Here is a 72,089-nt window from a genome sequence, read left to right on the forward strand (position 1 = left end):
CCCGATTTTACACTTTGGTATCAGGAGAACATGATATGCGAAGAGGTGGCACAATGTTTTATTTTGTGTCGAAACTTACCTTTTTGTATCAGGGGAACATGATACTCGACGAGGTGGCACAATTCTTTGTTTTGTGTCGAATCTTACCTTTCTGTATTAGGAGAACCGAGTACTCGAAGAGGTTGCTTAATTTTTAATTCTGTCTCGAAACTTACCTTTTCATATAAGGAGAACATGAGACTCGAAGAAGTGTCACGGAGAACCTCTGGTATGTATTAGAATTCTGGGGAGATTTTATGATTTGCGAAGAGGTGGCACGAGGAATATCTTGTACATTGTTGCACAAATTGTAGGAAATAGGGCAGGAAGGGGGCAAGGGAAGGAAAGGGAATTGTTCCAGGAAATTAAAGGGAATTAAAGGGAATTGTGCCAGGAAATGAAGGGAAATTAATGGGAAATGTTTCAGGAAACTAATGGAAATTAAAGGGAAATGTGCCAGGTAATGATGGGAATTTAATGGGAAATGTGCCAGGAAATGAAGAGATATTAAAGAGAAGTGTGAGGTGTCAGGAGGCGTTAGGAAGTACTAGAAATTGTTAAGAGATGTTAGGAGACATTATAAAGTGTTAGTAGATGTTATTATGTCTCAGAAGATTTCAGGAGTTGTTATTTGGTTTTAGATGGTGTTGGGAGGGTGTCAGGTAATGTCCAAAAATAAACGAAAATTTAGTTGTCACCAAGGAGAAACGGAGTATGTCCCTGTTAGTTGGCTACCGATGCTAGTCTGTTTGTAGATCCGGTTACTGGATCGTAGGCGCAGAAGTGCCCCACCTATGTGGCAACCTATACTAGCCGGTTTGTCGGATCGGTTGTTGTATTGTAGGCGCAGCGGTCCCCCTGCTATGCTGCAACCAATAGTAGCCGCTTTGTCGGTTCGGTTGTCTTCTCGTAGGCGTAGCGATGCCCCTGCTATGTGGCAACCTATTCTTGCCGTTTTGTCTGTTCGGTTGCCATCTCGTAGGCGCATAGGTGCCCTTATTCTGTGGCAGCGGATCACGTGTACTTAAATATATAAAATAAAGTATATAAACTAGGACTAGAGCCCTTTTTCGGATCGTCCTAGGTAGGCTTCTTCGTTTAATAAATTGGATTATTATATTAACAAAAATAAAATACGCAAATATATAGAATAAAATATATAAACTGGGAAACTTGCAAACAGTGTATAAATGATATTAATTTTCGAAATATAACACAAATGTCGTTTGAAAAGCATGTTTATGGTCGAGCTATACGTAGCGGATTATACGGAATGTCGGATTATTGGACGCTGGATTGTCGATATGTATGAAGACTGTCTACTGTATGAAGAAACTATTTTATTTTTACGAACAAAGAATAAAATTCCATTGCAAACAACTCAATAGTTACAGTAAGAGTGCGCACGTCGACTGTTTTAATAAGCATTAAGCGAATAGATGAAGCCTAAAGGTAGAATGTCCAATATCGAGACCCTCATCGTACGGCAATTTATGTGACGATCATACGAGTATGTATTGTAGCAATTAGTGACTAAGTTCCGCACGTAGCACACTAGAGTACCGAGACCTTAAAGCCTATAACCTCTTAGGTCTGAGGACCGCTGAACTGTGTTATCCTTTTCCCAGCGCTACTCAAACAGGGGCGCGATGATTGTAATAACTAGCCCTCTCGTCGTTATACAAGCCATCGAGGACGGGTACTCCAAACCTCGTTCAACTCGCCTTCAGCAGCGTTAGGGACGTTTCCCGTGGGTTATTTCTTACAGGTGAAGTTTAATGTAACGATGTCACGGGTTTGCCCTGGGCCAAGGATTTATTCTCTATTATACCATGGCTCTTCTTTAACACGTTGACCCACGTCACCCAGAGATAGGTTACAGGACTTTTCATCGAAGAACTAGAAAAATTAATTCCATAGCTGAGCCAATAAGAAAATAAATCTGAATAGGATTCTGGATAGGATAAGAAAGTAAATTGGATAGGACGTTAACAAATTAAATACTACGGAAAATGCTAAATTATCTAATCTCCAATAGTCTCGAGATAAAATTATAACTTTGTAGAAATTTTCACGAATTTAACTTAGCAAGTTCGAAAATCGACAAACATGCGTTGTCATATATTTGATTCCCTAACAACACTTGACTGTTTATCGTGACTCGTAACGATGTAAATACTGTAAATGATTACATCTAATGTCATTCTAGAAAATAATGGGACGTGTGAGACCCATTCGTCCGTAAAGGTTTAAGGTAGTCGTTTCGAGATAGTCACGTTAAAAAGTACAGCATTACTTGGTGACCGAAATTCAAAACACAAGCATTTTTGAATAACATTTGAATAACATTAGCCTAGATTTTTTTATACGTGAAAAATGGGCGTTCTTCAGGATTAAAACTTGCTTGAATCGTCGTCATTTTGCGATAAAATTATTTCTTTAAAATTGTGGCTCGATAGCATTTAGATGATTTAATATATTATTCAAAAATTGCTTCATCTTTTTAATTTCGATTAACCCAGCTCCGAGGTAGAGCGATCACCGCGGAATACTCATGTAAGCAACGACAAAGTCGCAACTGCATTAATTTAAGATATTTTTAAATAAAAAAATTACAACGCATGCACTAAGAAATGTTCTTTCAAGTACCCTAAAACTTATTATCAGAAAATTGTCCGTTTGTCACCAAAAAATTCACAAATATGCACTCTTTTCGTACCATCTTGGATAGGCTTCCCCCTTAAATAAATTTAGTTACTATATTATCTATAATCGTTCTGTTTAAATTACCATCTTCGCTTCGACCGAATTTTAAATACAGTCCAACAACAAGGCAGAGCCAAAGTACCGAGCATGGCAGACTATCGAAATTTTGCCGCGTAAGGACAATCGACGTTTACAACGAAAAATCATCCTCGATCTTGACGTTTAAGGATAATACGAGCAACTATCGCGAAAGTGATTAGCAGGGAGCTATTTTTGTGGCTCATCTCGCAATGAAAAGTCGATCGGTCGGGAGGAGAGGATCAACACCTCTTTTTCGAAACGTACCAGCCCATCCCTAGGCGGTGGAGTTCGATGAGCGCTTGCGCTCCAACGCTAGGTATAAGAGCTTGATCGGCGTTCGTAACCACTTCAGTCCACCCCGTGGTACCGGTGTCGCTATCACTGTAGCGTTCACGCTGCAGCGTTTGTCCCTTGTTGGAAAAGTTTCCAATAACTTGACTCCGCCGACAATGTTGTTTCTCGCGTTTCACTGACGAACCACGAACAGAACGTGGAAGTGAGTGGGTGAAGGCGGTGCGACGAACGTAGAAAGTGGAGGAGAGACAGAGAGAGAGAAAGATCGTACAACAGAGAAAAAGAACAGCTTTGCCTCCCTTGCTCACCTTCCTGACACGACAGGACAGCGTCGTCAACGTCAGCACCGACGTCGGTATCCTGGACGATCAGAGTACGTTCGCATTCAACGAATTGTTCGCATTTCGTCGCAGCTTCCCATTCTTTGCTTCCTTCCGTTTGCGGTAACCGCGACCAATTGAGACTTCACCGGAAATATTGTTCTCCGGAGATTTGTATCAACGGACAATCTGTCGCGATCTGAAACAGTAAATACAATTGATCGAATTGTGATTTCTCGATGTTTTATATGTATTGGAATTCTACAAAGTGTAGGTATTCGAGTCGAGAATTTCTCTACGCTTCCGTTCACTCGATTGAAGGCATTTCACGTATCGAGTAAATTCATTGCGATTTATTAGCGTCGAAATGATTATGGTATTTCAATCACGGGCTGATTCAAAGTTGCGAAATAACTTTCTATTTCGAGTATCATTCGTCCCTACTCGCTGCGTAACGGATAATTAATTTCACGAGTGTAGCTTAATCGCAGCTTTCGAGTGGAGATAAAAGTGCTTTGAGTTTCGTTTCCCTTTTGCGAAATTGCGGTGTGCAAGGTTCATCTAAACGTGCCAGTGACTTTGAGTTTGAACTTTAAAAAGTAATTGTTCCCGATAGAATGCGCGACAAAGGGTAGCATGTTTCGAATACCATACCTTTTCATTCGATTACAAAAATTAGTTTAATATAGACCGTGTAGCGAGACGATTTCATGAAATTTTGTACGTATGATTAGCAGCATTGGTATAACAGATTTTTTGTTATTTATGTATACGAGTAACTCTATAACCGTACTCTATAACATCAAATAATTAAAACCGCAACCTTTTTGTTTTTAGTGGTCAGTTAGTGGCACTCCATTAGCTTTGATTTCCTCTCACATTCGTTTCTGCATAGTAAAAATTAATTTTGAAGTTGCAGTAGGTTAAATATTATTTTGTTCAGTCATAATTGTTTTTATCGACCAATATTCTGCACAGCCATAATTAAGTTTTTCAACTCTTCTCTGTTTCGTACGTTATGATTTTCAATTTTTATCCCACCTCATAAATGTTCAATGGAGGTTCATATCTGGTGATTGAGAGGGTTTATCTAAGGGGGTGTATGGGGTTGTTTTGAAACATTGTATAGTAATCGTTCCTTCACTTTATTAGCGGTGTGCTTGAGGCAGTTATCTCGTTGTATCATAAATGAGTTCCCAAGAATAAATTTTTCTCGTTTTGATATAATTTGTCTTGAAATTGTTTTAATAAAATATTCAAATAAACATTTTAGACTATTACATCATCAATAAAATTCAGTTTACCGATCCCATTCGCATTTATACATCCCCACGCTAAAAACACTGTTATCGCCCTGTTTCACTTTCGGCCCCAAATATTTAATTTCTATTTGTTTATTAGATTTTCCCCGTACGTACGCTTGTTCGTCCGATTGGAACAGATTAAATTTGCTCGCATTCCTGAACAGAGCAGAATTCCAAAAGCTCGATTCTTTATACACGTGTGTTTTCGCAAAGTGTGTTCGTCGTTGTTTATCTATTCGCATTATTTTTTAGCATTTATAATACTTCGATGAGTTTGAGATGTTATAACGTAATCGATTTGAATCGTTTGAACTAACTATGGAAAAATAATTATTTGGTTTCTCGCTAATTTTTCTTAAAATGCTACTGCTACTGTGGCCCGATTCCAATTACGTTTCGTCTTCGATTTTTACAACAATTTGTTTCTTTATATCGATTTATTATACGTTCAATTGCAGAGCGAAATTTCTCAACTGTATTTCCTATTTATGTCAGGGAATGCTCTTCTTTGCCCAACTTAATAATTAATTTTCTGAATGACGTTTTCATTCTGCTTTATATTTCCAAAATCCATTATCTCTCATGCTCGCTAGAGCAGAATAAACGCAGGAAATCCACTCGAAGTACGTACTACCTTTGTTTGTTTATAGTACTTTGAAATTCTTCGTAGTATACGGAAACTTACTGGACCCGGACATTCATATAACGAATTTCAATTTACAAACCTCGTTAAAAAATTGTTGGAAAATAATTAAAGTTATCGAGGCCAATGGAATTGTTATAGATACATTGGAATTAGACATATGGAACATTTTCATCACGATATTATTTTGTTATATTAATTTATTTTTGTTATATAGCTTGTGAACAACCGAATTTTATAATTTCTTGGCAACTATATATTAATAAAACATTAATAAGGTAGATCATTATTAGACTGCGTATGTTTATGCAAAATCATATTTTCATGGATACAGAAGAACAATTGAAACATAAATGAAAGTATGGCTCACATCCTAAACGATTTAACATGTATATTATTGTTGATATATATTTTCATAGATTTGTCCAGATTATCATTTGGCATAAATGCATAAACATCCACAATCTACTAATTATTATTGAATGTTATACACCATTCAGTAGCAAGCTATCTTTATTATAGAGGACTTCTAATACCCCAATGACAATATCTTCATTAAAAAAGGAAACAAAGTACATGATATTTCTCATTACATCTGGCTAAGGTCTATTGCGGTGCAGTCTACCTGAATCAACGCGCCCCGCGGCCATTGTTGCCGTACCTCACCTACAGTATTAGAGCATCCGCGAATTAAACAAATATAATCAAAAAGGGAAAGAATACAGAATGGGGACAGATTTTTATATCAAATAATTTCCAACTGATAATTCCAAAAATAAAATGTTAGTTTCAAAAACAATCCCTTACAATTAAAACAGAAAAACAAAATCGAAGTTCGTCGCTTGAATGATTCTAGAAATATTAATCCCTGTAATTCAGTTATAAAACTATATTTTAATGATCTGATCATTTGCTTTCGGATGATTCAACGTAAAGTTATCGCGTCAACCATGGAAAAAGGGGACAAATTCCACGTGACTGTTTCAATGAGAAAAGTTATTTAAAATGAACAACAAACATTGTATTCATTAATTTAATATGTCTACTACTATGCATAAAAATATTGGCGCTCCACAATTATTTGTTATGTGAAATAAAACTTCTAAAAATAAAATTTCTTGTTCTTTCGCGCCTACGATCATAGTTCCTTAAATGTAGCAGAACATGCAACTGTTTTATCACGAAATCTGGATGAATTGTTCGAAATACTTCTGTTAATGTTGTTAAATCCCGTTTCTAGAAATAGTACTTTTACTGACTGTGCGTTTACCAAATGTAAATTCATTAAATGCGAATAGCATGCACAATTTTCTTGATCTGTTTAGAGAATGCAGTAAACAAACCTCGATTGATATCCGAACGCGAGTGAGCGAATTTTATTTATAAGGACGCGAAGTCGTTACAAGAGGAAAATGTTTGCTTTAGAGGAGGACATAGTAGCGATGGAGAACTATCGACAGTACTATCGAGACCATCGATGGTCCTTCGCTATCAGAAACTCTATCGACATTTACTTGGACTTGAACTAAGTTTTCTATCAAAGTTTTCTATCGATACTATAAATTGACAACGACACCTAATGTACCAGGCTTACATTTATTCTTCACGTTCGTTTAACACGTTAACTGTCAGACTAATAGTCTCGAAAATTTCTACTGTGATTAAATTTTACTTACAGACTATTGGAACCTACATAATCAAACATTTATTGTGGTATTTATTTTGTAACTTCCTTGAGGTTCAAATGTTCCATTTAAATTTATTTTCTTTGACACTTAACTTTCGTAATTAATATTTTTACTCATTCAGTGAAAAGCACTGTCAACGTGGTATTTCTTTCTTCACATTAATTTCCATTTGCTTACGCATCTATCTTCATAGTTCTAGTCTGTTGGGGCCCACTGGCTTTCTAGCTCGGGTACCTCGGGATCGTTACACCCGTACTGTAGCTACGATCAAACATAGCTACAGCCACTGAGGGTTAACTATCCGAATGTCCAATAAATTATATAATTGCTACTTTAATTCAACGCAATAGCTTGACTTGATTTTTCAAATCTGGCAATGGAACGCGAGCTTGTGTTCGGCTCCAATTAATTATAAATTTCGGTACAGATTGAAATTGAAATTCGATTACACACTCCATGAACTCCAACGTAAGTGAACGATCGGTAGTTTCGAACTATCGATTTTGACAGATACGTCTCCGACGTAATGAATAAAGTCTCAGCTCGAGCAGTACGTGACGTGCTAGCCTTGCACGGTCGTACAATTTATTGTCAATGCATCGGAACGGGAAGAGACGCCATTGGCAACATTACTTTCCGAACATAATTAACAAAAATGATAAATTTAGATCGTACCTCTTCTAAACTTTAAAGGAATTACCGAATGTTAAATTCTCCTTTAAGTTTACATTATTTTTATTTAATTTCAGACAGTAGATTGTAGAATAATATTAGTAAAAAGAATATATTAGCTAATAAATTAGATAATAGATTCCAGAAAAACTAAACTCCTTTTCTATTGAATCAATTGTTTTCGAAAAGAAATATTGTTGAATATAGCTATGAATTTCACGGGTCCAAGTTGGATTCCCCCTTTCAGTTGTACATTAAATGATATAGTATAACGTAAAGAAATATTATTTTAAACAATCCACACGATGTTCATTCAGCGTGTAGAATACACAATTACATTCTGTTGTAACAGGTCCATACATACGCGTACGTAACAATTGTCATTATTTCATGGCATAGATATAGCGTTTAGCGTATCGGCGCAGGGAAAGAATGCTCGCACGTCTTTAAATGTAAACGATGGAGTTTTCAGTACTGCTTGCGTTTGATAATGTTCCATTATCGAACGTCAACAGACGTAACGTTTTCACCGTGTTCAACGATGCAGAAGTTTAGAACTCTGTCGGATGACGTAACGCCGGGGGCAAGATATATTTGAAAATGTTAAAACCAGCACAATTCGCGTTTCATGCAAAATATTACGTAGATAGAGCAGTTTCGGTGAAGTTGTGCCGAGCTTTATTAAGTGATCGCGGAGTAGTATTTCGGGTAACTGTAACCGCAGTTGGTTAATTTGTCGATAATGCGACTGATACTCACGCAGCATTCGGTTAATATTTGTTTGACATGTATAGCTCCGCTGAATGTACATATTTTATATGCGTAGCTCACCAACGGATCATCGGAATGAACATTATCGGAATGAACGTTATCGTTCCATGATATTATTGCATTTTGGAGCATACAATTTCGGAATAGGAGCACGGATTTGTCGAAGATTAAATTAAAGAAATAAACTTTCGTAAAAATCGGTGAAATTGAAACCAAACACTGGCAAGAAAAAAAAGTTTCAAAGCATTAGCAACAATCGTGAGCATCTTCCGTTCACATAGAAGAGTAACGGAAACAAGAAACATCTCATTCTTTCGCTAAAAGAAAAGAACGCTGCATACAGAAATTCTGAAAAAGTTGAAACACTGGCAGAATAATATTATTTAGTTAATGGAAAAATATGTTACACTGTATATTAAAGAAAAGGCTGAGCTCTGTCGCCAAAAATCGATAGGTCTTTCTGTTGTTTTCTTCTCGTTAATTTTCATTAGTATTTACTCGTCTATATTTTCTGTTTATAATGAAATAAAGATCGTTTTTCCAAGATTTCCATTACTAACTATACGTAAAATAATAGTGGTCCGGTGCTACTCAGGCAAAACTACAGACAAGAGAAATAAGAAATGGCAGGCAATGAGGAGGGGGGGGGGGGGGGGGTTGGGTACCTGAGAGACATACAATTGTCGTCTCTTCTTCACGAAGGTCTCGTATTCGTCCGTTACTTCGAGAAAATTGATAACTGAGAAATGAAACGTAAAATAATATTCAACCTCAGAAACAATAATTCTCCTAGAGGAAACTCCATTTCTGTTCTCTCCATTTCTGTCATGCAATTTAAAAACATTCCTATTAAAATGATACTCGAGCTATACTACATTTCCAACCAAATATTCTTCTTAGCATACTTCCCATCTATAATAAATGGAAGTCTGCCAAAGTGCATCGCCTTTTCGAAATCATCCAAACCCCCCATCGACCCCAAAAACTACAGACACATCAATCTCCTTAGCCTACTAGGCAAAGTACTAGAGATGATTATTCGCTTCCAGCTCACGCCTTTCCTCCGAAGTAACGACAGTCTTTCACACGATCAGTTTGGATTTTATCCGAACCATCGGATACATTTCCTCCGGATGGACGCGCTTTTTTAAACGAAATTGCTAGACGTAGAAATTAATTCTCTGCCTTTCTACATTAAACTTATCATTAGACTGCGGATCTTTATGGAAAATAAAATCTTCGCAAACGTGCCTACAAAAATTGAACCTAAGTAGGAATTTATTTTATTCTGCAAATATTATAACACGAACTTTACTTTCAGTCTTGTTTATATTCTTGCATATTTTTTGCATTTTGTAGTTTCTTGCGCATTCAAATTTCCTATAAATGCTTAAAGATCCGCAGTCTACTTATCATTCATTTACAATTAAAATCCATACAACTTTTCATCTTTTCTCTGTCACGCATTACAAGGTGACATATATAGTTGGAAAACTAAACGTTGATACAATCTTTGAGTTTTATTACTATTGAACGTAATAAGATTTAAACTAGAGTTACAAATAATTGATTGTAAAGGCATAGAATTAATTTTTCACACTCAATAATTGTCAAGTATTCTTGTAATCTGTAAGAACAACGATATGCAAAAATTTGTTACCTACTCAACTTTGTATCCGTAAATACATTGCAACGGCTATCAGGTTGAGACTTAGATTATGTATATAAATTTATTGTAATGGAGATGATATTGAGGATTCAGAAAGTTGGTAATCTAACGTAACAAAATGGCAAGTAATTATTTGTACTTAATGAAGATGAGTTCAACGCTTGTGAATTAATTTCTACACTTAAGTCACCGTTTGAAACTGACCTTTGTCGGAAGTTGTTTTTCGATTCCAATATCCAAAAGGACAACCTTGAGTATCGATACACTTATTTGTTCTATTCCCAAATGAAAGTTCCACTCTCTCGAAAGTTTGCCCGCTACATATTTTGTTGGCAGACATCCATAATCCGATCCTTCATACTTCAAGGAGTTGGGTTCTTCCTTAAAACTTTATCTTTTATAAAGTCCCAAAATAACAAATGTAACAGCGTTAAATTTGAAGACCTTTGTGGGAAGGGACCTTCTTTCTGTTCATATCCGGCGACCGGAAAACACGTTATTCAATGTTCCTCAAACTCAGCGGCACATAATGAATAGAAGAAGGATTATCCTGTTGAAATCTCATCCATATTCTGATTGCAAGCAAAATGTTTTCCAAACGAAAACGTAGCTCATTAATTATAAAATGTTCGTAGCGTTCTCCTGTTAGCGTATCGTTTAGAATGTAATCTTTTATTCTTACCACTTTCAAGACAATTTCATGATTCTTTTTGGAGCCAAAGCAATTGACGCATATTTTTGAAATTCGCTAGATTCATTTGTACATGTATGTACAAGATACTGTCGAATTTACAAATGCCCTGATTAATTTGTTGAGAAGTTGCGTACAATATTCCACGTCACGTCAAGCGGAATGGGTTCAGAATGTGAACGCGATTGAATTCACCCTGGTGGTTGGAATGAATGAAAAATGATTTTGTTTTATTAATTATGAATAGACTGCGGATCTTTATGCATTTATAGGAAATTTGAATGCGCAAGAAACTACAAAATGCAAACAATATGCAAGAATATAAAAAAGATTGAAAGTAAAGTTCATGCTATAATATGTGCAGAATAAAATAAATTCCTATTTAGGGTCAATTTTCGTAGGGACTTTCGCGAAGATTTTATTTTGCATAAAGATCCGCAGTCTAATTATGAATGCGGTTATAACGCAATCTACGTGAATAATATAAAGCGTTCAAAATGATTGTGAACATAAGAAACACCTCCAAAAGCATCATAATGATTTTTTTTATTTTCGAAAAGACAAGAACGTTCCGCAGGCAACGAAATATCTGCGTTAATTAAGAATCAATTAGTAAACAGTATCAAGGCGATTATCAACTTGGAATGGTTAGCAAAAATTAGCAAAGTCGATATATGGGTGTCGCGCGAATTAACGGAGAAAAATTTGATGGACCGAGTTTCTGCCCGCGATTCTCTATTGAAGCGCACCGAAATCGATTCATTTTTAAAGCGGATAGTTACAGTCGATGAAAAACGGATTATGTGTAATAACGTCGAGCGAAAGAGATTACGTTGTAAGCGTGATAAAGTTCCTTTAACCAGAGTAAAAGTCAATTTACATCCGAGGAAGATATGGTATGCATTTGCTGGAGCTGGAGGAGAATTCCTTTATTGTGAATTGTCACCTGAAAACCGGACCATTAATTCGAAGAAATACTGTTCGCGACTAAGTGAATTAAAGCGAGCAATCGACCAAAACGCGACCTGAATTAGGTAACACAAAAGAGCATTGCGTCCCATCCAGACGAAAAATTGGACGAACTTTTCCGTCAACCCAATATTATAGTAATCAGCAAAGTTTAGATGATATCTTTTGTTTGTTGCTCAAGGTCTTTAAAATTTTTCTACCAAAGATGTAAGATGTAAGAAGATAACATTGCATTCTATGTACAGTAAATCAAAACTACATGAAAGATACTGTATTTTGTGCAGTCGAGCCGGCTCTTCGTTCTCCGCTATACTCCATTACCAGCGCTTGCCGATTAGTGGAATAGGGTGACTGCGAGCGGCCCACGCGCAGCTTGTACGGTCCTATTCTACTTCTAATCTATGCTAATTAGATGTTAAGCTGAATATAAGTGAATATAACTGACAAGGAAATCCCCTACCCGGAAATTTCGAAAATTATGAAACTTTGGGGATACGTTGAGCATATGTATGTAATATCCAGCTCAGTTTAATGGGCTGAAACCGACCCACCAAAGTTCGTATGTTTTCCAGTTTACTTTGTAACTCGCAAACTGCAAGAGACGGAAACAAAGTTTTCGAACAAAAATTACTTCTAATTAGATCTAGAAACTGATGAAAGATTTACTAATTATTCGAAACATTAGAAAAATGTCACGAACAAAAGTAGTAATATAGATAGTTTAGATAATTACAAAACGGTATAATTCATTAATAATACTGTTACGGAAACGTAATGAGAAATATCAAAATTTCAATTCCTGTTAGCATATTAAATTTATGTAAAAGAAATTGTCAGTTGAACTTGGCAGATGAATTGATATATTAGGCTGTTTCAAAAGCTGTCAAAAACAAGAATTATTGCAGACGTAACACCTTGCAAGTTCAATATTTGCGTGGGTCGTAAATATCTACAAGTTTCTATTCTCCTGGATATGTATTATGCTTTTCTTGTTTGAGTTATGGAACTTATTTGCTTGTTTGTTGAGCTCCAATGCTATCGCTATTCTGTCAGATACCTTAACCTTAAACTATCAAGAACACAATGCTTCTTCTCTGCTCCTGTTATAGCATTTCCGTTAATGCGGTGAAATCTTTCGCGGCACGGTTTTAGTGAGTTTTACTGAACCGTATCGCATTCCTCGGAACATTTCACAGTAAACAACGGCACGAGGAACAAACGAACGTGATGTACCTTTTCACGAAACAGAGCACCACTGCTGCGCCTAACTTTGTTCAGATAGTGAAAATAACGAAATGAAAACATTTTGTCGCTAATGGCGCCCGTCAACAATAGATTTCCTTGAATTCTGATACAAAAACGGCACCTTTGATTATCGACAATTCATTTATTGGTTTCTCTTGCACAGATGACAATGGTGGTACTAATAAAATTTCATGAAAATACCAAGCAGATGAATCGATATATTAGGCTGTCTCAAAAGCTGTTTTATGTCAATTATTTGTTGAGTTGTCATTCTAATGGATCAAAACAAATGTTGTTTAACAACAAAATTGCGATATCTCAAAGATGTCTATGCGAAATAAATTGAAAAAAAAGACCGAATGTACTTTAAAACATGCCTGAAATATTCTCAACGGTATAAAAACGTTACATAAATTATTTTCTGTGAAAGAATATCTCAAGGAACACTTAATACTTGGACTCCTAATGTTGTTTCCCTCGTCTAGTACAACGAAAAGAGGACGAAATTAAAGTTGATGAAATCGTTCTCTAAAATGTACAGTCACTCCGACTATACGTCCTACTATGCCTTTGCTAAATGGCATTCTATGCTTTCGCCTCTCGCACTTAGCCTAACGCCACACACCACTTCCGTTTGCACTTACTTTAGTCGCCGCTTCACCAGTTCGCTCAGCTAACACCGGAGACTAGTCAACCTTTTCTGTCCCTTCTATTCTCTCCATCTCCCTCTCTCTCTCTCCCCCTCCCCCTCCCCATTTCTCATTTCAATTCTACCTCCCTCTCATATATATATATACGCGTCCCTAAATTCAAACTTTTCCAATTATTCTTTTGCTTTGGCCCTTTTCTTTCCAACTTCTTCGATCTTTTTTCCTAGCGTCATTTCATAGTTGACGTCGCAAACGTGCTGTTAAAGGTTCCCTGCTACGAACATCTTTTGAACTAGTTGTATAATGGAAAATTTTTACTTGTGTTAAAGGTATATTTTGTACTGGAAACTCCATGGAATTTGGTCATATTCGTGCTTGAGCTTGATTCAAGGTGCGTTGAAAACAAGAATTCTCTCGTAAGTTCGTTTAGAAAAATTACTTTTTGGTTTATAAATGTGTATTCAGAGCGTATAACAATTTCAAATTTACGATACCAAGAAATTTGTCTTTAATGCAAGTTTTTGAAACATCTATTCCTAAGAAAGAAAGAGACGTTACACAATTTCAGGCTGATGAATTGTTTGTACTATATTTTGGAACACCAATGAACTTTATTATATTCTCATAGGTTTCGACGAGTGAACTTTAGCGTTTCTCCTATTCGCGTTTGTGTACGAAAGCATCAAGAACGTAATTATCTCATTCCTAAACTGAAAGCTTATAATCGACTTGCAACTAATTATGCGAGTTGTAACGAAGTGATTTTGAACTTTGAACGGTTCTTGTTCGAATGTGTTATATACTGGCAATAAATTCTCAAGTTAAATGAACATTTCAACAGCTGATAGCGATAATTACGATACATTTTATGCCTTGCGTCTTATACAAACACAGTGTGGTATAGTAAACACGACTGTGCGTTACATAAAAATATTTTTTATACAGTAATTGCGCGATTTAAGTCCTTTAAAAGTCACGCAAAAACAAGAGTAGCAATTGAACAAACAATAAAAGTTGAGTGGAGTGATTCTAGGACTTAAAATTTGAATTTGGCGATAGATAGTAATCCGTCTACCTTCAAACAAAGTTGACATCGTCATACTATGATTTCTACGTTTTATCATTTTTTTTCTTTTCAAAATCTAAAGTGAGATTTTTTATTTTGGCACTCTGACGACTATTTGTACACTGCACCCAAATATTGTTTGGTATTGTCTAATGTCTGGTTTGTTTCTAAACCTAATCGATTATTCTACATTTAATTTTGTTTTAATCATGGTTTGGTTAATTAAAGTCATTGTGGTCCACCAAGTCCACTTCCTTGCATCTAATTTTTTGATACTTAACCCGAGAATTACTGTACAACTCACTGTATATCCATTTACATTGGCTGATGATATTACATTTTCTGTTAATTAAGTAGTGTTACGATTCATCGTGTCCTACTGAATTAGATTTCTCTCTTAGAATAAATTAAACTAATTCATATACCGACGTATCGTGTAGCGATACTAACAACTTCGTATAATTTGTAAGGAATTCTGATTACGGAGCTGTGTTAACTATGTAGTGTTACGAGTCATTATATCCTATTAAATTAGTTTTCTCTCTAGGAATAAATTAAACTAATTCATAAATTGCCATATCGTGTAGCAAGATTAACAACGTCGTATAATTAGCAAAGAATCGTGATTTGCGGTACATTTGTTGAATGCCAGCGATTCCGAATTAACGACAATTAAACATTAATGACGTAGTAAATAATTCATCGATCAAATAATAGAACTATGTTTTATTCCTGAATATTTGACTGTTCGAAAGTTCATAATTATCCTGACTATTAGGGAATATATCAGTAAATCCTCGTGTAGTTATGTGGTGCAGCACGACCGTTGATCTGTGTTAAACATGACAGTCAAGAGAAGCATTACGCAGACAGTTCTGTAGTCGACAGATTAACCGTGGCTGAGAATTTATGTGGTTATCGCACTTGCTGGATTTATTTTGACGGCAGTATTTGTTGTAACGCGCGTTAAGGGAACTAAACGGTTAGTTTCCTTTGAAATAAAGTCTTCTTTGGAAGCTAATTTTATCACGTTTCGTGGCCGAACTGTAAAGTAAATAAAACACGGTTAATTAATCCAATGCACAAAGAGATACATTGCCTCCTCTCCATTTTTTTTTGTTTCAGCATTAGAAGGAAAGTTTAACTGTGCCGATAAAAATGTCTGTGGGGAAGCTTTTAACGTGGATTTCATATTCTCTGATCGTGAGCGAATGTCATAATTGGAAGGGACACGAAGAAGATGGCTCGAAGTTAATCCGCATCGATGGCGACGTAATCCTCGGTGGAATTTTCCCTATGCACGAACAGGTAAATTTGAATAGAACCCTACAGCAGCTGGCTTTAGATTTACATACACAAGCAATCTCATACTATCCCATTCGTAGCTATATTCTGTCGTTCATTTCTGTCATATAGGAACACCAATTAAGAGGATTTAAGCCACTCGATAGATCGTTGAAATTTCGGAAGAACTCGAAATATAATAGTGTTATCCGGTATATCAATCAAATTTGTTCGCCTAGATCCGTAATTCGAAACCGCTCACGTCATTATTTTTTGTTTTGAGGGAGGAAGACTACTTTAACCTTTATTCTATAAACGTTTTTCCAGTTACCTCACACCATAAACCAGAATCATTCGTTCCTAATACACTTTTCATCGTATAAAAGTCTTTAATACAGTGACTAATAATTAGATTGCGGATCTGTATGCATTTATAGGAAATTTGAATGCGCAAGAAACTATAAAATGCACACAATATGCAAGAATACAAAAAAGATTGAAAGTAAAGTTCATGTTATAATATTTGCAGAATAAAATAAATTCCTATTTAGGTTCAATTTTCGTAGGCATGTTCACGAAGATTTGATTTTGCACAAAGATCCGCAGTCTACTAATAATCATGAAAATTACGAAACAAAAATTGTTGTCTATACAATTAGAAACGATATAATCCAACAGTTGTGGTAGTACTTATTTTTGCGACATCTTCAAAATTTAAAAACCTATCCAAATTCATTTTTTTTCTAAATTCCACCTTCAGGAAAATCCTTGTCACCCATACGTGAGCGACGTGGCTGTCAACGTGTTAAAAATCTGAAAAAATCTTCCTTGTTTATTGCATCCCGTGACGAGAGGGAAACGAAATTTATCGTCCCGATTATTACGTTTTGCTGGCTGCTGTTTACAACAGTGAGAAACAGAGGAGTGCAAGTCGCTTGTACCACTTGTGCGAGGCGTGTCCCATTAAGAGGTTCGAAAAAGGTTGCTGTCTGTTATGTATCGACTGTTTTGGACACTCTTAATGGGCTCTTGTGCCTCGCCTTGCGCGAGTGGGATAGGAACTTTAGGAAATAGTCGGAGCGAGTGAGACACAATTATTCGGTGACTTGTTGGTAACTTGAGCCATCGAGGCGAGGGTCAGCAAAGATCTCTGCGCTTCGGACTCGCTCGGCGAAGCAGAACTATCATCTTGTAAAGGTCGTTACAAGCTAACGATCGGTATTCCTCAGTGACACAGTATCGTCTCGGAGAACAGTAATGCAGTTCTCACCAGGTATTGCAGGCGAGAACAGCGGTACGGTTCCTACAAACTGATGATCAGTAATCGTACATGTCGACGTAAAGCTGGCTGGGTCATAGCCAGGCTTCGCAACGATCACGTTTCGAGCGGTTGGCTCGATTTACATCGGTGTACAGTGGTCTGAATCTTCGAATTGTAATTTAGAATTTAGTAGACAATAAGCTACCGTTGTTCAATCAACTATTTGTCCATCTTTTTGTTGATCGTGTCTTTTTAAACAACCGTACTGGACTGCAATTGTTCTTTTTCTACATTCATTTAATTTTTGCTTTACTTTGCATATTTGTTTTGCTTGTATGCTTCTCAACATCATTCTCTATTAAAAATTCCAACGAAATTACTGTAATATTCTATAGTATAATGTATCAAGCAGTATTATGCTGTAATATTCTGTATCATACTTTATTATCCCAATTAGGAATACCAGGAATCTGTTGGGGCTCATTAGCCCCCTTTATAGCTCGGGTACCTCGGGATTGCTAAACCCGTGCTATAACTACAATCGAACATTGTACCCACAGCCCCTGAGGGTGTAATGTATCAGACGTTTTATACTCGTAGTATCATATTTAGAGCACGTGGTGTATGGGTTTTTAGTAAAAATATAGGACACTACTTGGAGATGAATGCCTAGTGATAATACGAACCAAAAAGTTCTTTTCCATTTTTCAATCCGAGGCTTCGTTACGGAAATGCAGGCAGTTGAAGTTTTCCCGCGTGCGAAACGCATCGACCACGTGGAAGTGCGCGCGAGCGCATAGTCACGTGCGGGAGCGCGCGAGCGCATGAGCACGTGCGAGAGCGCGCGAGCGTAGCCGCTCGGTCAACGACCTTTGAGTACGACTGGCACAGGAGAGAACTTCAATTCCATATATCTCAATAACGAATGATCCAATCGGAAAATGGTACATGACTTTTTGATTTCTTTTCATACGAGCAATTAAACCTGATATGTTTTATATTTTTTTTTATTACTTTGCGTAGTTAAATTAATTGGATATTCTTAGATACTTTACCAATTACATGGCAACTTTTAAAATTTGCTACGTTTATTTGTACATGTATATTTAGGATTTTGTCTAATATTCAGAAACCAAGTAACTTTTGTAATAATTCTCAGGTTAAGGGGCTAGGAACATCAAAAAGTGAAAAAAAATCACTTTTTTAATTTTTTTTTTTATTAAAATTTAAGAAAATTGAATTTGGACCACTAACGGTGGTAAACAAAATTTTGAAAAAAAAAAAAAAAATGGAATTTTTTTTCACTAAATTTCTTCTTTTCTCACAAAAAAAGTTCGACGACACGAACTTAGTAAAAAGAACGCGATAAAACTGTAGAAAATATAAGGAAATACAACTGACAACTGTCTCGAAGAGAAAACAACGACAGTCAAATTTGCGGAAGAACGGAGGCGTGGTTACCTTGGTCACAGCCATAGGATATTGTTTCCTAGGGTAAAGAAAGACAGTAAATTTCCGAAAAAGCAGTGTTTTAATCGATTTTGATAAAATTAAATACGATTCGATAATATTTATATCGATAATCGAACGGGAGATAGAAAGTTTTAATTTTTTGCGTTTTCTGAAAACCTAGGTTTTTGATATAAGGGTACACTTTTTTCGGAAATGGTTAGGCCGATATGGACCAAATTTTTTCCATGTGATTTCTGATAATTGGGCCTAATTTACACCGAGAATTTTTTTGAAATTCTAAATGGTTAATTTTTTGAAAATGTGTAAAGTTGAAAAAAAAATTTATAGCTTTATTAGGCCGGACTATCAAGAAACACGTGTAAAAAATTTGGATCATATCGGCCTAACCGCGTCTGAGAAAAGTGTACCTTTATACCAAAAACCTAGGTTTACAGGAAAAGCAAAAAACTAAAAATTTGTATGTCTCTCGCTCGATTATCGATATAAATATTATCTAATCGCATTTCTATTTATCAAAATGGATTAAACCACTGCCTTTTTGATAATTTACCGTCTTCTTTACCCTAAAAAACAATACCCTATGGCTGGGACCAAGGTAACCACGCCTCCGGTTTTCCGCAAATTTGACTGTCGTTGTTTTCTCTTCGAGAAAGTTGTCAGTTGTATTTCCTTATATTTTCTACAGTTTTATCGCGTTCTTTTTACTAAGTTCGTGTCGTCGAACTTTTTTTGTGAGAAAAAAAGAAATTTTGTGAAAAAAAATCCATTCTTTTTTTTTTTCAAAAAATTTTTCTTACCACTTTTAGTGCTCCAAATTCAATTTTCTTTGCGTAGAATTGTTCAGAATCGCTTATATTTTAATAAAAATAAAAAATAAAAAAAAAGTGACTTTTTTTCATTTTTTGATGTTCCAAGCCCCTTAATGGTTTAAATATATCTAATTAAATATATATATATATTAGTATATATTATGTGCCGTATATTATATCATATCGGATGTATTAATATATGTATCCTCATATTTACTCATACATAATAAAATCGTGATATATTTTACACTGTTCAATAATTTTGTCTATTATTCTAAACCATTTTCTCATATTTTTTTTCTTCAAAGTCTGATTTTGATTGAACGCGCTTACTGATACAGCTGAAACTCGGCTGTAAGTGTACTTTATTCATATTTTTATTCACAGGTGTCTGGGTCCATCGGTCAATCGCCGTGCGGTGCTGTAAAAGAGGAAAAAGGAATGCAGCGTTTAGAAGCTATGCTATACGTCCTCGATGAAATAAATGCGGACAATGATTTATTACCGAACACCACCTTAGGTGCCCTTATTCTCGACTCTTGCAGCAGCGATACTTACGCTCTTGATCAAAGCATGGAATTCGTCAGATCCTATATGAACCAGGTGAGTCTTCCAGAAACACAAAATTCATTATAATCATTTCTTTCTTTTTAAACATTTTCTTTACATTTCACGAATACTATCCCTAACTCGAATAACAAATAACCTTTGGTTAATGATATTTTGTATACAAAATTTTAACTGTGATTTTTTATCTCTGCTAATGTCACGTCACCCGATATGTACAGCGCCTTCTCGGTTCGCGTTAATAATCGACAAAGGTGTTCCTAATTGTATTACGTCTTGAAAGCCCTCGTTCCATGATTCATCCCTATACATATATACGAATAGCAACTTTTATCTTCTCGTCCCACGCGTCTGGGGAAGGAACCATCAGCTGTAGCTCTACTGATGAGTCTGGTTTGTGGTTTCGAGAGGAAACCGTACCTCTTCCTTCCTTATTTCTATTTCTCCTCTTTTCCTCGGCTCGCTCCACATTACTTAAGATGGATTAGACGCAAAATCCCGAAAACAAACGCGTCTCCTCGACTAGTGGCGTAAAGAACTTACTTCTAGACCGAGGTGGTGTGTAACAGTATGAATATGGATAAAAATTAGCATATTTTTCCTTTTTATTTTCACCCATTACTTATTAATAAATATAAATACTCTAGGTGCTACTTCTTGTTGCAAATTGGTGTAATATACTAATTCTTGTAGTAGGAGGGTAAACATGTTATTATTCATGACAAACATGTGTGTCGAATAAAACATGCAGGTCGATATATGCTGTATATCGTTAATGTGTTTAAATGTAACGATTGTGAATCACAAACGATTTATTTTATACTTTATATTCAGTCTTTGTGTGTTATTTTTTAGTAAACATTTTGGTTTAGAGTGGCCTTTGAATATCCTGTATTATAACCAATTCTACATGTAATATATATAGCACGTAAATGTACAGTTATTCATTTTCAGGATATAACGGAATATAAATGCGAAAATGACAAACCACCGACGTACATACCTCACAAGCCCGTGTCTGGCGTTATAGGAGCTTCCTTCAGTGTAGTATCCATTATGGTCGCTAATATTTTGAGACTATTCAAGGTCAGTAATAGACGAACACTTGTGCTATTTCATTCGAAAAGACTAGAATTTTTACGAACATGGAAAGTGGATCATATATATAATTCAAAAAATATTTATACGTTATAAGAAAATTGTTTCTTTTCCCAAACAAAAACGCAAAATTTCGAACAATTATATTATTGAATACCAACGGTCTACGAGTTTCTTTCCCGAATCCTAACAGAATCGTAACAGAATATTAAAATGTTACATAAGATGACCAGGTTACAAAGCGTGTTCAATGTAATTCAAGGCAATCGAGCTAAATCGAATTATGTTCCGAAATTACTTAATAGAAGGTACTTTCGTTACACTTTCACGACGACCCCGCGAATCGCTTTGCGCTTTGAAAATTATAGCAAACGCTTCCTGCTTCGCGTTCTATCGTCTCTTCGAGGGTGAACCTTCAAATAGTTTCATGACACAAGTTTCACGAAACACAAAAATATCTCTGTGGCTTTCAACTGAAATAAGAATTTTCTCGAAATAAATATTTTTACTGAATTGAGTAGCCAATTATTTTCTGTTATATTATTTAAATATTCTATTATAATTATTCTATTATATATTCTATTATAATTTTCTATCTTATCGACTATGGAATTACAGTATCGTGCAAAAGTCTTAGGCCACCATGTTAAGTTTGGGTTACACTTAAATGAATATAATGTATGTACGATGCTTATTGTAGAAATTTGTATAAACTAAATGACAGGTTTAATGTTTCCCAATAAATATTTCATTATATATATGTACGTGAATAAACATTACACTACAAACATTATTTGGACAAAGCTCGAAGAAAGAGACAGCCAAGCCGTTTGAGATATTACGATTCAAATGGCAAAATATTCCGAATGAAATAATGAAAAAATCATATGAAAGTTGTACGAAAATTGTCAACGCAGTCACGAAGGTAAAAGAAGTACTGAATATTAAATTCTCCTTTAAGTTTATATTATTTTTATCTAATTTAGGTCAGTAATATTGTTAAATATATAATACTAAATCAAACTCTTTAGCGTTTAAAAATGTAAGTGGACTAAGAGTCGTGCACAGTACTGTATAGAATACGTAATTAATAGATATGTAGAATAGTATGAGTACTTACTGTTTAATCGAACAGATACTGCTTCGAAACGTTTCCTCGCACGTCTAAACCCCACGCAGTAACAGAACGTACTGATAGCTCCGGTCTGTGCAGCGGTCACATGTATCGCGACAAATCAAAACACGACCCTCGCAGAGCGGCGGTAATCCGCGCGCAGCGAATAGGCACGGCTTCTGCGTGACTTCCAATGTATTTCGCGCGATAATCAAAGTATTTAATGATACGAAAATATCTGACGAGAGGAAACTGTTTGGAGAAGGACATACTAACGTTAGAGAACTATCGATGGTCTTTCATTATCAAGAACCATATCGATATGACTCTCTAATCTTCAAATAAAATACCAACTATTTTCTACGTGATATACACTGTGGGAGTACATGAGAATTTTTCAAAGTATCAATTTTTGTAAGAATGGCGATCGTTTGAAATGAAATCTCGTTTTTAGCATAAAATTTACAGACAAATGCTGCTAGAAACGTTTTAAACTTATTGTAAAATTCGTACGTACTTTCACAGTATTTATTATAATTACACTGTTCACAGATACCGCAAATAAGCTATGCATCGACGAGCACAGAGCTGTCGGATAAAAGTCGCTTCGAATATTTCAGTAGAGTAGTACCGCCAGATAATTTTCAAGCCCAGGCAATGGTGGAAATTATTCATCTACTCGGCTGGAAATACGTTTCCACGGTTGCAGTTGAAGGTGATTACGGAGAGAAGGTGAGGTTGAATTAACGTATCATAGAGCTTGGCAATAATAGTTTTTTTTTTTAAATAAAAGCTTCGATAAAAAATATCAAATTCGTCATAGTGCATCGTGCTATATACATTCTAAACCTAGTCGTAAAATCTATGCAAGAAAGAAAGTTTTATATAAAATTGCTGAATAATCGACAACTGGAGTTTGGTCAAAAATTTCAATTAAAGTCGCCTAATTTTCTTATCAAATTCTACTTCAAAATTTCTGCTTTTACTTTGGTTAATTCTTATTCTAATACTTATTCTTATTCTTATTATTATTATTAATACTTATTCTTATTTTTTTGTTAATTCTAATACATTACCCATTTATATTTGTATCATTACGTTACCAATTTGCTAAAACAGATTTGTAGGAAAATAATAGGAACTTGAAAAATCAAAAGTTCCTTAGAATGAACGAATAAAGTTACAGATGTTCGAAAATAGACTATCACCTATTAATATAGTTATCAACCAGTGCGTTACTATTTCCTTACTTTTAAGGGTATTGCCAGCTTTATCTCTCTATCGATGGAGTACGGTATTTGCGTAGCAGTTAGCGAGAAAATCTTAAGAAACGCCAAAAGCGAGGACTTTGATAAAATTATTGACCGGCTCAGCTCGAAACACAACGCCAGAGGTGTAGTCCTGTTCGTCGATGAGGATAACGTAAGGTAAAAGCGTCTACTTTAAATTTAATTATGTATCAATCTGTTCTTAATTACCCTCGTAAAAATGTTTGGTATGTTGTAGTCTTTAACGATATTTTCAATGTATGTCAAAGAATTTTTCGAATTTTTAAATATTTTCGATTTTAGAGCAATTTGAAGTCGACCTTTTGTTCAATAAATTATAATTATGAAATTAACAAACAGATAAGAATTAGGTCTAAAGTTCATAACGATGTGCTTCCAATTTATTCAATGTTTCTCTGGAGAATTTCCTATGTAACCTGAAAATAAAAATCTGGTCGTATACAATTCAAATCACTTAAAAAAGCATTAAATGAAATAGGAAATTTCAATTCTCACTTTTTTAAGTAATAATTATAATAAAAAAGTTGCAGGAGGAAGAATTAAGTACACGTTACTTATAAAATTGATAGAAAGACAAACATACCTATATTAAACTGATAAATTCGATTTCATTTATCCTTAACAAATACTGCGATGGTAGAAGTTGATTAACGCGTATTAAAAGATCATTTTAATGGAATAATTTTGATAGATATTGAATTTAATGTAATGAATTCACGTTAATATCGGTGTCAACGACTACGCTCATTGAAATTTTGTTCAATATCCGTAGCAATCGATTTTTTTTTTCGATAAACGTAATGGAACTCTCTGCCCTCAGGAAACTCCTCCAAGCGGCAGTCAGAGCCAATCGCACAGGTCATTTTATGTGGGTGGGTAGTGACTCCTGGGGCGCCAAAGTTTATCCAGTAAGAGATCAAGAGTTCGCTGCTGAGGGCGCGATCACAATTTTACCCTACAGAACTTCTCTTCAAGGTACGTCGAATACTAAAAATGTTCTGTAACATTTATTATAATTTATGTAACGAAAACGTATTTTACGTCACGAGCACGATTATTTATATAAAAAATCAGATGATATAACAGATGATACCGAAGGAAGCTATATGATTCTATTAAAAACAGGACTCGCATAACCGTAAAGATTTAGATAATTATGATATTATTATTATTATTATTATTATTATTATTATATATTTAATATTATAATCGTAAATTTATATTTGTAGATTTCGACAACTACTATCTAAACCTTCGTCCAAGAGTGGGCAATGAATGCGGTGATCAAACTGAGAGCAACGTGCTACATAAACAGCTACCCAGGAAGACAGTCAATTGCCGCAACGTTTGGTTCCGCGAATTTTGGTCCCAACATCATAAGTGCAGTTTCAGTGGGAATTTGTCTACCGAAATGACACGCTGTACTGGCACAGAGGAATTAGTCGATTACGAGCAAGAAGGCCTGGTACCATTTGTCGGTAAGCAGTGTAACGAGAAGTCATCATCTCTCTACAATAACGTTTACTTCAGAAACATCGCAATCTTCGTCTAGCATGCGTTGCATCTAAAAGAATTAATATCGAGCTCATATGTATAATTATTTTCAGTTGACGCAGTTTATGCTATAGCACACGGTGTTCACAATTTAATTGAAGAAGAATGCGTGAATAATCTTGGAACGACGCACTATTTATGCGAGAAACTTCGTCCAGCACCCGATGGTCAGCAGCTTCTTCAGCATATTCGAAATGTCAGCTTTATCGGTGAGTGGGTACAATTTTAATCCTGAAACGTACATTTTTTTGCCACGCGAAACAATAAGGTACCATAGTCTAAAATGTAAAGAAATATAGAAAACATTTACATTTTATTGTGGAACTGAAATGCATTAGTAGTTACCATAATTAAAATAACACCTATGTCTTCAAATGACCATGTTTGATGTCAATGTTTATCTCTTTACAAGTGAATAGAAATTAATTATATTGTACCTTCAGAAATTGCAATGTAAATACATTCATTTCTAAATACACCGAACTAATGCATAAATTAGCCTGCGTCAAGAACTTAATTTTCACATTGTATGTTTCACGCACAGGTCGTCAGGGGACTGAAATTAAATTTAAAGCTGATGGCGATGCGTACGGATTTTATAATATTTATCAGTACCAGAGAAACGAAGACGGTCGATTCGATTATGTTCTGATCGGCACATGGAAAGAAGAGTAAGTACAACTTCATACTTCGTAACTATACAAGTTGTTTGGAAAAAGTAATCTTGGACTATGTTTCGCACTTGAATTGCATTATATGTACTTTTGTTTTCTTTCTGAAGACATTAATATACAAGAAGATATTTGAAGCATTCAGAGCCCGGTTCTTTATGGTTGATCCAGTTAGTTTCTTCAGGGATCCTGTGCAACTACGCTACATAATTATAAATATAATATTCAAAGATTTCTGTTATTTTCTGTTTAGATTGACACTTGATATTAACATAACAAGGTGGGCGACAGGCGCTGGTGAAATGCATATCCCTCGAAGTTTATGCAGTGATAATTGTCCATTAGGCCATATCCGTAATTTTCAAGTAAGCAATAAGAGACAACACATAATCACATTATTACGTCACCCGAAAATATAATACAAATTTTTAGGATTTTGCACTGGTATTCCTTGTTCCGTTCATGTTTCTAAATGTCTTTCAATCTTCTTCATACTCTTTTATAAGTTCCTGTTAAAACTAAGTACATTTTGTTAGGATCCACGGTATTACTAAACAAATATTTTCATTATACATCAATCATATAGACGTTAACTCGTATACCATTGAAATCGAAGCATTGAATAGGAATTCCGATTATCATGTAAGTAAGTCATGCTTTTTAGCCATAATTAAATTTCCAGGAAACTTGTTGCTGGAGTTGCGTGGCGTGTCGAGAAGATGCTTACGTTTTCAACGACTCGTGTCACAGTTGCGGACCTGGACAAGCCCCGGATGAGACAATGACAAACTGCATCAAACTCACAGCAGAGGTCATTCCGTGGACCAGTCCATGGGCACTGGTGCCATTAATATTTGCATCCATCGGCATACTTAGTACTTTATTCACTACAGCGGTTTTTATTCGGTACGATTATTTAATAATGTACAACAGAGTTGCCCAGACCTTTTCGTCTCCAGCGTTCATATTCCAGAAAACTTTCTCTTATACGTTTTCTTTTTTGTATGAGCATGTCTGCCTTGTCGACTATATTTGTCTGTAAATAATTTTCTTTGACCACAAAGATTGAAAATAATCAATATCCGGCATTAGTCTTCGTCTTATTTGTTTTAAAAACGTCATTTACGCGTAAATAATTTAATGCGTTAGTATAATATTTGGTTTAATAGTTTGTGGTGGCTGTGCTTCTTGATTTGCATAACTGTGTGTGCCTCTTGATGTAATAGTGTGCATGCTTTTTATGTATATCGTGTAAACGTTTTCTTTTCTCCCTTGTTTCAGAAAAATTACTGAGTTTAGTAATATAATATTCAGTTTGTTAGTTTAAATTCAATTATCACGTTAATGAATTCATAATTACATTTCAGTTTCAACCGTACCCCAGTGATTATGGCATCCGGCCGTGAATTATGTTACGTGTTGTTGGTAGGAATTCTATCATGCTACGGAATGAGTTTCGTGATACTAAGCAGGCCAACTACGTGGAACTGCACGTATTTGAGAATCGGTTTGGGCCTGTGCTTGAGCATTTGTTATAGCGCCATACTAACCAAAACAAACCGAATATCGCGCATTTTCAATCAAGGAACAAAGAGTATAAAAAGGCCTTCCTATACTTCACCGAAAAGTCAAGTTGTAATTGCAATCGGTGAGTTTACAATTTTCAAAGGCATGCGTAGATTGTACAAAATATCGTAAATGTTTACCGATACGTGCAATTGCCTTCAAAACTACAAGTTGGCCCATCTTAAAATGATGAAGATTAGTTTCATCTTTTTAAACGTAAAGGTTTGAATTTTTCGAACAATTTTGATATTTCTTTCATTTAATACACGGTAGAAATGTTTTGAAGGCATTAAGCAACAAGAATATCAACGGAACAAGTCGTCCGTAAATTAAATCTATCGAAACTTAAAAACTAGTTCAGTTCGTAGAAGAATATTATTATTAATAAAAATATAATTTCAATAGCTTCATTTGAGGCGAATCATTATTCTTTTAGCATAGGTCGCCGATCTTGATATCGTATCATGTAATTCCCGTTTTTATAGGGATCACTGCAGTGCAATTAACTGGTGCTATCGTGTGGCTAATTATCGAACCACCAAACACCACGGAAATATACCCTTATCCGCTATCAGCGGTGCTCACATGCCGCGTTTCCACATTTTCTCTGATGATGTCACTCGTATACAACATGTTCCTAATACTCATGTGCACTTTATACGCATTCAAAACGCGCAAAATACCGGAGAACTTCAACGAAGCGAAATACATTGGTTTTACAATGTATTCAACCTGCATTGTATGGTTGGCATTCGTGCCCATCTACTTTGGCTCGAATAATGACTACAAGGTTTGTATTTAAAACTACAGTACACGCCCACCCCTTCGCGAAATCGCGTAAAAAGCCAGGATTTGATATGAGTAACGACAATTTGTTGCGATTTATTCATTTTCAATGAGACTGTAATGATAAAATAAATAAATATATAGTGATTCATAATCGTAATTTAAGTGGCTATTATCGTACGTCCGAAAGAAAAAAAAGATTTTTTTTTTCAAGAATTTTTAGTTCACATAAATAATTGTGCGATGTCAATGTTTTCATACATAATAGTAGAGATGTTTAATTGGTAAACAAAATTTGTTTTGTTTATGTTTAATAAATTTTCCATTGATAATAGCCACATGAAATTTATCCTCTTCTTCGACGGTTGACACATTTAACTAGACATTGAATCACTCGAAATAAAAAAAATTAAACAGGTATTTAATCATATTTCTAAATGATCAAAGTTCAAAATGTGTCGAACAAATTCAAACTTGAATTTTGTTTCTTTTTCGGTTAGAAGTGTTTAATCGTATTTTATATCGATTACGAATTTTCACTAAGTATACCTAAGATCCACTCTAGTAGTAGATACTAATATGCAAAGTATCACTGAATGGTCAATATTTTGAAAACAGACATTAGTGTATACTTTCGTTACATATACAAAATGTTTCGCTATTTCTTATAAAGGTTTGAAGAGAAAAGTATATGACCATGATTGTACACGTTAAATAATACTAAATTAGCGAAACATGTTGTAACGTAATGCATTAAAACTGATATTTGTTAAGTAGAAGTAGAATTAAAATCGTTACTTTTTATTTCATTTTTCAAACTGAAACATGGAAGACATGAAGGTAAATTTACAGGTACAAATAGCAAGCATGTGCATGTGCATCAACATCTCTGCGTCTGTAGCTCTCGGTTGCCTCTTCACGCCAAAGGTATACTTGGTACTTTTTCAACCATACAAAAATGTTCGGCCCGGACATGCGAATGTAAGTATGGGTTTCTCCAAATTTGTGTAAAATAATATTTTTTTTAAATGGTTCAAAACTTTTTGGTTCAAAGCGAAATTACTTTCGTTTGCGTTAATGTTTTCGCTGTAAGGCCGCGAGAGCTCATTCTCATCCGTCGGCTAGTTTAATAGTTATCATTTTTCGAAAAATTAAAAGACAACGCACAACACTTTAAACGTTTGTAAAACTGACATTTTTCAAAATTTGTTCAAATCCTTCGAGGTACTATCAAATATCACTAAATAAAACACAGATTGAGAGATTACCTATTGAGAGAGGTGACTACTGTAAAGGTCGATTCAGACTATACGACACGGACCGTCACGTTCCGGCAACGAGACGTACCGGCACCGACACGACAAAACATTAAAACGCGCGTTTTAATGGAACTATTCACACTATTATCGTTGACGGAACGTTCAGGTCGGTGTCTGTTAAGTATGAATAGTTCCATTAAAACTAAGGGTGTGCGGGATTCTCGAAAATATCCGGGATTCCCGAGTTTATGCGGGATCCTGTGTTGATTCGAGATTCCCGAGAATACACGAGATCCCGCAAAAATCCGGGATTCTCGACAATGTACGGGATATAGAATAATATCTGGGGTTTCCGAAAGTGTTGTTATTCTTGAAAATTTCAGCAATTCGAATGTACGGAATTTCGAAATTCCGGGAATCCCGAACGTTTACGGGATCTCGAAATTCTCGGGAATCCCGAATAGTTTCGGGATTCTGAAATTCTCGGGATTCTGAAATTCTCGGGATTCCATCCCGATCCTGGGAGGAATTCCCGTCCCGACCGGGATCCCGCACACCCCTAATTAAAACGCGTGTTTTAATGTTTTGTCGTGTCGGTGCCGGTGCGTGTCGTATAGCTGAATCGACCTTAATTCATTATTTAGAGCAGCTACATTTTCAATTAACGTACCTAAATAAATTACTATTTCAAATAGTTATTTCTCATTTTTATTTGATTTAAATATTATCCAGGTCGAGATTATATTGACTTCCCAATATATTTGCAATCAAATATAGTAAAATGTAAAATTCTGTGAACTCTTTCAGACAGGCCCAGTACAAAGTAGTAATCGCGCGGCGTACAGTATGCGATTCTCCGGTGGTCGGAGCCAAACGTTGCAGAGCATGACCTCTTGTTCCCGGAGCAGTCCACCGACAACTCGTCAGGGACAAGATGAGGTGAAGCATGCCAACGGCGAGACGCAAGCACTGGCGAGCCCATCCATCGAGGAGACCTCGGTTAGCTAGGTCTCTCTCATACACCTCCCATCCTGTCAAGATTATCAGGGCAGGATTCGTGAAAACGAGGTGGAGGTGTATAATGATTACGAAGAGGATCGTAATCTCTCGACTGTTCAGGAAATGTCAGAATCGAGAGACATTTCCAGTCCTTCGGTGTACACGGAGAATTATCGAAATCGAAGCCGAAAGTCGATTTCCAGCGATTCCGACCAGGTAATCGATGTTAAGTAGTATATTCTTCATTGCTCCCCTTACGGTTACATCTCTACACCTTTACATTCCTTTATATTCTACAATTATTATAACAATATTACTATTTAATTTTGCATTTTTCACGATTACATAAACAAGAATATCATATTTTCCCCCTTGTGACTTTAAAACACTCGTTTCGATATTTTTATATATATTGGGTTGTCAGAAAAGTCGTGACGCATTTCTGCAACAGGAGGCACTAGTTTACTTTTGGCAATACTAGAGTCAGTTGCAACCACGTGATTGCTGTCATTTGACAACTAAGAACTCTAGCTTCGTACTAAACAAAAGACTGAACGATTTGGTTGAGTTTGAAAAATTTTACGATAAATTGAAAATGGAAGATCAAACTGTGCATTTTCGCCATTTTCTATTGTTTTACTTTCATAAAGGGAAGAACGCAAGTCAAGCTTGCGAAAAGTTGCGTAAAGTTTACGGTGACAATGCTTTACAAGAACGTCAGTGCCAACGATGGTTCACGAAATTCCGTGCTGGTGATTTTAATCTCAGCGATGCACCTTGGTTAGGGAGACCCATCGCGGTTGATGATGACAAAATCAATGCAATAATTAAAAAATTAGAAGACTTCCATTTGTTTCGCGCTCTTCAAGCTTCTTTGCGTGATATAACGTTCGATTCGGATGAGGCTGTTAATCAGCACCTTAGTCAGTTTTTCGCCGATAAAGACAGGTCCTTCTATAAACGAGGAATTATGAAACTCACTGAACGGTAACGAAAGGTTATCGAACAAAACGGGCTATGTATCATCGAGTAATCTTTGTCCTTTATATAAATAAATAACATTTGAAAAATCAAGAAAAAGTACGTCATGGCTTTCTCGACAACCCAATAGAATTTAATTAAGATACATTTATCAAAATTAGATAAATGATTCGTTCACTTAGTTCTAAATTATCAATTTATTTCCTAGCTTTTGCTGTATTCTTAAATGCACTTGACGTTTTTCGTTACCGATACAAATAACAAAATGATCACTCAACAAATGCACGTAGTAACGATTAAAATGTTCTAATTTAAATTTTTGTAACTGTGTTTCAAGTCGGATGATCCAGAGCGAAAGATACGAATGGGAACGATTAATTGCATCTTCAGCAAAGCTGTGTCTCATAACACGGAAGTTAACATATTGTCCAACGAAGATCAGACATTCAACGTATATAGCGATTCGCCGACATTTTCCGACTTTTCTTCATAATCAACCACGTTTAATATCAAAACCATTTAAACCTCGCATCGAGCCATACGGAAGAAGTTATACGTACAAACTACACTTTCACTACAAGAGTGCAAATCAAAACATCTATCGAATCAAAAAGCTACTTAATAGCAAAAATATAATTCTAATTTGACAGGACTGCAGGCACTCCTGGTCAATATTAGTTTCTTAGCCTTGATTTCTGGATTATGGCAAGAATTTACTACTCCATTCAGGTAAGAATATTATTCGTATTACAATACAATTTAAACTGAAACTGAATTTGTATAATATTAACGTTATCATGCGACAATCTGTATGCGTCGAAGAACAAGATTAATTAATGTTATTACTTCTTATACATCTCTTAAAAGTAAGTATTATTTCGAGGAATTCGTTACTGGGTGATCGAATTAAAGTTCACCGTACGTACGTCAAATTTGACATATGAAAATAGTTAAGGATCTTTTGAGATCATTTACGTTTTTTAAAATGATAAGTATATTTTTTTAATACAAGCACACGAAATATAATGGAGCGCGTTCAATTAAATTCGATTTGCAATTTGATTGGAAAATTCATACACACTGTCACTTAAAATATGTGGACATTTGCCATTTTATTGTTTCTAAAATATTTATGGGAATTACTATTATAGAAATGAAGTAGAAAAATGATAACCCATAAAAAAAGATGTAATTGGTTTCTATTATTATTGGTGATGTTTAATCAATTATTGGTTCTATTATGATTGTTGCGTTTGCGTTAAGAAAAAGAAAACAAAACGTAAATGATTTTATCTTTGTTAAATCGATACTGATCTCGCTATTAACAATTTTTTAATTCATTGCACTTTCCGAAACACATTTACAGATTAAAATGAGACACCCTGGGACACAGAACGTCCCACAATTATGAAACAAATCGAAACATACAAATTCCTCATGCCAACGGAAATTGATAAGTCGTTAGCAAACCGAGACTTCGACATAGGTGATTAAAACTTCGATAGGTATTAATAAGTTTCGAAGTTTCGAATTCCGGTGCGTACTGTTTCCGTAATCCAGGCAATCGAGTACTTGGCAACAAGCAAGCGCACTCATACGTAGTCGTAGGTTAGCCTGATTTAAAATATAATTGCGTGACGTCACAAAGTTCTTCCTGGAAGGAGTAATTGTGGGGAGCGTCAACTAAATACAGTGGGTGTAGTATGTACTCGTACACAGATCAATTTCTCCCAAAAATTTGTGTGAAATTGTAGTTTCTTAACTTCTTTTTGTATAATCAATGATGTTTTACATATTCTCGGAAGTCTCTAAGATAGATATAGTCCAAACAATATTTACTAGTTAATATAATTTGTGAAATTAACAAAAAAATGCGAAAAGTGGGTAAAAGTATCGAAGCAATAAGTATTTGTACGATTCTTATGACGAACTATTTACAGTAGAGTTTGTAACGTAAACACATTAGTTTATTGGTCCGTACGAATTAGAAAACATCAAATTTTCAAAATAAAGTCCTTTTAAAAATGGCTCTAATAGAGGAATTGAAGAAGATTCCACTTCGAATAACTAATAATTTAGTTAATTTAATGCTTAGAAGAGTTACAATAATTATAAAATCAAAAGGAAATCCCATGAAGGAAGTATTATATACTTGTAAGTTAATATAAATTTCTTTTTTCTTAAATCAAGTTTTAAAAATTAAACAAATGTGCGAATATTTATTGCTTTAACGTTTCTATCGGTTAATTTTTTTTTTCTTGTTAATTTCTCAACTTACATAAATAGCTATTTTTTTTTGTAATGTATCTATTCTAGGGATTTCCGAGAATATGTAGAATGTCATTGTTTATCGAAAATAACTTAATAAATTACAATTTTACATAGTTTTTTGGAAATTGATCGGTGTACGAATACTTTATACACCCACTGTGTGTACGATATCTCGCTTACTAGTGCCTTTACAGCAAAAATGCACACGACAAAGTTCTTGAAAATTGAATTTGAAAATGGCTTTGGAGTATTTAGATTCTCGATGGAATTAATAATAACTAAAATATTAACACGATCCTTCCTGCATACGAAGGTGAACAGCAGCAGAAACTAAACCCCTCTCTCTTCCCAAAAAAATAAAATAAACGGCATCGTATATTAGGATATGTTATAATAATGTTTACATTTAAGTGATATTTCCTATGGTGGACAGTGTTGAGTAATTCAACTACTTTAAAAGTTTTCCATACAATCAAAAGTAACGTTACACATAAACCACCTGTACACAAGCTTCTTATAATTATCCATGGCAAAATTTCTACGCTTTTAACTAATTGTAAAAAAATAGATATTCTTTTGACACAGTAAAAGGAAATAAGTAACAACTCGTCGGAAATAATCACCATTGCAGATTATTTCGGTCGAATTGTTTCTGTCATCTCGAGACTAAAGTTAAAATTTGATTGACGTATTAGTGAAATATAATTATTAATTTCCATAAAATTATTAGTGTACCGTATCCAACTGTATTGTTTTACAATGAAGATGTCCATATCATATGTATTTCGTCCACGATTGCGCAACTTTACTAATTTGTATATATTTTTGTGTGGAATTGCATAAAATAAAATACTTTTAAATTAAGGTTGAAAGTAAAAACATAAAAACGTACGTAGTAAATACGTTTGAAGATCGTTCAAATGAAAAGTATGAGTAGTTTTGGTGTGATCACACTTATGGCTAGTATAAAGCTACAAAAAGCTCAAAAGTGTAGCAGAATACTAATCGTTAATGGTACAGTGTAGGTTCAAACTGTAAAATGCGAGTCTTCCCAATTTCTTTTGGCATGAGAAATATAGATATTTGAGCTGTGGTTACACTGAGCTCATTTCGAATGCTTGAAATTGCAAATTTTTTAAACAAAAGTCACTATCTTACATCGATAAACTCTTAACTACAAATACTTCTTTTTATATAAATGAAGGCAATATTCAATGCAACATATACAAACTGTAAAATATATTTGTTCGAGGAACTAAACTTAATTAGACTTTTGTTCACTTTCTACGTGCTATGCATGTATCATGATACACAGGAAACGTAAATAAGGGTGGTTATTGTAAATCAAAATTAAATACAGGGGATATAGTTGAACAAATCAAGTGAATATTCTTTCTAGTCGAATCTTGCAAGTTTTTATAACTTGTTTGTAATTAATTTCAAAATGTTTATATCATACTTTTAAGAATATTTCATTATCCATCTAATGTGGATGCCAGTTGAATAAAACTTCCTGTTGTGAAATATACAATAAAATCATGATAAATAACGATACAATAATAAACAACAAAGTATGCATAGTACTTATGGAAACGATCTAACACATGAAATTATATACAATCAAAGTGTATGTTTGTGAGCATAGCTGGACATTTCTTACAAGAAGAATTTTTTCCTAATACATTTCTCAAGTATCTTTAACTGCCAGTCGATTACGATATTTCGTACTTATTAAATTTTAACTTAAGAACAAAGAATGTGTTATCGAACATATTCGAAAACACACGTACATATATGTTTCAAAATACGCATGGTAATTCTTTCGAGGAGGATACTTTTTAGACATTTTTCTACCTAGAGGTACAGATGTTTCCATCTTCTCGACTATTATTTTTACTGTTTATCAGTTACTAAATTCCGTAACTAAATTCAGTATTTGAAAATGTTGATAAAGTAATACAAACTCGATCGAAACTGTTAATAAATTGATCATTTTTAAACGTTTGTAAATGTTATATATTACTTATAGTTATTATGCTAATACAATCATTGTAATGCTACTATTGAATATGAAAGGGTTAGTAATTGATATGCAAAAATGTTATCATGTTTCATGCATTTACGCGTGAAGTTAGAAAACCCATGACACCACGGTACGTAATAATAAGGGTACGGGGCATAAGATTAGAGAGTGGGAATGCTAGGCTCCCCATAGCTCGGGTACCTCGGGATTGCTAAACCCGTACTGTAGCTGCAATCAAACATTGTAGCTCCTGAGGGTTTTGTGCGATGAAGAGCAAGGAGGAAGTTTTACAAAACAATTATAATAACTATAAATGTTATATACACATTTATAGGCGAACTTTATGCCCTGTACCTCAATTCCTACGTCCATGTAGTATAACTGTTAAAATTAAATCATTACATCACGGATCGATAAAGTAAACGGAACTGTATAAAATACTTTTTGTTTGACGTTTTATATTACATGTAGATACGCAGTTACATTGTTTAAATTGTTGAAATAATTATTGTATGACGAAGAGATCCTATAGCTACCTCACCTGGAATCTTGTTAATATTCTCCGAAATGAATCTATGGAATTGAATGATGCATTCTGTTGAATATTTCAACCGAATTGGCGGTCTTGAATTTTATATACGAAATTGAAAACAAGAGCTACCGTAGTACGTATAAATTAGCGAGATGCCTCGTTGTGTCTATCATGGAAAGTTATGAAAATGATAGTTGTGGTTAACGAATCCTTTCTTAAAAAATGGATATATCATTATAGAGGAATTTTTTAAAATTGCGATTAATTTTTTCTATTTGCAATAATAAACGTCGTTTCATCTACAATTTTATACGCTATTTATAAGGGAAGTACGCAAACTGTAACTCGAGTCTACGAATGTCATTTAGTACAAATCAAATTAGACAAATAAAACAATTGGTTTAGAGAATTCAAAATGACGAATTCAGTACGGAGGCACAAAATGCAAAAAGTGACTGGATTTGGATGATACTTGGTATGCAGGAATTTTTGCGAGAGCTCTTCTATATCTGAGTTCGAAATTTGAAAATTCAAAATGGCGAATTGAGTACGGAGGCGCAAAATGCAAAAAGTGACTGTATTTGGATGAAACTTGGTATACAGGAGTTTCTGCGGGAAGCCGTTCTATATCTGAGTTCGAAATTTGGAAATTCAAAATGGCGGATCCAGTATGGCGAACCAAAATGCGAAAAGTGATTCGATTTTTATGAAACTTCGTACACAGTAGTTTTCGGGGACGCTGATTTAAAATCTGAACTTAGAATTTAGTCATTCAAAATGACGGATCCAATATGGCGAGACGATCTTCATCTCTACTAAGTTTCTTATCGAAACTTGAGTTACAGTTTGAGTACTTCCCCTATCGGAATGTTTTTAACTTAATAGAAAAATATGAATGTTAACGAAATTAACATTTCTTTAGTCGCGCATACAGTAGAACATCTTGATTTCCATTTAGCAGACTTAATATCAACTAAATGTTACATGTACAATAAAATGGAAGTAAAATATCTGAGTAACTATATAAACCAGTACTTTCACAAACATGTAAAACTGCCAACAATTAAAATCTTCGAATAGATTTAGAAAGAAAAATAGATATGTATAGGTTACATATGGATGTATACATGTGAGAATGTGCATGACTTTTTGACGGAAGTACTAATGTCAGGGAATTTCACGGACAAATCAAATACTTAGTCTGATTCTTGAGAGAGCGCTGTTTCACACAAATTAGTCACGATGTGTTCTTGTACATATGTAGGATTAAACATTAAATTATTAGTAATAATGATATACATGTTTGTTTACACGCAGCGATATTATATATATATTAAATAAAGAATAGTTATCTATTTCTGTTAAATTTATATGTTAAAATACGCAATGTTACGCACTGGAAATGTCTCGAAAACACTGAGAATAAAATTTTCCAGCGAAACTTTGGGAGAAATTTACAATGCGTAAAATTGCCGATCCTAATGAGAAGTTTTAGCAACATTGTAAAAATACACTTGCCGTGTTTTGACAATGTCTGAAAATTGTATGCTTATTACAAAAATGTATTAAAAGAGTGTATAGCCGACAATGATGTGATCAAACGCGCTCGGTTGACTGAATAATTGCAAAGTTTTACAAATTCTAGTAGCGTTATTACTTTAAAACGACTACATCGGTCCGCGTATGATTGATATTCAGAGTTGCAAAGCAAGAATAGCTGTGCCAAATAAAAACCGTTTCAAATTTTACACGAAACATATGTTTGTTTTCAATTTACTAAGTAGCTACCAGTTTGCTGTGAATGTATTATTCCTATGGAAAAGTTGAACTTTGAAATCTCTATATGTACATAAATTAAGCGGAACAATCGATCGTCGCAAAAGTATAAACAACGAAAATACAAATTCAGCACAAACTTTGTGTCGTCTCTCTTCATGTAAATCTGGATAAAAATAGTATTCGTAAATGAAAAAAAAAAATCATGAATGACAATTATAAGTCTATAAAATTAGGTAGTGTTAATGGTTATGGAAACTAAAGTTACCCTTAAATTGGGGATGGTGAGCAGACTGATCCGTCGCATTTTCTTTTAAGCACTTCCTTTATAAGTTTATTCGACGATACGTTGAAGTAGACTTTGTGCTGTTTATTTATCACATCAAATTAAAAATATTCTGTTTTCGTAGTGCTACCGACACCGCAGACGAGGTATAGAATAGATTTTTCATCTTATGGCAGTTGGTGATACACGAATAAATTGACCCATTTCTACTTCCCAAGTCTATTCTGTAACTCGCTTGTACCCGATTTTTATAAACAATGCTACAGCACAATGTCTTCGGTCGTCTCTAACGTAATAATACTTCGACTGCACTCTGTTAACGCAGACTCCGTAATGTTATAATATATACATCTATCGAACATTTATTTACCGCTCAATGTGCTTGGGAAATGTTTAAAAATGTTACAAAAATTTACTATACATGCAATTAAGCGACTGAAGATCGCGCGAACTTTGTATAGCTTCTCCGAACAACTGAAGTATCAAATGGTGACCTGATAGATAAATAATCCGACGAAGAAAACAAAGGTCAATTTATTGTTATTTTACCTTCGAAATACATTAAATGTGAATATACGGTTAATGCGCGATATTGATGTGTTACGTAGGTTTGAAGAGAATTTCTCCAAGTCTCAGAAGATAAATACAATTCATTGTATGGTCTTCGCGTTTAGATCGATGTTGATATATGCGTATATGTATATGTATATGTATATGTACATACATGTACATATATAAATATATACGTAGGGTAAAATTGAAATTATCGCATAGAATATTGAAATACCGATTACGACGTTTATTGGTTTTCAAATACAATTTTATATTCTGACGTTAATCGGACGAAACTTATTGTAAACCTCGATTGAACTTTTTGTAAATCAAACCTCAGATTTCGTCGACAGTCAATAAACAATTATACAAACTGTACCCGTATTGATTTTGATTGTTTGTGTGAGACATTCTTTTTTCATCTGTGAATAACAAATTTCAAATAAAGCAATACGATATCGTATAACAGAACCAAGATTTTCCCCTTATTTTCCAAATTAGAATAAGCGCAAATTGCGAGTAAGACAACAAAAAATTGTTATTACAAAAATAGGGAAAAAGAAATTTCGACACAAATTTCTTTACCTTCTATAGGTATGACATATGGTCGGTATTTCAGTACACTTGTCATCACTTTCGTAAGCTGAAGTTTATTGCTACTCTATACCTATTTATGATGATATAGAAATTCATTGCATGCTACGGCTAGTGATATTTGATTGTATCAGTTATAAAATATATATTTTACTTATTTTATCAACAGCTGACATATTACCCGACGATTAACCATGAGAGTTTCTAATAGTATCTAGCGTTTTCATAATGAAGTACTGTAGTCAGAAGCATAAGACGGGTTATACAAATTTTAAATAGTATTTTGTAATACAACATTTCTAATTTAATTATTTAAAAAATTAATTCAAATTGAAAAAAGTAATCTAAACACGCTTATCGATTGTAGACAAATATTTGGTTAATTGCCTTCTTAGTTCTCAGAAAATTTTACAGATTCCGCTACAAGTATCGGGCACAGTAAATCCTTTTAAATTCGTACCGCGTTATAAGAAACTCAAGATTAATATAAAACCGAATCATCCTTCTAAATCGGAGAACTATATTCTTATCTTTACGCAATAAGTTCCACTAATCATTTAATTATAAAATTTATCTATAATTACTATTTTGTAATTGTAGATCAATTCTAAGACTGACTAGTGTAATACTTCTATGAAATAATAGTCTAAAGTAATAAAATTGACAAGTTTCAAATCACAAGTTATTATTTGTCGTACGCTAAAAGTAAATTCATTGCCTACTTACTATGGCTACGATCGAGTACGTTACTTCAAGTTTTCTTGATAGTCATTCGAGTACTGGATATGTAGTTTAAGGGGCTATTATCGTCTAGAAACTTCAAAAATTCCATCTTTTTCTTGCATTTTCTTAACATTTGGGGTTTTGAGAAAGCGCCTCTAAAATATTAATTTGAAATTCGTAGAGCTCTTATAGTTACAGAGGCTTAAAAGCTGTTCACCAGTATTAGTGCTAAATGTATAGCAAACTTTAAACGCGTATTTTCGAAACGACATAATTCAAGTCGGGCGCACGTTTTTCTCAAAAACTAGTGGACCGACTGATTTCTGGTTTTACACACATTTCGAGGGCACCATCATCATGGTCTGAACTAGAATTATACCGATAGCTTGAATATTTTAGCCCTGCTCTCATATTTTAGTTGACAATTTCCGGGAAAATTAAACCTTAATTTTCAAACAGCTGCGATTCCAATAAAAAATTTAGTACATACTTAATTCTAGTTCAGACGACAACTACATTCATATAGATTAAAAAAAAAATTTATTTTTCTGTCTCAGACGACTAGAACCGCCACAGCCTGTACGCCCGATTGAACGAGCGTCTCACGCCACAACCTGCATAACAGCGCATAACTTGTACAGATTTCAATGAAGTATTTCATAAAAATTTGTGTTGTTAGTTGAAACGTGTTTTATTATGCATAAAAAAACCCTGGTAATGTAGGTTTGATAGTTTTCGCAAAATTAATTCGTAAAAATGACTGAAAAAACAAACTTCTAGACGATAATACCCCCTTAATTTAATTTCATCTTTAAAGTCCACTGTATTAGATAAAACAACAAAGCGATTCAAATTTTAAATTTACAGTCAACTATCCCAAAGCAATATGAACAAAACTGAACGAAACTATCACTGATGTTGTTTTAATCGTAATTATTAATTTAAAAGTTTCATTTAGGAAACCTATATTTCCCCGATCAATACGTTTCCATTATACATTACTAGAATAGAAGACACTCCAGAACTCCTATTTGCAAACCCGGAAAACATTGGACGGTAGTACTCGCGAAAATAGTTCGCGATACAAGATTAATTCCATGCCCAACGGTTACACTTGAAGAAAAAAAGAGATAAATCACGCTCGAGAGTATCAATTCAATGATTTTATCAGCAGGAATGAAGATCAATCAATCTATAACGCTTTTACTTAGTCACCTCCTGTTACGTTCCCGCTCACCTCAGTGTGACCTCATTTACATTCCATTGCACGCCCTCCATTTTCTCACTTCCAACTGCGACGGAAAACGGCATACCACGCGAATATCGATATTTCTTCGTCAAGAATGAATGACGCCGAGAGAACATTTTCGATTTTCTCGAGAAAAGTGTACTAAATTAATTTTTATAGAGCCAATTTCAAAGCTCGTTCTGAAAAATCCTTTTTAGAACTACTAAAACGAGTGACGTTCAATTAAAATGTTTCTAAATAATGTTCGACTCCTTGTTTCGTTTAATCGGAGGTTAACAGGTCAATCTTATGTCGATCGTCGGAATAGGTAATAAATTGCATGAATTATTGAAAGAAGTTCCATTAGATGTTGTACGTCACGTGTGATTTATGCATGACGGTGCACCGTCCCATTTCTGCCAAGTAGCCAGACAGTTCGCGAACGAACGATTTTCTAAAAGATGGATAGGTCCTGCAGGACCTATTACATGGTCTGCTCGTTCCTCAGATTTAAACTCGTTGGATATTAATTTTTAAGGTCGCTCAAAAGCATTTGTTTATTCAACACCAATCATTAATGTTGAAATAAGATGTTCGATCAGTGCGTCATTTGATCCTTGAGAAGGCTAGATCCAATGCTGGTAAAACATGTTACGAAATGAACCTTCCAAATATTTCAGTCATCATTCGAACGTGAAGAATACTTTCGTATTCTTACAGTAAAATATCGGAATGCATATAAAAATAAACGTTTCCTTTTAATTGGAACATAAAACAAAGGAGCTCGTTTCTACGTATGAACGAAACCGACTACTACACATATTTAATTTGAGTGTCTGCGCGATACAATCCAATCCGGTTGTACTACAGAACGTTATAGCCTCGTTATAACTGACGCTCATCTCTGCGTAGTAATTAGACGCCCATAGTATCGCTATGAAGATAATGATCAAAATATACATAAACGCTGGCAGCTGCATCTGGGGGATTATTGTGTGTTCTCTAATAGAAGCTGATGAGTCTCAGTTTACTATTCAATCAAGAACTACCCGCAAAGCCCACCTTGAATTTTATGTTCCAGACATGCCTGCTCATTAAAGCGAATTTTGTGAAAATCTCCGCTTACCACAATCAATTCTGTGGAAGTTTGGCGAGAGATTATGCCGAGACGGTGCTTGTATTTAGCTGGTGAACAACCCGTCGTTTACTCTGATAATTATGCAACATGTTTTCAGCCTTGGTCCTAGATTACTGCAAAGTAAGACTTCTCTTTTAACCTTGGCAGGGTTCGTGGATTTATCGATCCATTACTATTTTATTTTAACATGCGTAGTTACTTTTTCTACCGTAACATTGTTCACATGATTAAAGTTCTAATAAAAATACGTATTTGAGCAATTGAGAATGCTGTAGACTTTTCTGACAAAGTTTATGGATTCTTTTAATCTTTTAGTTTACCGTTCTTTAGTGTTTGGAAGCTGAAGATGTTTGAGTCATTTTAATAGCACATGAAGATTACTACAAGACGATCCAAATGTTTATTTCACGAGACAATTGCCAGACGAGATTCATACAGGTGTGGATCATCTCTTAATTTTGTAGTGAAATTGAAAACTTGTTTAGGATTAAAGAAAGGTACGGCGCGGTTATTATTCTTCAAAACGTTTTCTCTTCTGAGAAAGGTACGCCTTTCAGAACAGTCTCTTGTGTAGATTGTTTGTTTATTTTGAGACAGAGAACTACTTGCAATCGGACTGTTGTTCGATGATCGATTTGCCAATAACGCGTGTTCTCGTAGCTTGGACAAGATACCTTCATCCTCGTCGCAGGAAATGGTCTTTTTAGTAATTGATCGAGCTTTATCCATTTTCTTTAAGGTATACTTGGAGATTTCTTTGGATGGTTTGTACAGTACACATAGACTTGTTTGTAATCCAGCGCACTCATCTTTATTTCTGTACGATGTACAATTTCGCAAAAGTTCTTTAGCTGTGTTTCGAAGATCGCCTTCTTTGCAGAATTTACGTGAAACAGGATCGACAGATTTTTCTGATTTCCAGATATACATCTCTGTTTTTTTAGCTGGATGATCCATAGATAAATCTTGTGAAACTTTCGACTTTTTTTTCTGGGAAGAAAGAAACTGCTAACTAATGTATGCAGAATGATACAAATTTTTGTTCGACACACTTACAGTGGGTGTAGGATGTATTCGTACACCGATTAATTTTCCAAAAGATTTATGTGTGAAATTGTAGTTCATTAACTTCTTGTTTTTATAATCAATGATATTCTATATATTCTCGGGAATCTCTAGAATAGATATAGTCCAAACAGCAATTACTAGATTAAATAATTTGCGAAATTAACAAGAAAATACGAAAAATCGACAGAAATATAGAAGCAATAATTATTCGTACGATTCTTACGACGAACCATTTACAGTAGAGTTAGTAACATAAACACATCAGTTTATTGCTTCGTGCGAATTAGAAAACATCAAATTTCCAGTTAAGAAGTCTTAAAAAATGCTCTAATAGAGGAATGGAAGGAGATCTCACCCCGAATAACATCGACATTTACTTAATTTACCTACTGCCTAGAAGAGTTGCAGCGATTATAAAATCAAAAGGAAATCCCACAAAGTATTAATTATTCATAAATTAATGTAAATTTCATTTTTTTTTCAGGAAGTTTTAAAAATTTAACAATCGTATAAATACTTCGTGTTTCTATATTTGTATCGATTTATTGTTTTTTCTTGTTAATTTCCCAACTTATGTAAATAATTAATTTTTTTTGTACTGTATCTATTCTATAGACTTCCAAGAATATGTAGACTATCATTGCTTACAAAAAAGAACTTAATAAACTACAATTTTACATAGCTTTTTTAGAAACTGATCGGTCCACGAATACTTTCTACACCCACTGTATTTTCCTATCGCTAGAAGTAAGCGAATTATTCAGGTGGCCTGTAAATGCCTCACCCTGTTACAACACCACGTTACTACGTACCGTCTTATTTGCATTATCAAGACATCCTCCGGGAAAATTCGAACCCTCAGAATTTAATGCTTGGTCACCAAAATGTTGGCACAGGGGAAATAAATCGTCCGAAACATCTTTCGTGGATTCGTAAGCTTGAAGTTTCCGAGACTCGAGTAAGGGAGCATATCTGAAACCCTTTACGGGTGATGTAGGTGGGGCGGTAGGATCATCGTTTTCTTCCTATGCGCGAGATTGATTAAATCGTAAACGAAATATTCTAAAATGGAAATGGAATCCACTATCTATCGGATACAGATTTATTTGAATGTTCACTGGTAGCCCAGACCAATGAAAAATCATTTTGTTGTATACATTACGAATGTGGTTATAGTGTGAATCAGGGTGAGCAAGTATTAAAAGTATATTATCAAAATTACGGGACTGTAATCTTAAATTTTCGATTTTTCCAAATCTACCAAATCTTTCCAAATTTTATGAATGACAGAATGTGGTTGAACATGGACGATTTTAGAATGAATTATACACGATCTGTACATTTAATGAACAATGTGTTTAATGTTGATAGAAAAATAATTGTATCGTACTAACTTACATTAAAGGATAGCTGGCTATATAATTTACAACACATAGTGTCGCTAAATTCCAATTCTAATTTCCACGGCATGATAGGTTCTCCAGAAGGAATCGATTTACATTCGTTCATTGCTTCGTAGGTTAATTTCAAACTGTTCTTCGATATTATATCGTTCTGCTTCTCTTCAAATATTAAATAAAATTCTAATAGAGGACTGAACGTTACTTCGGGGCACTAAAAATCATTGTCTTTTTTATACCATTTAATAGATTTTCATGCCTAGATCACAAAAATGGATGTTTTAATGCTAAAAATCTAGCAGGTTCAGCGGGTTAACGAGTCCAGCAAATCCAACTAATATTGTAATAGTTTGTAATCGAGTAAATAACAATTTTATATTAAAATATTTGTTTACAGATGTCGGGAACTTGACGGGCGGTTGACTTCAAGCCAAACATTACTTCTACCAACAGTAACTATCGAACATAGCGCTCTGCAGAGGAGAAACCTAACCATTATCAAAGCGTACGAACGTTTTGAATCTGACCTGTAATCTTTCCATTCTCGAACGACAGGTTAATTAATCTCCGACTGGCTTGGATGTTCGTTCGTTACGTTCAACGACTTGCTTTCATTCCCGTAAAAGCATTTTACACGGACGCAGCCCACCGTTTCATAATAATGGGCTCAATATTTCCACGGTAACTTAAAGAACTTCGAATAGACGTTGGCGAACAAAGATTACCTGTCAAATGTTCCTACTCCTGCATCTATTTTTTCCCTTATTTGAATTATATCTTCTTTAGTCCATCCTTATTTGAATTATATCTTCTTTAGTCCATCCTTATTTGAATTATATCTTCTTTAGTCCATCCTTATTTGAATTATATCTTCTTTAGTCCATCCTTAATCGAATTATGAAATGAAATATTTCATGTTGAACGAACGAAAAATTTAACTTGGACGAAAATTAGTATGGAAAGAAAAACAAATCCTAATAGTGACGCATATGCTATTATGAAATATGTTTGTGAAATGGATTGCTTAAAACAATCGTTATGTCGAAACGTAACGGCACGAAGCAAACGTGGAAAATTGAATGAAATGCTTTCACTTAAATTTAATTTCTTTGTTTGTATCTATAGATAATGGTTTTCGCGGAAAACTGATCTTTCTTCATGTACACAAATAAGAACATTCGCCCTAAACGATAGTGTCGGTAAGGTATCACTTCTACTTGTCTCCTCAATTGTGGACGCCAGATCCTAAATGGTTAATTATCTAACTGACATTGAAACGCGTATTTTACTTATTCGGTGAAATAATTTTTCGCCTTCGTATCGGTCTGCTAATAGGATTTTATTTAAAAATAAAAGAACTCTTAACGAGAAGTCTACGTAAATGGCTTTTTTTCGGGCGATTTTAGCCACCAAAAAGAAGAACGCGATATAATATTAACGACAAATTGGAAAGCGAGGAAAGGGGAAAGAATACGGCGAGCTAACCAGAGACGGACTGTTCGTTTCTCTGGACGATATGACATACTAACGAGCACGGTGCTCCCTTCCGTGTAGCTATGCACGTTAAAGTAGTACGGGAATAATTAATGTGGCTTCATGAGCAAAGGGAATCGGAAAACACACACGCAGATCGGCTCGATGAAGCGCAAGGAACCGAGCACCGGCTAGGCAGCGAACAATCGAATTATCAGGCTGTTGCGAGCGGAACGAGAACCATTTTTCTGCTTCGTTTTTCCCTCATGCCTGGGGCTTGTAAAACTTTCAGAACACAGGTGCAACCCTTTCCCTGCTCGCTATCCTCCGTTCTATCCATTCCCTGGTGCTCGGTCATTGGAATCGAGAATTCGAATCACAGTTTTACCGAAAAACTGGGAAACACGACTTCATTACCCTAACAAGGTAGATTCGTTCAGCACATTTCTAACTGTACAATGGCGACGATGTTTTCGCGTAGCGGACAGGACAGGTTTCGTCGGTCGAAACGCGATAGCGAGAAATGGATTGAGAAAATGCGCGAAACGTGCAAGTGTACTCGGGGAAAGGGTGCCTTTTGGAAAATCAATGATACATTTCACCTTTGTATTTTAGTATTCTATTCTTGAACCTTCAAAAAAAAAAAGAAAAAAAAAAAGAAACAGTTTTCTTTAACTTATCGTAAAGTGTTATTTTTTATTAATCCATAATCGAACCATGCTCCGAGCAATAAAAGTAAAACAACTGCATCCGATACATTTTTTTTGTGACATATGCTTGGAATAAAAACTCGTTACTTTTCGCAGAGAAAAGTCGACGAATAGTCGCACTGCTTACGATTACGTAACGGCGCGCGCACACATTTCACGTTCAACGTATTATTTAAATTAGCGGGTAGCACGCGCGCACAAACATGATTTGACACAGAACATTTCCTGTCGCTTTTAATCTCATTATTCTCGTATAATTATCGTCTCTTGTAACGAGATAATGTCAATGCAACGCGTCAATCGCATGCATATTGCATAACAGCCTGGTACTCGGTTGATGACAAATAATTACATCCTGCTGTCAGAAGCGGAGTAACCATTAAAAATAATTTATACAATTATCAACGTGATAATTGTTAAACGCAACGTGTATTCGATGAGCATACATGGTGGATTTAATTGTCAATATTTATATACACGGTGTCTATGAATATTCGGCGATACTTTGCGTGGAGATTTCCGAAATATAAATGAACTCACGGATGGAAAAAGATCAAATTTGCAAAATACACGAGAATTTCAGAATACTTTTGCAATAAACATGTATTTGCGTTAACGAGTTGATTACTTATTCACTTATGTATTAGGTTGTCCGAAAAGTTTCTTTCGTTTTATTAATAAGTAATACATACACAATATTTTATGTCTAATGTTACATTATTGAATTGTGTACGATTCATTTTGCTCCATACTGTAACAACATCAACATCTAAGAAGTTAGATTGTGTATTTATGTTATAAACACTACCGCACAAAATAATTGAGTGCAAATTACGAAAGAAACTTTTGGGACAACTTAATATTATAACTAGACCATGGATCATTATGCAAATAAATATATCTATAGGTAAAAGCAGAGAAAGTAAATTTAAGTGAAAGTGTTTCATTCAATTTTGCACGTTTGCTTCGTGCCGTTACGTTTCGATCTAACGATTGTTTTAAGCGATGCATTTCACAACCACTTTGCGTGTCACCTACATATTTCATAATAGCATATGCGTCACATTCTCGATAAGATCTCTATGGTACACATAAGCTTATCACGACCGTAAGTTTGTCGTTTATGGAATTGATATAAGCATTCCCGAATATCTGGCGAGGGGATTTACGCTACAACTTTGTAATAGGAAATTCGATTGTCCGTGATCCGTCCAAAATTGAAACGGAATCGTTCGCGCGAGCCTTGTACAAAATGTTATGACGTATCATTCCTTTGAAAACACACATATTACTTCATTTAACGACATTTGGTTTTACAACTACATGCGTTGATTTAGAATGTGTGGCTAAAGGAAAATTAAAACTCGTACAATTTATCTTCATAATTAAATGGTAGGTTTTCTTAACACTTTATCTACCGGGCTATTTAGAAACAGTCTTTAATTCAAAAAAGAATTCTCTACAGTAGCATATGCCAATCTAGGCTGACAATAATTTCTCCATGCTGTTACTAGGTACATTGAAATCGAAGCCTGTTTCCAAACACTGAACATCGTAAGTAGACAGCCATCAACACGGTAAATAAATTCGAATAGCTAAATACTGCAATTAAAAAGCCTATAAATAGGCTCCCGGTAAATAAAGTGTTAAGAACAGCACAGAATTAATTCCTACACCGAATAAAATAATGGATGGAATCGCATGCGGAGATTTCACATGCCTCGTGTGTGGATACGAACAAAAATTATTGATTTTCCATTGAACCTATCCGGTTCTTGCACACACCAAAATTTGATCGTTGTTTTCTGAAAGCTTGGAAGAATTCACGCCATGTCCGCGAGCTACGTAGAGTTGCAACAAAGGTATTATTCGCGCTTTATTTCTCAACAAACAGAGTGAAATTCAACGTCGATATATTGGACTGGTCGAGCTTATTGGCGGAGCTTACCTTCGTGAAAAGCACACCGAAAACCGAAAGAGATAAGCCGCGGGCAGGGGATCGGTTTGTCCGCATTGTTCAGCGCGCACTACGACCTTTTTACGTCGAAACAATAGATCGTAGATACTGCTTTTCCCGATATTTTCAGGACGAATCCTTCCATCCTATATGGAATCCAAGGGTTTACCCCTCTTTTCCGTGCTATATCGAAGGGGTTTACCCGCGGTTCGTGGCACAACGAAATTGAGTCGTCCTAAGGGATTAAGCGTGCCCCGTTATGCGCAAGAGGCGTACGTACACCCTTGAGAGAAGTTCGTGGCTACGTCGAATAGATATCCGACCTCCCCATCCCCTTTGCACTTGAATATCCAGCAAACAAATATTGTAAACTCCGTGGAAAAGCCAAAAGGGAAAAGAAGAAGAAAAAAAAAGGCATTCGAGAGTAACCCAAAAAGCTTGATCATTCTTGCAAAAAGCAACAAATTACTCACTTTGGTACTCAAATCACTAATTCCCCTTTCCTCATTAAAAAGGATAATGCAAGCTGGCTCAGGGCCAGAAGGAAAAGAAGAAGTAAAAAGCGTTCAATAGTAACTCCAGAAGCTACAAAAAGAATTAAGAATCCTCGAAGCATTAGATCCCCTCTTCTCATAAAATTAGGTTTCCTTTCCACAAAAATACAATAGTTATTTGCTACTCTTGCTTAAAGTGCTAACAATCTCGACTTTTATTTAAACGGAAATTCTGACACATACGCTCCCAAATTTCACAGCACTGAAAGAGTTAAGAAGAGTCTATTTAACGCCGAGTCTGTGCAAATAAGAAGAGCATTAATCGACCAACTAATCGCAGTATCGAAAACTTTGCTAATGGCAATAGTTTCAGCTATAAATACCCTGATGCTCGATTATTTATGCTACCGTTTTCTGCTTTGCCAATTACTGGACAAAACACGGAACAACAAGTAGAGGCGCGTTTGTTATCGAGGTAGAAGTCGAGATAGTTGTCGAGGGAACATTATTCCCTTTTAACTGTTTCGAATTTACTGCCACGCAACGAGGAATGGAATGATCGTTCGAGTTGAGAAGTGATCGAACGTTTAGAAACTTTAAAAGGGACGATTAATACACGGCTATCGGGCAAGTTCTCGCAGCTTGATAAATAAATATCGCGATGAAACTTTGGAACGATGAACTGAACAACGGGAATCGCTGTTGAAGAATTTAATGCAATACGAGGCACTGTTTCCCTTACGTTTCGCTCATTCATCAACCGTTAAAAGAGCTTCGCGTGCATTGCATCCGTCGCGTGACGTTCGGGAAATCACGTGCTACCGCAGACGATAAAGCATTTAAAGAGTGACGTATCTACGTCTGGCTTGCTCGTAAAAATGAGCTTCGCCCTGCTTTTTCTACCTTACCCTATTAATTGTTGACGTTTTCGCTGATAAATATGAGAACGTCGTGTCGGTGACTCGGTGATAACTGATTCTTCGCGAATTTATTTGTATTCGTCACGTGTACTTGACGTTTTTATTTGCATGAATTATCTATCTGTTTCTTGTTTTTTTTTTTTTTAACACCCATAGTCCAAAAGAACGAAATTAATTCCTTTGTGAAATCTTTTAATCCTATGCTATTAACCCTTTACGCTCGTGTGGCGACTCTAGGGCAGCATATGTAATTTAAAAGTGATTTTTTTAAACGTACAATATCAATTTTTCTTATTTCAGAATACAGGTAATTATTAATTGAAATAATAATAAATTGCGTCACGAATGTTCGTAGATATTTCTTTTCGAAGTAGAGTTTTTGGTTTTACAAAAATTTATTATAAAAATGGACTGGACATGATTCTATAGAAAAATGCCTCGAGCGCAAAGGGCTAATTAATCTAAATAATTTGTCACTAAATAAACTATATCGTGAAGCATATAGGCGAGAACAAAATTGTGCAAGAAGAACTACTAGTAACATTATGGAAAAAGGAGAAATTGCCAATGTATTTAAGATTTACACTATTTAGAAATTCAAAACTTATTTTTTTCTTTTATATATTTCGATACAATCTATGTCTGTTCGAAATTCCTAAAATAATTATATTCACACAACGTACAAGCTTCGTGGATTTATTAATCCTTCTTGCTTAAGTGGTGCAAAAAATGTTCAGTGATAAATATGGTATTTAGGCGTAATAGAAATTATTATTGAAGCATTTGAAGTATTACATACATATCAAATATTTGAAATATTTGACAGTTAACCTCTAGAGGGACGAATTTTAAATGGATTTCTTTTTTGCTCTAATTGAGAATAAACAAACCAAAGCAATTTTTATGTGTAATTCGTTGTTAACATATTAAATTGTTGTCTTACTTTAATATAGTATATGTTTTAATTCTATAAGGTAATCGTAGGTAACGTTTCAATTTTTAAATAAAATAAAAATTTTTAAATAAAATTAAAACGTAATTTTAATGTAAAAGCAAATGTACACATACGCGTCGACGTCCCTCGAGAGGTTAACAAAAATTGTGACGAATATAATAACTTCCACCGTCGTTGTACCTACAACTTCGTCGATAAATGTGGTTCGCAACGTTAGAAACTGTTCGTGAAGACCACATGAATAAACTCAGCGTGTAGATGGTAATGTTTTGTTCAATCTGGTGGGATATTACGCACGCTTAGGTTACCCCTCTCGTGGTCGGACGATGATCCTCTTACAGTTTCGACTTTATTAGGCCCTAGTCATACGGTGCTGTGTAGGTATGTACTGACTAAATATGGACCGCACCGCTCTACGGATTGTAAACCGCTTACAGTGTGGTTACATGCACATTTTAATGCAATATGGCAAGTCGGTGTGTCATTAGCGATTACAAAGTAACTCGAACTCTCGCGACTAGTTTGCTGATAACGTTAACTATACCGTAATCCCTGTTCACTTACGACAGAAGAAACGAAAACCGACAAGAATATAACTATTAAATCGTAATTAATGTTATGATTAACTTTATTACGATTTCTGGGGAGATTACGCTTTCCATGGTATCGCGATTTGACCGTATTTTTATTCGATGCTGCAAAACGCAATTCTCTATCACGTTTAGCTTAGAAGTTATATTTATTTAAAGTCGATTTTAAGTGCCAGATTTTTCATAACATACAATTTTAACGAATATTCTTTATTATGATTGATTAGAATCGAATTTTTGTTTCATTGATTTTATCAGGGAGATTAAATGGGTATTAATAATTATTATTTAAATAAGTTTTAGTTATATGGAAGCATTAAATAAGTTATGCAATTGATTGGCTGTTTTTATTTCATTAAATTTTTGCAGTTCACGAAAGGGTTATTGAATTTTCATTGGTAATTTAGACAGTGTAGTTATATGAAGACCCAAATTTGAGAGTTTTTAATTTAAAATGATAATTCTTTTAAGGATACTTCTATTTTCTGTAATATTCATTTATCAGTATAATTTTATAAAAGGAATTTTAAATAATTTTTTGGGAAAAGTGAGTAATGCTAGTTTCGAATAAAGGGCCATATCTTGCCAATCAATTACAAGAAACCGTTATCTAAACCTTACAATTACTAACATTAATACACAATTCGAGGATGCAAAGTGTAGTTTGATTAGATACGTTGCCATTGTAATCGAAGCGAAAATGAATACTAAACCTACCACGACCAGTCAAATGACTGTTTCCAAACTTTTGTACATAGCCCTCATATAGAAAATATAAACTATATACAATTGTTTCATGTATTATTCTATTTAGTACCACGTGAAATATTTTTGCATTCAATTGAAAAAAGTGTCTTTAAAATTAGTCATGGATTCGATTACGGTCGAAATAGATACAAACGAATCCTCGATAGGTTTAGTGTCAACCAGACAATCAAGAGAATCGGAAATGTACAGTGGGTGTAGAATGTATTCGTACACCGATCAATTTCCCAAAAAACTTTTGTGTAAAATTGTAGTTTCTTAACTTCTTTTTGTATAATCAATGATATTTTACATATTCTCGGAAGTCTCGAAGATAGATATAGTCCAAACAACATTTACTAGTTAATATAATTTGTGAAATTAACAAAAAAAATGCGAAAAGTGGGTAAAAGTATAGAAGCAATAAGTATTTGTACGATTCTTATGACGAACCATTTACAGTAGAATTTGTAACGTAAACATATTTTAGTTTATTGCTCCGTACGAATTAGAAAACATCAAATTTTCAGTAAAGTACTTTTAAAAATGGCTGTAATAGAGGAATTGAAGAAGATTCCACTTCGAATAACTAATAATTTAGTTAATTTAATGCTTAGAAGAGTTACAATAATTATAAAATCAATAGGAAATCCCATGAAGGAAGTATTATATACTTGTAAATTAATATAAATTTCTTTTTTCTTAAATCAAGTTTTAAAAATTAAACATATGTGCGAATATTTATTGCTTCAACGTTTCTATCGATTAATTTTTTTTTTCTTGTTAATTTCTCAACTTACATAAATAGCTATTTCTTTTTGTAATCTATCTATTCTAGAGATTTCCGAGAATATGTAGAATGTCATTGTTTATCGAAAATAACTTAATAAATTACAATTTTACATATTTTTTTGGAAATTGATCGGTGTACGAATACTTTCTACACCCACTGTAGATAACAACGATCTATTAACAGTTTGTAAAATCGAGCCTACCTTTGGCTGGATCTGGTGTGTAGGAGTTGGCCTTGGATCACTGGCTGCCGTTGACTGGACCTCGATCGTTGAAGTCGTCTCTGAATCGCTCGTTTCGTCGACAGGATCGCTCCTTTGGACGGAACAGCAATTCCATAGATCAGGTATCCAGCGCGGAGGACTAAAAAATGTCACATTTCGTTAGAGCCTCGAAAACGTTTTCACACTGATGTACTAAAGTAATCTCGATTTATATGAATACCTCGACTGCCATATTAATCTTGAACAAGTGCTCAACTCGTCAGAAATCGGTCCGATGTTCAGCGTTAAATGATTACTCTTGCTTGCTCGAAGGTCCCGGGATAAGTGCCGTGCCGTCTCGCAGTCCCTTACCAAAAGGCAATGACATCCCCACTTACTGGCCAGATCTTTCAGAAAAGCATGTGTTCTACAGGCAGAGTTTCCTGGAAATCGACACAGCTGGGCTTGTAATAAACAAACGAACTCGCAAAACTTGGTACCTACGTGACTGATAAGCTCTCGCGGTCGACCGCCCGTGGAGAAATATTTACATGGTTTTTCTTAAGGACTCGTTCGGTCGTTGCGACCCTGCCATACGTACATCAAATATCGACGAAATATTTATCGTTAACAGGCTTCTTAAGGATATTGTCGTTAATAAACTTGTAGTAGCAAAGATTCGTGATCGGTTTATTGGTGAATATGATATAATACGTTTGATATGTTTTATGATATCTATATACAGTCAGTGTAATAAGTATTCGTACAGAAACCAATTCAAAATAATACTTCTTGTATTTGATTTATTAATCAATTTTAGGGGAAGAAATCATTGACCAACATTCCTACATATTTTTAGAGTAGAATTTGCGTAAATTAAAGTTTTAAATTAACGTTTAATGTTAGCTTCTTATTTCTTTTCTTATTAATTTTATTTTAAATTGGTTGCTGTACGAGTACTTCTTACACTGACTGTATATAAGAATGAAGCCCTGACTGATTACAATTAACGTCCAGGCTAAATCCTTGAACTTAGAAAGCTGACATTTTGCACGGAGGTTTCCTTGATTATACAAGGAATTAGAAAGGATATTTCGAAATTCAACCCCTAAGAGGGGTAAAAAGGAGTTGCAACGTTTGTATGAGGAATATCTTATTTGTAGTCGGATTTGCCTGAAACTTGGTCTTAATGCTCTTTGATAGAATTAATCAAACACCTGTTTCGGCATTTAAAAAAATTCAACCCCTGAAGGGGTGAGAAGGGATTTTATAGATTAAGAATATGCGGGTGAAACCGCGGGGCACAGCTAGTAATATATATGTTTATCTAACCGTTTGTTGGTGTCATTTCTGAAACTTCTACTAATAACAACATTCAGGAATTAGTGTCAACCTGGATTAACAAATTACTAATGTAGAAAATTCTTCCCTAAACTGTAGACTGTTTCTAAATAGTCCAGTAGACAAAACGTCGACGACTAATCGAATAATGAAGAATACGACTTAATTAAAAGTAAAAGGGAGAAAAAATAGAAGCGAAACGGATAGATCGAACAATTGTAATATATATGTTGGAAGAAAAAGCTGAAATGAGAGTCAATGGCGAAAGGAATTAGATTAACAAATTTCTCAATTAAGATCACTATAAATTCCCGATGCAGTTTCCACGATATCGCCCGGTTAAGAACAGCCGCGATTTATAGAGCTTGGCACGTTGGAAGAGCTTAAAGTTCGAAAAGGAGAACCGCAGGCAGAAGAGCGAAGAGAAAGGAACCGCATACTCAACACCATAAACCGCAACGCGCCCTCAATTCCGCACTACGGGACGCGGCGCAAAGAATTATCGGCCGCAATAAAACTTACCCCACCGGCTATTTAATGACTTCGATAACTGGGCTTCCAGTTTCGCAAACGACCATAGGCGTCCTTATACGTGACGACCCTTCCCCCATTTCCTAGTGCCAAGAGCTTCCCTTTAACTAGCAATCTCAGCCAATGGAGCGGATTTCGAACTTTTATTGTTCGAGCGGAAACTTTGACGATCGTTTAACGATTATAATTCCTGTTATCTTCGAATCAATCTATTCCGTTACGTTGTGCGCGTGCGGGTGTATATGAGAATTATCTGCAAACAGGATACTAGCATTTATGAGAAAACGCATCATTAGGGATTCGAAGTAATGGTAAATATAGTATAATTAGGATAATGTCCGAATATTTTTGCTTTTATATTATTTGAGAACCTCGGATAAGCTTCATATATACAGTAGCATAATACTGTATACATAATACAGTTATTTCGACATTATATCCGCAGTTTACATTCTTCTAAGAAATCAAAAATACATAGACAAGCTGCAATATTAGGTTCCGCAACAAGCGATTCAACATTAATTGGGAGACACAGTTTCATATTTTCTAGCTTCTTAATTATTATAGCTTGGTACTTGAACTGTCGTAGAGTCTGCATTGCCAAATCACACGATTGATGTCTTCGATTTCATAGTTGCATTTACATTTATGGTTACATTTAGATAGGAGCAAGATTATAATGACCAGACCTAATACGATTTACTGTGACAATAAATTCTCTATTATGTATGTCCGAATATTGTTACAACGCGAGAACTGACGGTGATCTCGTTTAATCTATAATATTACTTGCGCACATCATCTAAAGTGTAATAAATCGAGGATTTATCTTTAAAAATTGGCAAACAAACTAAATAAATTAAATATTAGCTCGAAAACAAATATTAAAGGCAAAAGCAATTCGTTTCGAGTTTCCATTGTCACGCAACGCGATAACAGCGTTTTCCAACGTAATCTGAAACCAAAAGAAGCAAGGAATTCAATCTCGTGCTTCCGTAAAGATTGCTCTTATGAGTTTCTTTGAACCTTTCACGCAGTCTTCCCTATTGCGAAACATTACTCTTTCGCGAGAACGGAATTGGTGTTGTGCAAAGGCTGATTGAAATTTTTCTTCGAGCGATTCTCTTTCATGTTAACGAGGTATTCCGTTGGCTTTATTCGCGAGCGGATCGAAAGGTAAGCGGAAACCGGAAATTCATCGCGTTAAGTTGGCTGCGACGACGTCGGGGCGTCGTCGGATCGGTGGTCGTCGAGGTACGTGTAAAAGACGAGATGCAACAACGCAGCGCGCTCACACAAAGACGTTCGGGGTAAAAAGAAGACCGTTGTAGACGCCGATGACGACGTTCCGAGTGTGCCTGGTTCTCTGCCTCTTGTTTCTGCAGCTGACATAAATAGTAACTCAGTCGCCGCCACTTGCGACGTAGAACAACGTAGACGAGAAATACGAGACTACCCCGTCTGGTTCATGGGTCAACGCGTCGCTCTATCCAGTCCAGAAGTCACCGAAGAAAGAAAGCACGAAAGACATGTACGACTAATTACTCACTTGTTGCAATTATACTCTCATTTCGTTTCTGTTTTATTTTCAGAAGAGGTTCGTCTGTGGATCGATTGGGCAGTATTCCAATCTAATATTACATTGTAGCACAATGCATACATTCACGAATATTCTATTACAGTGGAGGAAGAAAACACAGTGAATCGCAACAAATATTTGAATACTATATATTTTTATTGATTAAAGTAGGAATGCACTTTAATTATATCTATCGATAGAGGGCTCGAGATGATTGTAACTTTGACCCCAAGACATTTGACGTCATGGGAATATTCTAAAAAGTCACGTGGCAACTGTTTCGATTACGCGTACAAAATTGTGAATTAATTGTACTTTTAGAGTTTTATTGAACAAAATTTCACACTTCACGCGCACCACCTAATATCGGTAGTCAAATATAACTTTAGACACGGTCGAAATTTGAGTCAATACGACGTTGATATTAACAGGTAAGGCACCGGCACTATTTGGAATTCTGTTCCAATAATTTGATACAGAAGCCAAACAACCTTGATCCAGTGAAGTGCCCCTTTCAACGGTACTACACTACTTGCTGGCTCGGTATTAAGTTAGACTAAATTGGTGCCTTTACGTCGTAATCTTACTCGCGATAAATGGCATAATATTATTCAACGTGTTCATTTAAAAAAGATTCTGCGCAAAATTCTGTTTGACTTTTTTTCCCTTCAACTCGTGTATCTTTGAATACAACGACAGACAGTCTCGTTATTAATGTATTCGTACCTTCCTGTGTTTCCAAATAAATATTTCAATATAAATATAAACACGTATCAAGTTTATTCGTGTAGGTTAGATGTTTCTAAATAAATTTTTCATTGCATATATACATACACGTGTAAAGTTTATTCGTATACATATTTATAACGAAATATTGAACTAGCAAACATCGATCCTCTTTTCCACACACTTTTATGTTTTATTACTTCGACATGTACAACGTTTTACAATTATATATGTGCTCTCATTGAACGTATAACAGAGGGAAGATAAAAAGTTGCACGGTTTTTCTTTATAAATAAATGGTAAGTCTCGTTTCTACGCCTGATATTATGAAATTAATAACTTGGATTATACATCTGTATTAAATATTATCGCTGAAACGCGGATCGCCTGAAATTTGCGTGTCAGTGAATGGGTTAATACTCGAGTTGGTCGCGAAGTGCCGAGGTCGATTGTCACGAGCGAAGTGCTGATATTATTCAGCGGTTTCCTTGGCAATCCGCAAAAAATCCGAAGCCCGCCAGCGGGGAATTTATATTTACGAATGTCGGTCGCTCGAAGGCAAATTACATTCAAAGGGAATCGCGGCGGAAGTGAGACTCAATCGACCAACAGCGAAATCCCGGAATTGGATCCCCAGAACTCGGCAGAGTCAATTTACCTAGCCGGTTTCACGCGAAACTGAACGTCCCTCTGCAACGTAATCTCGGGTGCCTAGCATATACCTCTATACGCGTATGTGTAGATTATTAAGTGTAAGAGGCTTCTCGCTGTTGATTAAGTCCATCATACTCCGCTCCATCGTCACGTCAAAATGAGAACACAGTGTGTCATATTTTGTATGGTTCGCTTCGCGAGACTGGAATCGAACGAATATTCTATCTTTGATGTTTCCATTTCTTGGCTGACGTTACTGAGTCAGAGTTAGAAGGCGGAAGTGCAGCAGTGTCTGAATTATACCACGAAGGTATTCGAATACTCTCAAATGATAGGTGTGAAAATTGAAAATGTGAGTGAGTATTATTTATATGAGAGCGAAGTCGTGTAACTCGATTACGACACATATTAAAACTTAGTAAAAACATTTTCTTTTTTAATTCCATATAAACAACTCAATTTTTATTAAAACCGTATACGTATGTATAATACAAAAAAAAAGGAAAATATTAATTTCATTTAATATAACCTTAATTTAATCAATTTCTCACATAGTTTTAATAGACTTTTAATAGTTTTCCCGTGCTTTGTATCACGACAAAAATTATTAGCCAAGTATAGATGAAGCTGACGCTAGTATACATGCGCGTATACAGTCGTAGATGATTAGATGCAAGGGGTGCGATGTTGCTAATGGCGTTCATCGTATCATTACGAAAATGCGATATTATATACCGATGAGTGGCCACGTGTCTGTCAACCTTAGTGACAATCGCGCAGCATTATAATGCTGCGTCGCCTTAACGAGGACGCGTCCTTTGAAAACTCCTCCCTTCCTTCCCTTTGGCAACCCCTCCTGCTGTCCGTCAATTCTAGATAGGGGCTCTGAATTTAACGAAGCGTCCTTTAAATTGTGATACGCTGCATCAAACGAGATATGTTACTCGAGATATCATTTCGACAATATTCGCGCTTCGATCTCTTCTTTCTCGCGGTTCTTTCGCCGTGGACTCCGATCAATTCTACAGACGATAGCCAATGAATGCGGCCAAGTCTCTCAGAAATCAATCGTAACTTTCGTCGCGTAAAGTGGTACTTCATAAAATAGCAACGAGAAAAGTAAATTTGATGATTCAATCGTTGGCTATTATTCATACTACCTGTCACATTTTCGCTCTGAGAAAGTGTTAACTTACGATCCCATAACTTTTACTGTAAGAAGCTCTTAATTTTTATTTTGAAGAACATTGTGAGTGACTTGTAACTCTAGGAGTGTGATATATAATATGAGGGTAAGCGTGTGAGTGTATCCGTGAATGCAATGGTTGCGTGGTTACGCGGTATGATTTGTTATTTATAATAATTCGGAGTTCAGTTCGGTCGAGACAGTTGTAAAAGTCAGACAATAAAATATACGTTGTCAAACTGCAAATCGTTTAAAAGTCATTTGATTCCTACATAAGTAAGTAATTTGACTTGACTTGTAACTTTTGTCGTTGTCATTGCGTTGGTAGTAAGGGTTTGTCACAAATATTTTCTAAACACGGATCTCAAAACATAAACGAAACATGAAGTTATAGCTACATTAAAAATTGTTACATAAATTGACAACGAAATTTGCAGTCTACAGACATCTGGAAATGTAGAATAATTTTAAGCAATTGCATAGAAAGCAGAACGATTTTGTGGATAATAACGTTCTGTTCATAGTCGTTGCTTTCAAAAACAAAGCTGTCTACGAGCAAAAATTCCCCGGGAAATGAAGAAAATATTTCATACCCTTTATGAGATTTTTCACAAAGAACGATGTCGCTCCTATTCGTGTTATGAATGAACAGGATGCCCTTTATGTATGGGAAGTCATGCAGTCGTAAATTTATTCCTTCGCGCATCATTCGCACGACCATGATCGATGAGCGGTCAAACAAGCGAAATCCTGAAGCGTGGCGTCAATAAATGTAAGGCGATTATGGGGATATTTCCAGAAGTGCCTAGATTCCAACGTGATCTTCTAAGAATGCAAAGTATTTGGAGTGCTTTAAAGGGGAACGATAGATGGGGGAAGGATAACTTATACAGTAAACTTTCATTTTCCACGTAATTTAGATTGTGGATAACGTATCTTCACGTTATATTGATACAATTTTTTCGAAAGGCTAACATAATTTCAACTACATATTTCAATCTTACAGATTTATACAACCTGCACGTGTTATTGCCAGTACTTTGAAATTTCATTTTATCGTTCATGCATACTCATTTGCTATTTTCTAATCGAACCAAGCACAACGTTCACTTCGTATAAAATCGGAATTTCTTCATGAAAATTCTTATTTACGAGCAGACAAAAGCAATCGGTCGTTTCAACTGGTCTCGCGGGATCCTCGTCAAAACTTTCCGTAAAATATATCATTTTGCCTGGCTCTCGAATACGACGAACACAGTTTTCGTCAAATGGGATTAGAGAAAGTAGCGTCTACGAAATCTCAGAAAAAGCAACGCTCGGTATTCCGTCTGAAGTTCCACGATTCCTTCTCGTTGGCCCGGGAATATCCGAGTTGTCCATAATAAATTCGATTTCCGTCCCGATAGGTGGTCGAAAAAAAACAGGATGGAACGCGTGCACGTCGTTGGCGGTGTAGCGCCCCTCGTAAATGACGTTGCGTTGTCAACGAGAGGCAGCCAGCCATCAGGCAGAAAACCCGACGGAATTGCATTAACAATAAATGTATTAAGGTGAAAGTCTTTCAAAGGGGGGTTGAAAGTAGGGGGTGGAGTTCTACTGCGGAGGAAATGCGGTGACCAATTATTCAACTAAATAGAAAGGATGCGCTATTTTACGGACGGGCAAATTTACTTCTACATGCCTTTCGTTTCATCGCATAGGGGTTTCTTCGACATCGCCTGCGATATATCGCTAATTCTAGGAAACGTCCAAGTTTTTATAGTAAACTGACCAGAAGCGCGCCAATCATGATTCAAACGATATACTTTTCCCTTTTTCTCAGGCTAGTAGGCGAAGCATGACAATGCCTCTAAAGCGATTGATGATGTTTATCCTGGTGCTATGGATAGCAGATATGTTAGAGTTGGTTTACAGAATTTATGGACGGTAATTTCAATCTTTTCGACAGTAGAAAATCTGGGAGACTGACTGATAAGCATCTACCGCTGGTTGAAATTGAAGCCAATCCCAAACGAACCATTCAAGAATTAGCCACGAAGCTTAAACCTTCGTGGTCCACAGTAGAATACGATTTTTCACTGTATAATTTATAAATTCGATATAGATTTAGTTAATTTATTAATCAATGAATAAATACATAGATCAATAAGAAATTTTTGTTTTCATAGTAGTATTGAATTGATTTGTGAATAGCTTCCACTGCAGGTTACGAATAATCATCCATTTGTCTGGTGAATGGGGACAATTGATAATTAACGATGGTGATTATATAATTGATTCGGATTTATTATGTAAGAATATATTTGGCAATAAACTGTAAGATCACCAAGCCACGCTCATTTTGTCCGGGTCTTACTCGTCGCGGAATTAAGAAATGTTCCGAAGGACGGTTCCATAGTGGTAGACAGCCAACGCTAGGGAACTTTGAGAAAAGCAAAAGGGGAGCGTAAAAAGAGGTGAAAGGAGACGGCGGAGGCGAACGTAAAAATGGCGGAAACGGGTGCGAGGGGTCACTGCGATGGAATCGAGTAATTTCAGGAGAAAGCCGAGCGTACGTTTCCTCTTCTCTTTATTTCTCGTCTTCCTCCGCGTAGCTCCTGAGCTAAAGAAAAGAAGAAGGGATACGTGATAGTGTATGCGATGCTGGTAGCCGTGGCCCTCTTTGCTCTTCAAGTTGCAGTCCACTTAAAGCTGAACATTCGCTAGTGTCACCTCCGCGGATCCTCAGCCTAGTTGATTTTCAAATTCATGCGTCTGGCGCTAGAGCTAAGGAGGCCAAACGGTTCAAGTTCAAGTCAAGTGAAACTCGAGAAGAGTGGAGTAATCGATTATTCGAATAAATGATAATCGGAGTGACTCGGATGTTCGATCGAGCTCGAATAAACGAATTTTTTATTCAATTGAACAGGAGAAATCCAGTAAAGGAGACCGTTAGTTTATACCTCATCACATGATCATTTGTTGGTAGATATAGGGATAGAATGCATCGTTTAAGTTTTCGTACGAAGTTTGAAACGTCAATATCATCTATTGTACGTTTCATTTTTTTGAAATTCTGTTTGCAATATTTGGAGGTCAATATTCTTCCATTAGATTGATGATAAGAAGATTGCGAATGTTTATGCATTTGACATGTGAAAATGTGGGAAAATGTACGAGGATGTGCAAAATGCAAATATATATGAAATATCAACAAATAAAATACACGCTAGACTGTTTAGAAAATAAGACATACTTTCATTTAAACCTCAATTCTATACCTTTGAATCTATACAAATATGAATATGCAAAAACATTCAGTCTAGCGATAAGTAATTGGTAGTTCATAATTCCTCGAACCCTAACAAGTAATGTCTTATCAATAATTCAGGCATCACCTTTAACATTCTCCTTCATTCAATTTTTGTTCGTGCACGTATCTCTTCCGGACAGACGGCTTCTCGAAGTCAGACTTTTGGACGCAGAAATTACACGTCGTTTCTCTCCGTACAATTGATCCAGAACAACTCGTTCTCCTCTATTTTGACGCAACGTCGGGCGTTGAGCTTCGACACGAGGGGAAGGAGACTGCTGCCACGTCTGTCGATCTTCTGGATGGACGTTCGACAACGAGTTACACTTTCCGCAGCAATGGTCCTGATCCACGTGGGAGACGCAGCCGTGTATACGAAGATCGACGTATCAAGACGGAAATCAAGGAATAGCACGTTTTCTGGGCTGTTCCCTCTGTTTTCTTCGATCACCGATGAATCTTTAACAGAACCGTCAATCGATTCGGAGACTTCGTGCCTGGACGATCAGGATAATGGAAAAACAATCGATCGGGGTTCCCTTGACTTGTTTACAGAAACGTTTAATATTATGCGATTTTTGTTGACTTGGTGAACAATATTTCCAGATTTACTTTCTTTAACATCTCATCTTCAGAATGAATTAATTTAATTCCTTACAAGGAGAGTGCGAGACCTTCAACTCACTAATTCCATTGAAACTTTGTACACTTATAGATTTCGTTCCCCTGATTATGAGTATATACTATTATAGGGGCAGATACTCAATAGTTTTTGAGGTATTTGTAATTAAAGTTTTATTATTACCTTGATGCACGAGTTTAGTTGCAGCAATCGGTAGCACCGGTAGAGTACCAGACTCGTACGCCGCTGACCGGGGTTCGAATCTTTCCTGGTGAAAGTTTTTTTTTTGTTCTGATTAATTTTTCTTTCGTTGGGCTCATACTATGTATCCCCCACAGTCACAGAATCTTCGTGCGTTATTTCTTTGCTTCGTCGAACTTCTCGTCTTACGTTTATGGTGACTGTTTATATTATTGTTAGAGACGATCAGGCGGCTTGCACGCATCGAAATGAATTCTTTTCGATTACTTTATAATATATTATCTATTTTTTCATTTAATTTTGTTTTTCTGGCGCGTTGGGCGGAGGATTAATATTTTTATTATATCGTTTACCATTTTGAATGTTCGTGTACGAAAATGAATTAATTAGAACAAAAAAGGAAAACTTTTACCAGGAAGGATACGAAAATCCCTAAACTCGTACATCAAGGTAATAATAAAACTTTAATTACAAATATCTCAAAAACTATCGAGTGTGTGCCCCTATAATGGTATATACTCGTAATCAGGGGAACGAAATCTATAAGTGTACAAAGTTTCAATGAAATTGGTGAGTTGAAGGTCTTGCACTCTCCTTGTGAGAGACATACAAGGTGTCCCAGCCTAAGTGATACAGAGCTCTAACTCCAAAACTATCGGCCGAATGCAAAATTTCAAATATAGAAATTGCGTGGTAAAATGGGGCTCATGTTTCAGCGAGAAGGAATATTTGTTAACTTTGTTATTTAACGAGATATGATGGTCATGTTTCGTTTTTCAAATGGAACTATATCTTTTTTTTTATACCATGCGATAGTACTTTACAAGACGAATTTCTGTTTTGCCGTTAAGCTTTAATGTATTTACCCGATTTTTATTAGTTTTCAAGCTATAACGTTTCAAAGTTTGCTAATTTTCAAGGAAAAATCTCGGTTCGGCCCCGGGCGGTCCCATTGATGCATTAAGCACCATGCGGTTCTTGAAATCGATACGGAGGATCTCGTTTGGGATTCTAGGCCCAACGAAGGAAAATGGGAAGAATCCCAATATTCTGGGCCTAGAATCCCAAACGAGACCCTCCGTATTGATTTCAAGAACCGCATGGTGCTTTTATGGTTTGGCTGCACTGTTAATGGTATTTCCGATGTACAGTTAGAGATATAGGAAAAGCGTGAAGAAAAATCGTCCTTGAAGAGGTTAAGGGAAGATCTGTTTGCTGGCATTTATTACTAGATATATTGAGTAATACGAAAATTATTTTTATTTTTTGTTTTTAACTAAATTGGTGATGCTACGATAAACGAATAAAAAAATACTGGCCACGATGTTACAGAATACTCAATATTAACTTCGAGATTACTCACAGTAACAGGACGTACGGAAAGGTAGCAGATAAAATTTGTAACCTAAGGTTTTAAGATTGTAAGAAAGACGAATAAGAGTTCATTTTTAACAGACTTCGAAACGGAGGAGTTTACTCAATTCGACACACATGTATATATATATATATTTTTACTGATTCGAATCTGTTCTTTCCTGTCGAAGAATTTAGTATAGGTACACTTCAATTTCATTCAACGCTACAAAACTAAATACGGTGCACTTTACGTCAATATCTCTCAAAATCTTCGTTAAACTTTTTCAAAAATTAAGTATCGTCAACTCTCTATATATAGAAGTCACCATGATAAATTTCATAATTTTCTTATCACACATTCATGAGGTATAAGGCAAAACTTATGTAGAAGTCTGCTATCATAACCTGTCATTCATAATAAAGCAAATCAACGGCATTTTATACACATGACCTATAATAGACTGCCACTTATAAGAAAGCATACTTCCAAAGCGGAATTTCAGGATATTTGTGTTGTATTGTCCTAAAGAAATGGGTACGTAGTTCTCCGATACACATTATATTTTTTTAGAAAGTGGTCTTTTTACAGTGGTTTATTTTCGTTCTTGGGCTATAAGCATACTTTGAAACACATTTTTAACCGACTTTAAAAAGGAGGAGGGTACTCAATTTCCGTGTTACTCAATATTTCTAGTAATAAACGCCAGCAAACAGATCTTCCCTTGACCTCTTCAAGGACGATTTTTCTTCACGCTTTTCTTATATCTCTAACTGTACATCGGAAATACCATTAACAGTGCAGCCAAACCATAAAAGCACCATGCGGTTATTGAAATCAATACGGAGGGTCTCGCTTGGGATTCTAGGCCCAGAATATTGGGATTCTTCCCATTTTCCTTCGTTGGGCCTAGAATCCCAAACGAGACCCTCCGTATCGATTTCAAGAACCGCATGGTGCTTACTGCATCAATGGGACCGCCCGGGGCCGAACCGAGATTTTTCCTTGAAAATTAGCAAACTTTGAAACGTTATAGCTTGAAAACTAATAAAAATCGGGTAAATACATTAAAGCTTAACGGCAAAACAGAAATTCGTCTTGTAAAGTACTATCGCATGGTATAAAAAAAAAGATATAGTTCCATTTGAAAAACGAAACATGACCATCATATCTGGTTAAATAACAAAGTTAACAGATATTCCTTCTCGCTGAAACATGAGCCCCATTTTACCACGCAATTTCTATATTTGAAATTTTGCATTCGGCCGATAGTTTTGGAGTTAGAGCTCTGTATCACTTAGGCTGGGACACCCTGTATAAATATCTTCGAAACGATCACTTTTCGAAGACCCATGTTTATTCGGACTTATTTTCTCGTTTTTGCCAGATAATTCGTGATCTATATTTCTCAAACAACGCGCATGGCGGGGATCTTTTCTTTTGCCTTCGGTTCCAGTTCCCTCTGACATTATCGCTCCCTCTGTTGCCCGCGGTTATCGGGTTATTCGGAAGTGGAATTGTCGGTGTTAGATCCGCCTTCTCCGTGGGTTTTGAACCCGTCAAACCGTCCCATCATTAGGGACTGTGGTCTTATCCGCCGCGTGATATAACCAGCGCGAATTCGACGGGACAATCTCATTACGGGACAACCCATTATCCCCGTGTTCGTCGGATAATTCAATATAAACGTACTAATTGGAAAACTCCGTTTGGAACGCAAGTCGTGTTACAGGGCGTGCCGAATATCCCTCGCGGATTATTTCGTACGGATAATTATGCAGAAACAAACGTTCTTATTATATCGATTTCTCGAACCGGTACTCGAAAGAGCACGCACGACTAATTAGACCGTTATTTTGGTTTACACGTGCGAGGTAACGAGCTACTGACCCTGGCAATTTGTCCCAGCCAGTGCTTCGAGTCGTACAGTCGTTAGTAAATTTTCGAACGTACTCTTTCGTGTCATTTGTGAACATCACACGCACGACTTTAATAATTCATAGCTAGCAATCAGACATTTTCAATTTTCAATATAGAAAAAGGCAATTAAATTCTACTATTTAACCAAAAAAAAAAGAGTATCCCTTTAACAGTAAATTATATACAGAGTTTATACATATATCGGAAATCAAATTTATTTCCGCTAGTGATCTAAATTAAGGAATCAAACAATTAACACGATTACACGACATACGTTGTTTTCGCCATCTACTAACGAACATGTGTTGAATGAATCCCAATGAGATTAATTTTAATTCGAATACTTTCGTTTGTTTACCGTTGAAACATGTAATTAATTATTCCCTGTTCAATTAATATATTCGCTTTAATCACGAAAGCATAAAATTTCTGCGATCCTTTTGATTTGTACATGTTTCGTGCAATAACGATTTAAGTGCCATTTAATTTAATTTCCCCATTGTACAAATATTCGAGCACTTTAGTTATTGCTTGCTTTGCTCGTTGCATTAATTGGATCAGTTCGAATGCTTACTTTCTGTGTAAATACAGTACACGTATCGTGCGTTCGAAAATTGGATATTCGTCAGCCTGCGATATTCGTTAGCATTACACCTATAACGTGTTAAAATGACGTGTAAACATTGAAGCAGCTTTACTTTCTTAGTAAGATCTCTACGATTTTTTAAATACATTTTTGTCATTAAGTTCACTCATTATTTTAGCTCGTTACTTTAAAAGAAGGTGAATTATTAAAGTTGAGGAGGAAAGAACAGTCACAATATCTTATTCTTATTGAGTACTACGGTGAGTATATGCAATAGATAACCGATCGTTTTATTTCATGTACTAACATAAGATGCAAATGCACTTCTTTTTAATGTACGTACCAAATGCAAGAACACACATTTGTCATCCTAATTATTCAAATTCACAATTACTGTCATGCTAAAAGTTAATGATATTATTAAATAATGATTATTTTCATTATTTTGCGTATAGGAATACAAAGCATACGTCATTGAACGAAGTACATAACATGTTTTGATTTTACCAGAAATTGGAGGTAAATGAATAGAAGGTATGCCAGAAATTGATTTGATTATAACAGACGCTTCATTATTAATTTGTCAGAAGTACAATAGAAATTATAGCACAATAAGCATGTCAATATTGACATTGTGTCTCTAATAGAAGGCATAATTATGATAATTAGGTCTGTTAAGCGGTATAATTTGATTCTTGCGTCGAAACCAATCATTCATTGCGTGAAATGTATACTTAGTTGTCAATTAAACAAGAATAGAATTAAAAGTCTTTTATATCATGTACCAATTATTATATCTACGGATAGTTTGCACAATTTCGATGTTTCGCCTGATGAACACCTAACTAGCTTTATAAAAAATTATATATAAACATGTACTTTTCATTTGGTTGTCTTTTATCGAATATAACACAGAGGAAGTATTGCTATCAGTGAAAATTTGATCCTCCGACCTTTCGTAATTTCTTGAAGTTTTGAATTACTCTTAGTACAAAAATACGATAGTTAAAATTCATATTTTGTTTTCGTCGATATAACCAACTAACAAGTTTCCTAATATTAGGTTGGTACATATGAAATGCTGTTTATACACATGAAACTCCTAACTATATAACTAGCTACTTACACGAAATAAAAATTGTTAAATCTGTATTATTTTCTTTCTAATGACCAATCAGCCTTTCCTTTCCGAACCAGTCTCGCAAAAATACCTGAAAGGTGTTCAAAATTTAAGAAGACACGACCAAAACGAAAAAGCGAGGAAAAATTGCCGCACTCTGTATTTCAATCGTAGAAGAACTAAGCTGAAATTTCAATATTACGTGCAATCAAAGATCAGAGCTTTCCGTGCGAAGCGTGAAAGTTGGACGTCAGTATAACTTTCAGAAGCTTTCGATTCCCCAGTCATTTTCATTAAAAATCTCGAATGAGAGTCGCTGTGGACGTGGAGCTTCGAGAAAATGAAACGTAAATATTGGCCGAGGTACTCCGGTAGGCGAACTTAAAACTCGTTCCAGCGCACCCTCGTATTAATAAAGATGAGCGCATTCTGTACACCCGGCACGCCGTAGCAACTTTTGGATGCGCCAACTTGCGAGATCGTTTAAATGCGACCAAAATACGCCAAGTTTCCGCGCTGTTCTCTCTTCGCACTTCACATTTCGCCGCGACTTTCTCGATCGTTTGACGACCGTCCATTATGTATGTTTCTGCTGTTCGGCTCCCAACCGAAACGCAATTTCGAATCGTTCGGTGATTTTAACGCTGACGCGTGTTACGTTTCGTGCACACGCCACATTGAACGACAGACTATACCTCGATGTGATTTAACCCTTTCACAAGTAAGTGAATGCACACGGTTTATATAAGTGCGCTTAATGTGAGAATATAAAAAACCTTTTGTTGGTTAAATACTTTAATAAATATACTAATAAGAAACCCTAGTTATCTTATTTATTTAATAATTATATCGTAATATTCACTTATTGTTCGATGAAAGCAGAATCTCAACAGTATTTTCTTTCTTTAATAAAGTGTGCTTTAATAGAAAAAGATTTAACAATGGAACGGACCAAGATAGGCCGAGATCAGCTAGTAATATAGTATACTATCGTTCTACTCAACTATTAAATTTTATTATACTCGCACAACGCACACGTTCCCTCGTTGACGCGTTCATTGGCAAGTCCGTTTTGTTCCGCGTTCAGTTCCTTGGAAACTTCTCACCTCGGCGGAAATTAATTAACGTGCATATAAACCGTCGTAGATGGCTTCGTGCCGTAGAAGTTTAACTTACGTACTGATTTCTTGAGTACACAGTAAATAGGAGTAGGGGAGCAGTTCGGGTTAACCGCTGACTAATTGCTCCTTAACCAAGTTAAATCGTACTCCAGTTATTGCGGCGAACTTGGGATGCTGCGTGGCGCAGCTTTTGATCAAAGGGACTTACCGAACCTGCTTCAAGTTTCTGTAGACCGTACCGATTTTGAAATTATAGAAATCCATAAGATCCGGTAACTGCGATCGATTTCCCCGCCAGAAAGTCTTGAACTTGAACTTTGCCTGCGGTGATTGCCGTTCGAAACTTTTTTTTTAATCTCTTCATTAGCTATGAAGACGATTTTTGAAGTTTAGATGTTCCATGAAGTCCTTGCGAAAACAAGACCTCATTTTTAATGCTAGTATTCGGTTAGTGGATTTATGGCGAAGCTTATATGAGTTTGATAGTCTATAAATCAATAATATCAATATGACGACGTTAGTTCGTTTGTGAATGTATAATGCATGGCGTCAGAAAAGATTGCTTGGTACATGTGACAGATTGTTTGAATAAGTACAATGAATGGATGAGCAAGTAAAGTGTGAGGTGTTAGAAAAGAGTGTTCGAATGTTTGATCGTTTGATTACGTACATTTGGATGAGATGATATACTTTCAATTTGTAAATACAACTTCATACAAGGTATATTTAATTGCAAATGAACCGTACTTGTACAGAATTGAAAGAATACAGTCGCAGATCGCATAAATCTCAGCAACGAATTATGTGGTCCAGATCCTATGCAAAATGCTCCGTAGTTTTACTTTAAAAAGTTATTTTATAATATTTGTTACGTTGTCATTAGATAAAATGTTTTCCATATTCGTAGCTTACGCGCCCGTATACAGAAACAGTACGACCGCCGCGAGGAAGATTTCAAAGTTTGCTTTCTACACGAATATATCATATATTTTTTACACGAATATTTTTTTAATAAAACGTGCAGGGGCAAACATTCATCTTCCTATGGTTTCCTCCCTTTTTTTTTGTAATGGGGATCGCCAGAGAACATTGATTCGACATATGAAAAAGTTTGGTAAACGAAGAGAACGGTGCTTGTTTACATTATCACAGTCTCTTTAAATTACATGTTTGGTTGGACTTATCTACGAAACTTACGCAATAAAGAATGTAACTTTTTCTCTTACACTTATTATTATTATTACACCTACCCGCACGGAGGGATACCAGAACTCGAAAAGGACTCAAAAACCAACATAAAGAATTGAGTAATACGCCAAAAATGAACGAACGATTTTTGAGTCATGCACTTGAAGTAGATTTGAGTTATTTTCTATTTTTGTACTAAATGTCTGATTAATTAAAACAACCGGGTATACTTTCATTAAATAGGATCCATTATTTTGCAAAATTAGAATAAATTAATTTGAGCACAAATACAGTATAGTAAAAATATTATTATGTTCAACCTAGTGTCGCGGACTGTATACAATTAGCTATTTACAGTTAATAAACATCGTCACAGGATACTTTCACGCGGTAGAATTATCTTCATCTAACGAATTTTATTTTATTCACCAGTTAACTACGCGCTCGTAATTCTACAACTTACCCTGGATTGTAGACGTGTAACGGAGACACGATAAATTTTGAAACTTTTGAAAATTAATCCCGTCTTTTCAACGTCTTTATTATCTACCCTCGCGGAAGGACTTTTATCGTTTGTCATTCCGCACGACTGTACCATCACAAGAACTGTACATTTCCTACGATATCGTATAGCGCGACGGAGATAGAAGTCCGAATAAAATGTAAATGACTACTATCCGATATCTCGAGAAGGCGAATACGAAGCAGCTCGAAAGGTAC

The 72,089-nt window shown here is 35.4% G+C and overlaps 1 protein-coding gene and 1 long non-coding RNA gene across 3 annotated transcripts; one reads left to right on the plus strand and one right to left on the minus strand.

Moving 5' to 3' along the window:
• Window positions 1–1,359: 1,359 nt before the first annotated feature.
• LOC128894435 (uncharacterized) lies at window positions 1,360–54,327 on the minus strand. Of its 2 annotated transcripts, XR_008461544.1 has the most exons (5): window positions 54,190–54,327; window positions 53,949–54,108; window positions 3,429–3,639; window positions 3,091–3,295; window positions 1,360–1,938 (listed from the first exon to the last, which is right to left on the minus strand). It is a non-coding gene; the product is annotated as an uncharacterized LOC128894435 (long non-coding RNA). The 2 variants fall into 2 exon arrangements; XR_008461545.1 differs by lacking the exons at window positions 53,949–54,108; window positions 54,190–54,327 and adding an exon at window positions 22,421–22,528.
• LOC128894411 (metabotropic glutamate receptor 8-like) lies at window positions 14,074–30,666 on the plus strand. Its single transcript, XM_054156129.1, has 16 exons — window positions 14,074–14,133; window positions 15,934–16,116; window positions 20,023–20,238; window positions 21,157–21,288; window positions 22,967–23,146; window positions 23,672–23,841; window positions 24,524–24,678; window positions 24,933–25,181; window positions 25,311–25,466; window positions 25,802–25,928; window positions 26,182–26,293; window positions 26,611–26,834; window positions 27,296–27,576; window positions 27,980–28,284; window positions 29,133–29,261; window positions 30,347–30,666. The coding sequence occupies exons 2-16, from the start codon at window positions 15,967–15,969 to the stop codon at window positions 30,545–30,547; spliced, it is 2,787 nt and encodes a 928-aa protein (XP_054012104.1). The 5' UTR covers window positions 14,074–14,133; window positions 15,934–15,966; the 3' UTR covers window positions 30,548–30,666.
• Window positions 54,328–72,089: the final 17,762 nt, after the last annotated feature.

Source organism: Hylaeus anthracinus, unplaced genomic scaffold, assembly GCF_026225885.1.
Source record: "Hylaeus anthracinus isolate JK02 unplaced genomic scaffold, UHH_iyHylAnth1.0_haploid 3, whole genome shotgun sequence".
In the NCBI taxonomy this organism is placed as follows: Eukaryota; Metazoa; Arthropoda; class Insecta; order Hymenoptera; family Colletidae; genus Hylaeus; species Hylaeus anthracinus.

What these genes read in the sequence shown, in the direction of transcription:
- LOC128894411 (XM_054156129.1), top strand. Translation starts at nt 15,967, where the DNA reads ATGTCTGTGGGGAAGCTTTTAACGTGGATTTCATATTCTCTGATCGTG. An exon ending in CTACAGAACTTCTCTTCAAG is followed by an intron (nt 24,679 to 24,932) that starts GTACGTCGAATA and finishes TTATATTTGTAG; the next exon opens with ATTTCGACAACTACTATCTA. An exon ending in ATCGGCACATGGAAAGAAGA is followed by an intron (nt 25,929 to 26,181) that starts GTAAGTACAACT and finishes TTTTCTGTTTAG; the next exon opens with ATTGACACTTGATATTAACA.